Source organism: Prunus dulcis, chromosome 4 (assembly GCF_902201215.1).
Source record: "Prunus dulcis chromosome 4, ALMONDv2, whole genome shotgun sequence".
In the NCBI taxonomy this organism is placed as follows: domain Eukaryota; kingdom Viridiplantae; phylum Streptophyta; class Magnoliopsida; order Rosales; family Rosaceae; genus Prunus; species Prunus dulcis.
In genome coordinates, this window is record NC_047653.1 from 19,392,294 (window position 1) to 19,445,007 (window position 52,714).

Genomic DNA, 52,714 nt, shown 5'->3' on the forward strand with positions numbered 1-52,714 from the left:
GTCAAGGGGGCAAGAAATCTGTTTTATCTTCTGCTGCCAAGAAATGGAAGGATTTCAAGTCTACACTAACGAGGCATTATATCCTTCCATACACCAATGACAAGGAGAAATTAAGCCAACCCCCTGAAACATATAAATTCATAGAGAAAGCACAATGGGATGCCTTTGTAGCTTCAAGGCTTTCAAAAGATTTTGAGTCTGTGCATTCTCAACATGCACAGATTAGGGAGAAACTCGAGTACAATCATCGATTGTCTCGAAAAGGATATGCTGGATTGGAGGATGAATTGGAGGAAACCATGCCGGGGGTAGAAATTGATCGATCTACCTTATGGAAGAGAGCTAGACAGGACAAACATGGTAACATCCCCGATCCAAAGGTGGCAGAAAAAAGCAAAATTAATTGTAAGCCTACTCACTCTGTTTTAAATTTTTATTAAACTGTCAAAAATTCTTATTACGTCTTATGTTATATTTTTTTCGTCGTGTGAATGATATTACCACGTCGAAACTTTTTAAAAAACGTCGTTAAAGGTCTAAATAGGAAAAACTACTCTGTTTTCTTTAATTATAGCATAAGACGTCGGTGGTTTATTTCGCGTCGTGTGAATGATATTACCACGTCGAAACTTTTTAAAAAAACGTCGTTAAAGGTCTAATTAGGAATCACTACCCTGTTTTCTGTAATTATAGCATAAGACGTCGGTGGTTTATTGATTTCGTCGTTTTAAAAAACTAACCGCGTCGGTATAACTACCGTCGTGATAAGTTATAATAACGTCGGTTTATATGTTTTTGCGTCGTGTGAAATTATATAATACGTCGTTTGTACATAAATAACCGTCGTGTGTTTTTGTATATCTTTGTTTTAGGATGAATTGCAGAAACAAGTCTCGGAAGGCAAAGTCAGAGTAGATGGCAGCAAAGATGTGCTGACCATGGCTTTGGGCCCCGAGCATCCTGGCAGATTGAGAGGAGTAGGTGCTGGGATTTCCCCAAAGGCAGTATTTCAATTTACCCAAACCACAGAGGGTTAGCTTTGACGACCGTTTGAAGGAGAGTTTAAGAGTTCTCCTTCAAGAAGAGACTAAAAAGATGGAGGCTAAGGCAAGGGAAGAGGCCTTAAGGATGGAGGCTAGAACAAAACAATTGGTAGAGGCTGAGAGGGAGCATTTCCTGAGTCAGCTTTCCCAATTAATTCCCAATTTTGATCCAGGCATGCTTAAACAAAAAATTAGCCAAAGCCCCAAAAATCCTATGTCTGACAAAGCTAGCTGCTCTGGAGGTGAGGTGAAATCCCTCCATTATGAGGATGATAATGCCAAAAATGGGGAACATCAGCAAGAAGAAGAGAAGGAAGAAGAAAAGAAAGATGAAGAGAAGGAAGAAGAAAAGGAGAAAAAAGATGAAGAAAAGCATGACGACAAGGTATGTTCACATAATTTTGCCTTTTTTATTTGTTTTTCAAAATTTCAGGCGTCGTTATTTTTCTTTAAACCGTCGTTTGTTTAAAACGTAGACGGCGGTATTTTTTTAAGACGTAATAAAATATTCATTACGACGGTTTTTCACCGTCGTTTAAATTCTTTTCAGACGACGTGTTTTTCCTTAAACCGTCGTCTTTATTGAATTACCACGTCATTTTTTTTATTTCTTTAAACAGGTTATTGAAGTTGGTGATTATTCAAATATGGAGGCGCCATCTTCTTTAAAAACACTTTGTCGTTATGTGGAAACGACACTCCTTCTTGAGGATAAGCTCCTGCAATTTACAATTGATAAGGAGGTGTTTGGTGGTGAACGCGATACCTTCCTCCTGCTTGAAGATATTACACAATTTGCAGGCATGGAAGAAATTGGAGCTACTGTGGTTGCTGTATATATGAGGTTTGTCATTCTAAAATAATACGTCGTTGGTTTATATATTGCGTCGTTTTAACTAACTAACCACGTCGTTAGTGTGTACCGTCGTGATAAATATATTATAACGTCCTCATCTATTTCAGTACGTCGTGTGAAATTTTATAATACGTCGTTTTGTCATACATAACCGTCGTGTTTTTTTTTTGTGCTGACTTTTTTATATTATTTTATGTATTTAGGTACTTACACGATGTTTTGAAACAAGCAAATATGTGCAGCATGGTTGGCTTTATCGACCCTACTACAGTTAGTGCCAACTCTGGCACAATAGCTGAGAGATCACGACTGGTAGCAGCTCGACTTCAGAAGACAGACGGTGAACAGATTTTCATGATGCCTTACAATCCGGGGTTAGTCTCCTTAGGATTTTGTTTTTATGATTTTCAATAAATGACAGCGTATAAACTAACCACGTCGGTGTTTTATTTTATTGAGTCGTTTGAAACTACTAACCACGTCTGTATTTATTTATCGTCGTGATAAATATATAATGTCGTCGATTGCTACTTTATTTCGTCGTGTGAAATATTATAATTCGTCGTTTTTGTAAATAACCGTCGTTTTTATATTAATTTTGTGCAGCCGTCATTGGGTCTTGCTGATTGTAAGGGCAAAGAGGGAAACCGTCTATTTTCTGGATCCTCTGCCAGGTCATCGTGTGGTCGATGAAGAGGCGAAAAACATCGTGAACAGTGCCATAAAAGTATATAATTCCCATATAGGCCGAACAGGACGTAAAGCTGTAATTTGGAAAACTCTCTCAGGCACACCAAAGCAACCCAGCAATGTCGAATGCGGGTACTATGTGATGCGCTTCATGAGGGACATCATCAATGATCCTTCCTTGGGGTTTGAGAATAAGGTAAGAAGAAATTACCTTCATACATTTCACGTCGTTTTTTGTATTATCAACGACGGTCATGTAAAATTACCGTCGTTGAATATATATACTTCGTCGGTTATGAAAAATATCGTCGTCTGTGATTGAATTTCTTTTTATTTATAAACCCTAATAGTCATTGTTTATGCAGTATGCCAAGGGAAACCAGGAAGCTTCATACCCCCAAGAAGCTATTGATGAAGTCCAGAATGAATGGGCAGAGTTTGTTTGCCAAATTATTAAACAGGGGAATTATTGAACACTTGATATTTATGTATAATGTACAAATTTTGTCTATAATATATAATGTAAAAATTTGTTGAGGTTTTCTTAAATTAAAAGAAAAAAACAAACATACAAATTGGGTAACCGGCGTGTAATACTTTTCCAACGACCTAATAAAGTCAAAAACCGTCGTATTTTGTTGTTTCGTTTTAAACAAGTATGACGTAAAAGGGTAGTTAGACGACGTTCTTTGAACAATTGAGTCGTTTATGGTTTAGAACATCTTCAATTTCTTAAGGGTTCAGGGCAGTAATTTGTAACGATAGCGGTTAAGTCGTGGAATATATATTTTACGTCGGTAGTTAAATAGCCGCCATGGTTTCTCATTTAAACGACGTCGTTTTAACAACTTAGTCGTCTATTACAATTTACAACGTCCACAATTTATTAACACCGGCGTGGTTTGTTGTTGTGATAAGAATATTTTATTATTTTTATATCAAAATATTCAAAATATTCAAAATAAATTTAAAATAAATCAGAAAAATGAAAAGTCAACTCCTATGAAGTCATTGATATATTTTCTTCCCCATAAACCTTGAAAAAATTCATTTTGAATAACAAAAATTTAAAATGACAATCCAAAACAAAATTGTTTTGATGAGCCATAAAATCACTTCTAGTTTTATGGTTTAGGGTTTAGAGTCTAGGGTTTAGAGAATAGGGTTGTAATTTATTGGGGTTTATTTTTAAAGTATAATTTTTGGGTAGTATAGGGTATATATTAGGCTGTAAAACCATAAACCCTTTTATAAACTTAAAATTTTAAATTATATAATTTAGTTTTAAGGGTTTAGTTTATTAATTTTTAACGACGGTGGTTGAGTCGTGGAATACATATGTTACGTCGTCAAGTAAAATATCCGACATGGTTTCTTCTTTAAACGACGTCATTTTAATATTTAAGTCGTCTATTATATTTTACAACGCCTTCAATTTCTTAACCCCGACGTGGTTTCTTTTTGTGATAAGAATATTTTATTATTTTTATATCAAAATATTCAAAATAAATTTAAAATAAATCAGAAAAATGAAAAGTCAACTCCTATGAAGTCATTGATATATTTTCTCCCCCATAAACCTTGAAAAAATTCATTTTGAATAACAAAAATTTAAAATGACAATCCAAAACAAAATTGTTTTGATGAGTCATAAAATCACTTCTAGTTTTATGGTTTAGGGTTTAGAGTCTAGGGTTTAGAGATTAGGGTTTTTATTTATTGGGGTTTATTTTTTAAGTATAATTTTTGGGTAGTCTAGGGTATATATTAGGCTGTAAAACCATAAACCCTTTTATAAACTTAATTTTTTAAATTGTATAATTTAGTTTTAAGGATTTAGGGTATTAATTTTTAACGACGGTGGTTGGGTGGTGGAATACATATTTTACGTCGTGCAGTAAAATATACGACATGGTTTCATATTTAAACGACGTCATTTTAATATGTAAGTCGTTTTATATAATTTACAACGTCTTTAATTTCTTAACCCCGACGTGGTTTTTCAGTCGTCGTTATATAAAAAAATTCAAAATAAATTTAAAATTAATCCGAAAAATGAAGCTTCAAAATAAACGGCCTTACGTTCTTTTTCCGAAAAATGAAGTTTCCGTCGTGGAATATTAAATTTACGTCGGTCATTGTAGAACTTTCGCCTTGGTTTTCTTTCGACGTTTTAAAGCGCGCGCTCTCTAAAAATTTTCGCGCGACCTAAATTTTTTAGATTTGGCTCTTATTCTTATACTTCGAACCCTGAGACCTAAAATTTTCAGATTTTGCCCAACATAACATTTCGCTCTCTCACTTCTGCTCTAATTAAAAGTTGCACTCTCCAGGCTCCGTCGAATCTGTGAGCTCGTCCAACCTGTAAGTACAAAACCTATCTTCCCCTTGTAAATTCATTGAATGATATTAGGTTGTTTTGTTAAAGGGTTTTAGGTGTATGCTTTTCGATCTGTTAATAATGTGCTTATAGGTATGGGTTCATGGATTTTCTGTTTAAATTGTATAAGGATTACATTATCTGTTATTTTGAATTGGGAATGGATTTAATTTTGTCGGCTCTTTTAATCACCATATGTTATGCTGAATTGGGAATGGATTTATTGTTTTCATGCTTAGTTTCATGTATATGTTGGTTTCTTACTTGGTTTCATATATATGTTGTGTTCTTAATGGGTTTTGTGTTCTTGAAAATAAACTGAGACACGACGAATTTTTAGGCATACGACGACGATTACACGACGGTTTTTTTAAATTACCGTCGTTGTATTACTTATACACGACGGGTTTTTATAAACCGTCGTTTGTATTACTTATAATAGACGACGGCTGTTGAAAATCCGTCGTCTATATATGCCAAATACGTCTGCTTTTGTTTAAAACCCGTCGTCTCTATTGTGTATTACTTGCTATTAGATCTTTGTATAATCTGCTATAGTGATGGTCAAGCACATCTATATGTCTTGGAGAATACGGAGGAAGTCCTACCTTATATCGAGTACGTATGAGTTTTATTCTTTAAGTTTCCATTTTAAATTATTTCTTATGTTTATCTTATATATTTGGGACCTTAATGCTTGAATTTTTCGTGTCATGTAGGCAACATATGATCCACATCAAGACTGCTTATCCAAAATTTAGAAAGAGAACAAAGTGGCTGCAGGATAAGCACAATAGCACGTTCATTCAATGGCTACGCTTCAAGGTATATGTTGTTGAATAACATATTTCTCTTTTAATTTTCTTCTTATTTCTATGTTAGATTGAATTAAGATTTGATTAATTTGCAGGTTCAAAGTGAACTTGGGGAAGACAATAATGGCGTATCAGAAAATTTAAGGTGGCTAGCAGCTGGTCCAAACATGGCAGTGCCATTATATAGGAACTATCTTATTAAAGGTATTAAATTCAATATCAAGGCACAAGATGATGTGCGGACAACTCAAAATAGTGGAGTTTATTTACTTGCACAAACCATGCAAGTCGCTAGTGCCAAGGATAAAAACCCAATTCTCTCAAATATGGGTTTCTATGGTGTCATTCAAGAAATTTGGGACCTTGACTACCAAAAGTTTACAATCCCAGTCTTTAGGTGTGATTGGATAGATAGTTCTGGTCTTGTAGTTGACGAACTTGGATTTACCCTTGTAGATTTGAGTAAAATTGGACATAGGAATGACCAATTTGTTTTGGCTTCTCAAGTCAAACAAATATTTTTTGTTGACCACCCGATGCATCGTGGTTGGTCGGTAGTTTTATCAATGCCTAATAGAGAATATAATGATGTTATTGGTGATGAAGTCTTAGGTGATGTGATAATTGAGTGTGAGCCATTTACTAGAGGGATGCCAAATGTTGACACATTTGATGAACTGGAGGGGGAGTTAGGTGGTCAAAATATTCGAGGTGGGTGTGAAGATATATGGATTGAATGATGCTTATGTAATTGGCAGTGTATGACATTCATTTTATAATATATTGTAATGTGATTTCTTCACTTTCATTATACAGGTTTTGGCCACAAAACAATCAGTGCAAAAAATATTGGATCCAGATTACATCATTATATTCTGCATAAAAAACAACGTCTGTTCAAATAAAACACGACGTTATGGTGAACCATTTATTCAGCATATTTACCGACGTCTTAAAGCAACGTAACAATGAAGAACCACGACGCTTTAGTGAAGCAATTATCCAGGATATCACGTCGGGAAAGGATTAAGAACCGCCATGTAATTCAAAATAACACGACTCCAATCCCATAATACCGACGTCTAAAAAATGGGATAAATTATCTAAACATTAATTTGGAACCGACATTTTTTAATAAATGCGTCGTAAATAATGACGTTGTTTAGAAGTTCAACGTCGTCTATATTAATAAGTACGTCGTGAGTAATGAATACATATAAATACAACGTCGACTATATAAATTCCACCGACGTTGTTTAGCATTTCAACGTCAACTATAAATACATACGTCGTAAATAATGACACTGACACCTATTTTCACGTCATCTTTTTTAGAAAAATCGAAGTGGAAAATTTATTTCACGACGGTCTTTTGTAAATAAGAGACGTAGTAGTTTTCAATAACGTCGTCTATTCTCATCCTCGACTATTTTTTAAAACTTATGCAGACTAAATACGTCTGTTTTTATTTGTTTTCGACGTTGTTTTATTTAACAACGTCTAATATTTACCGTCGTTGTTTGTTTCTGAAAATAGGACGTATAAATTTTGTAATACGACTTTCATATATTCGTAACCGACGTTGTTTAGTATTTTCAACGTCTTCTCTGTAAATACATACGTCGTAAATAATGACACTGACAACTATTTCCACGTCATCTTTTATAGAAAAATCGAAGTGGAAAATTTATTTTACGACGCTGTTTTTATATAGGCGACGTAGTAGGAATCAATAACGTCGTCTTCTAATGTATTTAAAGACGTCATATTTTTTATTGTCGTGAAAATGATATTTAACGGCGTCTTATTTTAATTTTCGTCGTTGTATGTCTATCTTGCGGCCTTGTTCTGTTAATATGTGTCATATTTTTCCTTTTTAACGACGGTTTTGTTAGAGAGTTGGTCGTCTATTCTCATCCCCGACTGCTTTTTTCGTTCTTTTTGCAGTACAAAGACGTCGTTTTGTATTTGTTGATGACGTTGTATATTTTAACAACGACGGTGATTTAGCGTCGTGGTTTATGAGGGAAAAGATGACGGTGGATTCCACGACCATTGAAAAACTGAATACACGACGGTGATTTACCGTCGTCTTTTTGCTTTTTTGTAGATTTTATATTTTACGTCGTTGTAATGTAAAACCACGACGTTTTCTTACTACCGTCGTGAAAAATTCAAACTTTACGTTGTTTTACTTTCAAACCATGTCGGTAGTTAACTACCGTCATTATATAATTCTTATTGCGTCAGTTGTTATTATATTCTATCGTATGAAATTTTATACTACGTCGTTTTTTTAGATAAGCGTCGTTTTTTAATTGAATTCAATGTTTTTTTTTTCTCTACTTGCAGGTTTGATTTCTCTGTAACCATGGTTTCTTAAGCGCCAAGTAAGGATTCTAGCTTGAACAAAAATGAATGTAAAAGTAAGGATTCTAGCTTGAACAAAAATGAATGTAAGGAGCTTAAAGTTTCAAAACCTCAAACCAAGCCCTCGAAGAAGATGAAATTTGTTTCATCTGCTGAGACGGAACCAGGCAGCACGACAACATTTTCTGAGGAGCATAAACATAATGCCCCGTGTTATGAAGAGAAAATTGCAGAAAATCAAGCCTGTTATTGAGTACAACAAAAGGGGAAACCATACGGCCCTGCACATACTGAGATGCAGTCCTACATTGGTGTGTTGGCATGGTCCTGAGTTCCAATTGTGAACAAGAAATGGATTGAAATCCCCAAGGATATAAAAGAGCAGATTTAGGAAGCCGTTGACATGGTTTATGTGGTAGGGCAAGGGGGTAAAAAAAAATGGTGTCATCATCTGTTGGCAAGAAATGGAAGGATTTCAAGTCTACACTGACGAGGCATCATATCCTTCCATTCATCAATGAGAAGGAGAAGTTAAGACAACCCCTTAAATTATATAAATTCATAGAGAAATCAGACTGGGATGCCTTTGTAGCTTCAAGGTTATCCGAACAATTTGAGTCTATTCGTGCTGAACAAGCACAGAGGAGAGAGAAATGTGAGTACAATCATCGATTGTCTCGAAAATGATATGGTGGTTTGGAGGATGATTTGGAAGAAACCATGCTAGGGGTAGAAATTGATCAATCTACCTTGTGTAAGAAAGCTAGATAAGACAAACACAGTAACATCCTCGATCCAAAGGTTGTTGAGAAAGCAAAATTAATTGTAAGCCTAAATTCACTTCACTCTGCTTTAAATTTGTATTAAACTGCATTGGAATTTTAATTAGACCTGTTTTTATTGACATTAATGTGTCTTTGTGTTAATTAGGATGAATTGCAAAAACAAGTCAGTGAAGGCACTCTTACTGTCTCTGGAAGTAATGATGTGTTGCCTATGGCTTTCGGTCCTGAGCATCTAGAGAGAGTTAAAGGTGTTGGGGCTGGGATTTCCACTAGGCGATACTTCAATTTACCTAGACAACAGAGAGCAAAGTTTGTCGATCAATTAAAGGAAACTGTAAGAGATGTCCTTAAAGAAGAGACCATGAAGATGGAGGCTAGAACCAAGCAATTGGTAGAAGCTGAGAGGGAGAATTTGCTGAATCAGCTTCGCCAACTAATTCCAAATTTTGATCCAAACGTGCTGAAACTGACAACTATCCAAGGTCCTGAGCAAAGCCCCAAAAATCCAATGTTGGATAAAGCAAGTTGCTTTGGGGCGCTTGATGTCAGAGCCATCAATTTTGAGGATGATAATGCCAAAGATGGAGAAAAGCAACAAGAAATGGTAACTTCTTTCTGCATATTGCTTTTGAAAACCAATTATACGTCGTTACCTTAATTACAGACGTTAGAAATAACCCACAACGATGTCTTTTATTTACCGTCGTCTCAATTTAAATTAGACGTCGTTTTCTATTATTAACTGTCATGTGTATTACTTACCACGATGGTACGTTTGTGCAAATTTTCATTCTTGTACAAGCTGTATTATCTATCTTTCTTTATTTCTTAAAACAGAAATCTAAGGATCCAGAAAAGCATCTGCGTCGCTGGGGTTCAATATAGTCATTAGATATGGCAAAAGACGTCGTATTTCGGTTAACGACATATTAAAAATCCTACCACATTTGTTTTTCTAATAAGACATCGTCGTCATTTAAATACCACGACGGTATGGGGGATTTAGATAGTGTCGTATTTTTATTTATTTTTTCAATCTTTCTTCACTCACTATGTCTCTCTCTCTCTCTCTCTCTCTCTCTCTCTCTCTCTCTCTCTCTCTCTCTCTCTCTCTCTTTATCTGCAATTGATGTTATCTGCATTTCTGCTAACACATGCTTTTAAGTTGATAATTGCAATTGTTAATTTTGGAGGGCTCTGTTTTATACCTACGTAATAAAAACATAAGACGACGATTTTTACTTACCGTCATTTTAACTTCATACCACGTCTGTTTTTTAAATAACCCGTCGTCGGAATTTAACTACCACGATGGTATTGGGGATTCAAATAGTGTCGTATTTTCAAAAAAAAAAAATTTCAATCTTTCTTCACTCACTCTATTCCACTCTCTCTCTCTCTCTCTGCATTTCATGTTATCTGTATTTCTGTTAAAGCATGCTTTTAAGTTGATATGGGCAATTGTTAATTTTCTAAGGCTATGTTTTATACCGACGTAATTAATACATATGACAACGGTTTTTACTTACTGTCGTGGTTATTCAATTTACACGCCGTTTTTGTCTCTTCCCCGTCGTGTTTATCATAATTACCTCGACATTTAAGTTTGTGTAGTTTACTATTGTTTTTTCCTTCCTTATTTCTTCAAGTAGAAAGACAAGTGCGTGGACGTTTCTAAGAAGGAACAACAAGTACCAGATTACTCAAACCTAGTCTTGCCATCTTCTTTACAAGCCCTTTGTCGTTATATGGAGACGACAGTGAAGGTTCATGAGAAGGCTATGATATTTACAATTGAGAAGAAGGTGTTTAGTTTTGATCGTCAAACCTTCGTCTTGATTGAAGATATTACACAGTTTGCCCTTATCAACTCATTGTCATTTCACACTCTCCTTTCTTTAAAAAAAAAAATTAAAAAAACTCATGACATCATTTCATAAATGTAGGTGACTATTTGATGTTTTGAAAACAGCAAATATGGTGAACATGGTTGGCTTTGTTGACCCCGCTCAAATTAGTGCTAACTCTGGATCACTAACTCAAAGATCACGTTTGTTAGCCAATCAACTTCAAAAGACAGATGGGAACATATTGTCTTTATGCCTTACAATCCAGGGTACGTTCATCAACATGATTTTATTTGTATGATGTAGTGTATATAAAACTGTATAACCTCTATGTTTATTTTGTGTAGCCGTCATTGGGTCTTGGTCATTGTGAGACCAAAGAGGGAGACTCTGTATTTTCAAGATCCACTACCCGGAAATCGAGTGGTTGATGACGAGTGCAAAAACATAATGAACACGAAAGTTGATATACTAAAGTGTAATGTGTGTTTGTAGCCTATTTTTTTTTTTCAATAACACTTTTTTGTCATGAAACAGTGCTATCAAGATGTATAATTGACACATAGGCAAACAAGGACGTAAAGCACCGATTTGGAAAACTCTACAAGGCATGCCAAAGCAACCCAGCAGTGCAGAGTGTGGCTATTATGTCATGCGCTTTATGAGAGACATCATCACAGATCCTTCTTTGGAGTTTGAGAAGAAGGTAAATGAAAAACTTTATGATTGTAATTTTTGTGGTTCTTGTAAGTGGACGACGGTCATTTGAATGGATATACCACGACGGTTTTTAGGCGCTCTGTCACAGATCAAGCACCATAACCCCAAGAAGCCATTGAAGAAGTGAGGAAAGAATGGGCAGATTTTGTTTGCCTTCATATATAGTAGAGGATTTTTACAAATAGTTATGAAACCCAACCCGTTCAATAAACGTGTCATGCACGAGTCGACCCGTTAAGTTCTCATGCAGGTTTCGGGTCGTGTCCGGTTGACCCGCTAAGTGGTATCAACTAAAAGACATTAAAAAAAAAATTAGAAAAATGAAGAATAAACAAATAAACGGGTTATTGGGTTGGCGGGTTACACATGTATTTTAGCGGGTTGGCTGGTTACACAGGTAGCGGGTTGGCGGGTTACATAGGCATTTAAGCGGGTTAACAAGTATTTTAGCTAGTTGACAGGTTGACCCGTCATGACCCGTTTAGTTAATAGGGTTACATATGTATTTTAGCGGGTTGACGGGTTGACCCGAAACCCACCCGTTTATTAAACAAGTCATGGCGGGTTGACCCGAAAATGACCTGAATTTTAATTGTGCGGGTTGAACCTGCAGAATTCTCGAGCAGGTTTCGAGTCGTGTAACGGGTCGTACTCGAAATTGCCACCCCAGAGTAGCCACTGTCGTTTTTGATAGGTTATGCGACGTTTGTATTACCACATACAACACGGTGTTTATAATAACCAATGTTGTAAATCTAATTTCACCGTCAGAGTTTAAAGTAAAGGAGACGTACCGAACCTGTTTATTCCCATATTTACTGACGTCATTAATAGTTTTCACGTCTCCTTGGTGACCATATGTCTTGAAATGTTGTATAAAAACGTCCAATGTGGAAACAGATGTGTCGTGGTATGTTTTCTTAACGTCGTCTCTGATATACTAATAGACGTGTATATCTTTTAATACGTCAACTTCTGAGTTAAAACTGACGGTGTACACTATTTACAACATCATATCTAGAAACAAAAGTGACGTAATATATTATCATGTGTCGTGGAATGTCTTAATAAATGGCATTTAGTTAATTGTTTATGACAGGGTGGCTTTTTTTTTTTCTGGTGATATTTTATTGAACAACGTCATGTTTTATCATTTAGACGACTGTTGTTTCCCAAATTGAGTCATTTACACGTCACCATTAGTTATTTTGGCGGTCATTTTCTTTACTTTTATGTCGGCTTTTATTAATTCTGATGTTGTTCCCCGATGAACAACGTCTCCTTTTTATCGTCGTGGTATTGTTTTTAAAAAGATGTCAGTCGATTTCACGAAGGTTAGCAAGTTGGGTGCTAGGTTGATTAGATTCATAAGGAACAATCCAATCAATCAAACGATGTTATGCTTAATGAACTCTAGTAAAGATGATGAAGAAAAATCTCAAGAGTTCATAAAAAATAACTCTCTAGGTTTTGATGCAAAAAGCCAATTTCATAATACATGAGTTCCAAATTTTATGTTCACTAAAACAAGGTATTTATATGACCTAAAACTTGTTTTAGGTTAAAGCTCGGAAGAGATAAAAAGACCCAATAAAATTAGGACAAAGACCCCTAGAAGAAATGCGCGAAAAACCAAGTAGGATAATTGAAATCCAGCGTTTCCGCTCGAGTACCAATAGTCCCGCTCGAGCTGCATTGAACATCAGTTGATCTAAACTCAATGTAAACATGATTTATTCAATACCAAAACACTTGGGAATGCATGAATGCAATTTAAAATAGTTTTAAAGCTTGTTCTAAATGATGCTAACTTACCTCAACGAAATGCATATGAAGCCTTGTTTGATGATGAACGGTCGAATATGTGCAACTTCAATCTTCTATCAGCATCTCTCACTAGTAAAAAAAACCCCTTGCGCGACCAAATTTTGCGCGAAGAAAAACTATTCGTCGCGCAAAGTGACTTTGCGCGACGAAACTTGAAATTTCGTCGCTCAAAGTCTTGCGCGACCAAATTTTGCGCGACGGAAAATAATTCGTCGCCCAAATCACTTCGCGCGACAAACTTTTGCGCGACGACAATACATCGTCGCGCAAAGTCTTGCGCGACCAAATTTTGCGCGACGAAAAATAATTCGTCACCCAAAGTCACTTCGCGCGACAAACTTTTGCGCGACGACAATACATCGTCGCTCAAAGTCTTGCGCGACCAAATTTTGCGCGACGAAAAATAATTCTTCGCTCACGGGAAGTGACTTTGGGCGACGAAAAATAATTCGTCGCTCAAAGTGACTTTGCGCGACGAAAAGTAAACTTCGTCGCGCAAAGTCCTTATAAAAATAAATAAAATAAAAAAATATTTTTTAAAAATTTTTCCATGACGTAATCCAAACATTTTGTCACCTAAACCAATTTATTTTTGTTTTTTATTTTGTATGCATAACACTTAAGAAATTAAACGGTATATATATTTATTAAGTAACTTTAAATTTATTATTTTAGATCGGATCGGATTTTTATTAGAAAAATATATTCTTGTTGTTCGGATTGGTTTTTGTTAGAAAATATATATTTTAAATTGACGATCGAATTATTTCATTGTATTCATATCGGGTCAAGGAGTGTAGCAGTAAAAAATCATCAAAATCGGAGTTAAAATAACCGTTAAATCTTGATTTTTCATTATAACCGTCGAAAAGTTTTATCCCCTTCCTTGATTTCTGAATGTTTATTTTTTCCGATTTCTGGCTATATGATCTCGAAGTATAAACAAACAAGTTTGATGGTTGGATCGTTGAAACTAGTTTTTTTTGAATGCATATGCCATCAAAACAATATATTCACAAACAATTAAGAGTTTATTTATACTTTCGTTAAATATAACATAAGATTTTGTGGTATCCACTAGTGTAAATATTTTAAATTGAAGATCAAATTCAGTCATTGTATTCATATAGGGTCAAGGAGTGTAGCTGTAAAAAATCATCAAAATCGGAGTTAAAATAACCATTAAATCTTGATTTTTCATTTATAACCATCGAAAAGTTTTGTCCCGTTACTTGATCAATGAATGTTTATTTTTTTCCGATTTTTGGCGTATATGATCTCGAAGTATAAACAAACAAGTTTGACGGTTGGATCGTTGAAACTAGTTTCGTAGAATGTGTATGCCATCAAAACAATATATTCACTAACAATTAAGAGTTTATTTATATTTTCGTTAAATATAACATAAGATTTTGTGGTATCCACTAGTGTAAAAATTTTAAATTGAAGATCAAATTCAGTCATTGTATTCATATAGGGTCAAGGAGTGTAGCTGTAAAAAAATCATCAAAATCGGAGTTAAAATAACCGTTAAATCATGATTTTTCATTTATAACCGTCGAAGAGTTTTGTCCCGTTACTTGATCTATGAATGTTTATTTTTTCCGATTTTTGGCGTATATGATCTCGAAGTATAAAAAAACAAGTTTGATGGTTGGATCGTTGAAACTAGTTTTGTAGAATGCATATGCCATCAAAACAATATATTCACTAACAATTAAGAGTTTATTTATACTTTAGTTAAATATAACATAACATTTTGTGGTATCCACTAGTGCAAATGTTTTAAATTGAAGATCAAATTCAGTCATTGTATTCATATAGGGTCAAGGAGTGTAGCTGTGAAAAAATCATCAAAATCGGAGTTAAAATAACCGTTAAATCGTGATTTTTCATTTATAACTATCGAAAAGTTTTGTCCCGTTACTAGATCTCTGAATGTTTGTTTTTTGTGATTTTTGGGGTATAATGATCTTGAAGTATATACAAACAAGTCTTTATGGTTAGATCGTTGAAGTGTGTGTGTGTGTGTGTATATATATATTTATTTATTAAGTAGCTTTAAATTTATTTATTTTGTACATATAACACTTAAGAAATTGAATAGTATATACATTTATTAAGTAGCTTTTCACCTTAATTATATTTTTTAAATCATAAAATAAAATATTTTTATTTTTTATTATTCATAACAATTATTTTTATAAATATTGTGCTACGAACTAATTTTTCGTCTCTCAAAAGTTTGCGCGACCAACAGTTCGTCGTGCAAAATTCAAAAAATTTGGGCGAGTACCAAAAATGGGACGCTGGTTTTTAAAATTTTAAAAAAAAAACTTTAGACTTTGCGCGACCAATATTTTTTGTCGCGCAAAAATTTGGGCGGGTACCAAAAATGGGACAAGGGAATTTTTTTATATAATTGTTTTAGACTTTGCGCTACCAATATGTATTTTTCCTCGGGCAAAAATTTTAAGATTTTGGCGGGTACCAAAAATGGGATGCGGGAATTTTTTTTTTAAAAAATAATTTTTTAGACTTTGCGCGACCAATATTACTATATTCGTCGCGCAAAACTTTGAGAGACCAATATGTTTCGTCGCGCAAAAATTTGCGCGACCAATATGTATTTTTCGTCGCGCAATAATTTGGGCGGGTACCAAAAATGGGACGCGGGAATTTTTTTTATATAATTGTTTTAGACTTTGCGCGACCAATATGTATTTTTCGTCGCACAAAAATTTAAAAATTTTGGCGGGTACCAAAAATGTGATGCGGGAATTTTTTTTTTAAAAAAATAATTTTTTTAGACTTTGCGCGACCAATATTACTATATTCGTCGCGCAAAACTTTGCGAGACCAATATGTTTCGTCGCGCAAAACTTTGCGCGACCAATATATATTTTTCGTCGAGCAATAATTTAGGCGGGTACCAAAAATGGGACGCGGGAATTTTTCTATATAATTGTTTTAGACTTTGCGCGACCAATATGTATTTTTCGTCGCACAAAAATTTAAAAATTTTGGCGGGTACCAAAAATGGGATGCGGGAATTTTTTTTTTGAAAAAATTATTTTTAGACTTTGCGCGACCAATATTTTTATATTCGTCGCACAAAACTTTGCGCGACCAACAGTATTTTCGTCGCGCAAAGTGATACGGTTTTTAAAAACCGAAATAACTCCTCCACCATTTTCTCAATTTCTTTCGCTACTCTTACCTCTCCTCTCTCTTTCCCTCTCCCCAAATCCCACCCTTTCTCTCACACTCACTCCTCTCACTTAATCTCTCATCTCTCTCTTCACTATCTTTTCACTATCTCTCACTCTCTCATCTCTCTATCACTATCTTATCTAATTCTCTCACTTCTCCCTCTCATTCTCACTCACTCTCAATCTTGCCAAAGGTATATTCTCTCCAAATTTTAAATTTTTTTCATTAATATGTGTTTTTGGAGTTAGTTTTGAGTTTGTGTGGGGTTTGGGGTTGAGTAAATGGGTTGAATTTGTGGTATAACAATTTTAGGGGAGATTATACATTTTTTTTTTTTGTTGTTGTTATTTGACCATATTTGTTTTTTTTGTAGGTAATCATTGAGACTTTGATGGCTAAAGTTGAGGATTAGGAAGCTATCAAAACATATTATCCACCACTACCACCACAATATGCTTGTATTAGGATTTTACTTTGTTAATTCATGTGTGCATTTTGAATATTATATATATATATAAATATTTATTGGATAATTTGATCACTATTTTTCATATGTAATTTTATTTTGAATATGTCAATTTAAATTAAAATAATTAAGAAAAATCTTACAATTAAATTAAATTTAAAAAGTAAAAATTTGAAAAAATTACTAGAATTAAATTAATATCAATTTAAATTAAAGTGATTTAAAAAAAATCATACAATTAAATTATATTTAAAAAGTAAAATTTTGAATAAATTAATATTAAAGAAATAATAATAAAAAGTAAAAATTAATTTATTTTAATTAAAAAAATTTAAAACACAAAAAAATATTTCGTCGCGCAAATATTTGCGCGACGGTATTGTTCGTCGCGCAAAACTCTAAAAATGTGGGCGGGTACCAAAAATGGAACGCGTGAATTTTTTATTTTTTAAATTTTTTTGAGACTTTGCACGACCAATGTTTTTTGTCGCGCAAAACTTTGCGAGACGAATATTTTTCGTCGCGCAAACCTTTGCGCGACCAATTTGTTTCGTCGCGCAAAGTTTTGCGGGATCCATATTTTTTCGTCGCGCAAAGTTACTTTGCGCGACCAATATTTTTTCGTCCCGCAAAGTCACTTTGCGCGACCAATAAAAAAACTTGGTCGCGCAAAGTCTTTCTTCACGATCTTTGCGCGACGGATTCTGCGCGACGAAGTTTTTGTCGTGTTAAAATTTGTGCGACTACAATGTATTTTGCGCGACGAAATTATCTTCGTCGCGCAAAGTGTAAAATGTAGTAGTGGGAGTTACCTCTTGTATATTCCAATTTTGCAATAAATTGTTTTTTTTAAGTGAACAATGTTTAACAATTAATATATATTTGAGCATAACATTTGGTATATATGTTTACAGAAATTGAAAGGAAAAGATATATGAGGGGTTTTGCTTACAGAACCAGGCGTATAGGAGGAAGTGGATTGGTTGCTGAGGCCTTCGATTCTTTCCATAAATAGTCGTTGGTAGGGATCGCAGGACAAGTAAAGATTCTTCACTAGAACTAGTTTCTTTGAAGAACCCTCATGCTCGGGCTCAGAAAGCTTCAACTTGATAGTAGCAGTGCTATTCACGTACAAGTCTGACTCTTTGGGAAAGCCAGTGACATACTCCCTCAGCATCACCTGCTTGTTACTCACTTCTGCCATTCCTCTCTCTCTCTCTCTCTCTCTCTCTCTCTCTCTCTCTCTCTCTGTTTGGTGCTTATAAAGGGTAGGGTGATCCAAACCTATAAATAGCAGTGGCGGCATTCTGCTAGAAAGAACAATGGCTTTCCTTAATTTGATACTAAAAAACCATATTTACTACGACATTGACTATCAAATTCACATTTTATTTTATTATTATTTATTTGAAAATGTTCGAGGAAGGGAATTGAACTCAGGTGCAAAAGAACTAGCATACTATCTTAACTAATTGACTTAACTCCATATGCAATTTTTATTTTATTATTGAAGTGTTCAATATAAGAGGGGCTTAATTGATATTTTCTTCTTCTTCTTTTTTCTTTCAATATATTTTTTTCACTATGATTGACCAATTGAGTTTTATAATAGTATAATAGGATATGCAGGAGAAAGACTTTCGTGTAATGGGGATATATAGCACTGTTTGCTATCCCCAGCTAATAACACAATGACATGTGAAATAATTTTTTCACGTATCATTGTGTTATTGGTTGGGGATAACAAAACAGTGTTATTCCCGTTACAATTGCAGAACTAAGATACATATAATATAATATGATTACTGTAACTGCTTACATAAATCAGAGGCCTTTAGCTTTTACACCAAATGCACGTAATTGCTTACGTGCTGCTTTTTTTTTTTTTTTTTTGGTTTAGTCAATGCACTCTTCACTGTATTTATTTATGTTAAATTATGTATTAGAGAGAGAACTTGTAGACCAGTAAGCATGTAGAGATAAAGAAAACTTCGAATTGGCAACTACAAGGAATCTTGCTTCGGGTCTATTTTTCTTTAATCAACTAGTGCAAGGTGCCCAACAACATTTCAAGTTAATTACCTAAAGCTCAAAGCTCAAGAATAAGAAACAAAAATGCATCTTGAATCAATGCATATTTAACATTTATACATCTCCAACCGAAATGTTAAAATACCATAGTAAATTTTTAACGGGTAGTACATGAGAAAATGCTCCAACCGAAATGTTAAAATACCATAATAAATTTTTAACGGGTAAAATTTGGCATGAGAAAATGCTCCAACCAAAAAGTTCATGCGAGTGTTCAAATCCTTTTGTTTCTTGAACCAACTTTTTACTATTTAATGTGTGCTTCGATTATAATAAAATTGCGAATTAAATTGATAGAATATTGAATTCTATGTCAAATGCCACATCAGCCGTCAACATAAAATTTAATCTTATGAATTTAACGTCTCCCGAACATAATCTTACAACAGTTCATAACATAAACACCCATCGAAGTCGACGAGTTTGAACAAACTAAACTAATTGAACGGCCAGGTTCAAGGGAAGCCCAAATAGGCTGCCAATGCCACAAGCTCATTCTTCCTATAAATCGTATAATTCACTTTTCATTTGTCCTTAGTACTGGAGGGCAAACTTTTGGATTTCAATACTTCTACAAGCAGTTCATATTTTTCCACTCTACAAACAACTTGTAGGCTGAACCACACCCTCAGTTGTTCCATCTGCATGGCTACATGAAGACTCAGCTGCTTGGTTCTTGTAAGTAAGCTTCACATCCTCCAATTTGATCTCGCTGCAAGGGTACTTGGGACTGCAATCAAATTTTACTGCAACTTCTGTTGCTGATGTACCGTGTATGTCTTCGTATGTCACATCGCTAATTTGAACTCCGGAAACCTATCGAAAAACAAAATTGACAAAAGAAAAAAAAACAATACGAAGTCAGATTTCCAGCTTTTGATAAAACAGAAGGCGAACAAGTATTATAGCATGGGAATTCGGCTTAATGGGAAGTTCAATGCTTTTTTGGCTAAGTTACGATGAAGTCATGTTGATAAAAATGATATTGAAAAAGAGGGGAATTAAATCTAGGACTTCGAATATAAGAGTAAATATTGTTAATCACTTGAGCTACAACCCTCAATTCCATTAATAAGTTACAAAGGTTACAATGGGCAAGGCTCGACCTTTTTAAAGTAGAGCAAGCCCATGGAGGAAGGAGTTATTGGATTTGCTTTGGGTCTAAAATTATTGGCTCTTCTAGGTGGAAGCCCAAGAAAGCTTTTGATATGTTTCGAAATTAGACAGTTATAATTTGGTGATGCCAACGTTTTTATCAAAAACGTTACACTATAAATGTGAAGAAGAGAAAATTTAGTTGTAATATTAAACTTTGGGAATTGACCGTTAGAGCATGAATGATATCTTACCTGACCAGGGCACCCTTTGTTGTCGGGGCAATAGTGTTGATCTATGACAATAGGATTTTCGACATTGACCATTGTAGCATGTTGGAAAAGAATATTTCTAGCAAACCCAGTGCTTGGCCTCCCCCATGACTTGATTCTTAGACCATTCTGAGTACCAGTAAAGGTAACCGTTTTAACTGTAACATTTTGTACACCGGCCTCTTCTTGCTCCTTGCCTAGACTTCCAATGCTGAACCATCAAATAAAGCAATGTTAAATTTACAACTAGAACATCCACCCAAAAGAAAGATATACTTTTGTAGGCAATGAATCTCTACTAGCAACCAATTAATCTCCACTTTATTGAAAGATGTCCTAAGTTCAAATGTCATTAAGCAACGAAGAAAAAAGATATACATTATAACATATATTATGAAATAGTATGCATTTAGCTAGTTTAATCAATCATGGATAAATATATAATTTTGATGTCATACCTAATTCCATGGCCAGGTCCACAAGCAACGCCTTCTATCCACAAATTTGAGGTTCCGGGGCCAATTGAGACACAATCGTCACCGGTTGCAATCTTGGAGTTGAGGATTGTGACACCAGATGACATTTGGACATGAATGCCATCGGTGTTAGGGCTGTTACCGGAAGCAGAAACCCTGACACCTTGCATTTGCACATTTTGGCAGTCGTTGATGACTATGTGGAACATTTGGCTGTTTAGGGATGCCAATCCACTCACCACAATGTTGTTTGAGTCGGAAAATCCCAAAGTCTGCACATATATACACGAAATTACTTGATCAAGAGCTAAGCTTGTAGTACAATTTATCATGTCCATTTGATTACGTTCTGTGGAGTTTGAACTTATTTTATAAACCCTCAATTCAATTGGTAGCAAATAATAAAGCAAATTGTACGTACGTTGACCTTTAAAATTCTCACTAATAATGAAGCACAAAATAATGGTGTCATGAATTTGATTTTTAATGGTGTCATGAATTTGATATTTAAAGTAGTAAATTAATTACCGTTGCTCCGCTGGGACAACTCTCGCCATGAGAGGCCTTGCAAGCCCACAAGGCAGTGCCTTGGCCGTCAAGAATTCCACCTGATATGGTAACCCCGTTTACATGGTGAAAGAAAATCCAGTTAGCTGCATTACCGATGACCCGGTAATCCGACGGGGCCACAAGGGTTCCGGCAATGTGGAAGGTGATGGCATTGTTCTTGCAAGGCCCACTAAACACCACATCGCGAAGAAAGAACGTTCCTGCCGGCACATAAATGACACCAGGATTCATCGAGGCACAAGCTTTAGCCCATGCAGAAAGGAAGGCTTTTGTGGAGTCAGTCTTGCCATCTGCTTTGGCTCCTAAACTGGCCACATTGTATGTGACTGGAGTGGCTATGGCTGAGTTTATCATGAACACAAAGATAAGTGAGAGAGAAAGGAGGCTTCTACGGTTCGCCATTTGCGGATGAAAATGAGAGAGAGAGAGAGAGAGAGAGAGAGAGAGGTTAATGAGTTGAAGGAGTGAGGAGTGGTGGTGGGAAAGTTGAATGGTTTGATGGGTTATTTATAGCTTTGAACGAAATGAACTTGGGTGGATGATGAGTTGAACTACGCCAATAAAAAAGGGAAACGGCGCCGTAATGACCTTACGTAGGCTAATAATATGTGTAGCAGGAAGAGGATATCTACGGCTTTGCTTGCCTTGATTTATTTTCAAATGTACTTTACCAAAATGCCCTTGCGTGTTTTGGTACTTGAAAACATGACCCCCTCATTCTTTGCATCTTATTTTACGGTGCTATTGCTATATAGTGTTATGGCCTTCTCTTGCTTGAACCGCAAGTCTCTCTCTCTCTCTCTCTCTTCTTATTTTCTCATGTCTGATGTCCTGCCATGTTAATCCTTACGTGATTGCTTCCATATTGAAACATTGAAACATCTATGTTGTTGGCATCCCATGTCGGGAAAATATTGAAATCTGTGAAAACCTTCAACAAGCATGTAAATTTTAGGAGTATGGTATTTACCCTAGACGAATTACAAATTCTAATCACAAGAAGCAAGCCTCAAATTAAGTATGGTATTTGCTCTAATTCGCATCCGATTAACTCAATTAAAAGTCTAGATGGTGATCAAGCATCAAGGTAATCAACTAAGGTACTAAGCACAGTGATTAAGAATCTAACATCAAACCGCAATCAATAAATAGGTAAAATAAGAAAACTAGATTTTCATACTAGGGATACATCATGCCCTAGCAAAATAAAATTAGTTACACATAATCATAGAATTCGACAAAAACAAAAACATAAGGAAGAAACAATAAAACTTAGCCAATTGTGGTACTCTTCCGACGTCTCCAATTTCTCCTAGTCTTTGCGTCTTCCCAAAGGAGTTGTTTCTCATGCTTAAATAAAACACCACACGTCTATTCCTACCCTAGCTGACCTTTTACAACAGCCCAAAAATAAAGAAACAGCTAATTAAAACTTAAATCCAAAATGGGTAAGTAATTGACTCATCTTCCTACTTGGACAAGGATAACACGTTAGTTACTTTGCACCCACGTTTGGAATCATTCCTCCTCCAAGAAAATTCTGAAAAAATATGTAAATTGTAGGTCTTTATCTTATCTTTCTAGCCATATATTGCAAGCCTTGAGAAAAAAGCATAATAGTCTTCAAATAAAGTTGTAATGGGGCTTAGAGTGGCAGGTGAAACAAGAAAAACATATGAATGAACAAATTCTAAGGAATTCATAGAGCTTTCCATGAAAATTATAACGTCTTGCACTTTGAGCACGCAACTTCATATTGATATTCTCTTGAAATTTATTTATTTTTCAAAAAAATTTTCTCAATTTTTTTTTTTTCTAACTCTTCATTAGCTTTCTAATCAACCCATGTAGCGAGTGTTAGGCCAATGACTCCCAAGCTAGATAGCTTTAGGACATTAAATGTAAAACATTCATAGGGCTTAATAACTCGAGTTGAAAAGGGTTTGAAATTAGGTTTTTTTTTGGAAATAGTATCCTTTACTTTCCACATGATTGTTGTGCAATTCTCCCTTAACAACGAAAATACTCTACAAAACTCCTTAGAAGGGTAACATATGATAGATTAAGGTGAGGAAAAAAGGGTAAAGAACGAAAACAAAAAAAGGCTTACTTAAAAGGCACAAGGTGATTAACAAGGGATAAAAGTGATACGGGTTGGCTAGAAGGGCTCAAATGAAAGAAACAAAGGTCTATATCACTTCCTAGAATCCATGTGGTTCATGAAGTATGCCTCAAATAGATAATGAAAGTAGTTCTAGCGAACAATTCAAACATCCTCAAGCCCCATTAAGGTCAGGAAAAAAGGGTAAAGAACGAAAAAAAATGGCTTACATTTCCCTCCAATAGATAATGAAAGTAGATTCGTTTAATATGCAGAAACTTAAATAAAAGGTGAAATTAATTAATTTCCCATTGTCCATTGCTTGATAGGAATTTCTGTATGTATTGCAGGTTGGTGGTATGGTGTTGTAGGTCACCTAGAATCATGTGATGGAAATGAAAATTATTGCCTTTGTCATAATAGTGGTGAGTTGAATTCATTCCTTTCCACCCCTCAAAGTAGGATCTTATGCTCTGTAGGATTGACTAGTATATGATTGTGAAAAGAGATTTTGCTGTTGGAGAATCTAAGAACTTATTTTGGTTGGAAAATATTATTATGCTAAGATTCCAATAATAATTTTTTTTCTTTCACCATTGTCTCAGCTATTAGATAAAGCATTTTAGGGCAGAAAGTTCATTAAGAATTGAGGTTCTTGCAAGATGCCATTGATATATCTAAGTTGTGGATAATAAGAAAGCAAAGTTAGCTTTCACAGAATAGACACGACTAGTCTTGGCCTCCTCCATAGCTGCCAGTTGGAGTGTCCTCTTCCTATATACTCTCGAGGCATTATAAACTCAGGGGTCAATTGTTTTATTAGTCCCTGAACTTAGACCCGATTTGCATTTGAGCACCTCAATTTCCAAAATGGTTCCCGTAGTTCTTCAACTTCAGTTTCGTTAGGACAAATGGTCCTTCTGTTAATTTTGTTAACTTTTCTGTTAACTGCAGGGGCAAAATGATATTTTATATCTGTTGGGGTCTTTTTCGTCCGAAGGCTCATCCGGGCTTTGTTGATTCTTGGATCGCCATAGAGTTATGAATGAAGAGTTCGTTGCCCCTTTGTCTGAGTTAAAGAGAACTAGGCCCAAAGTATCCCAAGGGAGAAGTAAGTCCCAGGAGAGTACTTTTTCTTCTTCCAGCGGCTGCGTGTTTCGTGTTGATGTTTTCGGCAGCTCGACGAAGAGTTGAAGATGACTTGCTGATGTTGGTATGAGATTATGTGAGCTTGGCATGAGAGCTTGGAGTGTGGGAGCTAAAGACCCACAAGTTTAGCAAATGAGAATGCATGTGCTTGGCTTGGTGTTGGATATGTTTGAGTTTGGTGTTGATAATTTGTTGTGTGTGGCTATGGCTATGGGGATTTAAGAGTTTCAAGAGAAGGAGGATGGAAGGAAAAGCTTGAGGTTTGAAGGCTATGGTGTTTAAAACTTGGAAGGAAGGAAAAGCTTGGAGCTAGGTGATGCTTTATGGGGGTTGGTGGCTGCTGGGATGCTTGCAGCAGCTGAGTTAAGGAGTGTTGGCTTAAGAAAAATTGGTGCCTTTTACTTGAGCCACGAGTGCCAATTTATAGAGGGTGAGGGTTTTCCTTTATTTCCAATAGGTAAAGGGAGGTACTGGAACCAACCTATTTCTAATGGTGAAAAGGGAGCACTAGGGCATGCTATTTTTCAGCAGGTAAAGCTAGTACCATAAACAGATTATTTCCTATTGGTAAAAGGAAGCACTAGAAACTGCTTGTTTCCAGTGGGTAATAGGAAGTGCTGGAAAAGGCTTGTTTCCAACGGGTAAAGCTAGGTATTTGAAAAATGACTATTTCCTATGGGTAAAAGGAAGTGCTTGAAAAATGTCTCATTTGCTCACCCACATTAGAGAACTCTAAGTAATGGGCTTGGGCTTTGGTGCTCCCAAGTAGCTAGCCCAAAGTATCAATTATCCAAGAGCTTCCGTGGACCTTGTGGACCTCCGTAACCTTCTACAACACAATCCCTCATGCAAGCCCCGTAAACCACATGACTTGGGTTCATGTGAGCTTGATAGGTGATTAGCATGAGAAAAATGTATTATTAGTTTGGCATGGCATGTACACTATTTCTATATTTATTTAATGAATTAAATCCAAATTACAACTTGGATTAATGCATGAGTGACATTATATGTTATATTAGGCTTTGAATGTCTTTGAGCTTCCTGTAACTTTTTTGGGCCTCAACATTGGCCCCCTTGATTGTTGGGGCTATGAAGTGGTAGTGAGATGGGCCCAATAATCAATTTCAGCCCAAAATAATTGGCAGTGGCATGGCATGGCTTGTTCTTCAATATGCATGAAACATCCGTGCTTGCTTGCTCGGTTTTTACATGTATATTTGATATTGGCATGTATGCTTGATGTTGACATGTACTCTTAGTATTTGATTTGGATGCTTGGCATTGGCATGTACGCTTAATCTTGGGCTTATATATGCTTGGTATTGACTTGTACGCTTGGCTTTGGCTTGTATGCTTGGTATTGACTTAGATGTTTGGCATTGGCGTAGACGCGTGGCATTGGCATGTATGCTTGGTATTAGCTTGTATGCTTGGCTTTGTCTTGTACGCTTGGTATTGGCTTGGATGCTTGGCATTGGCGTGTACGCTTGGCATTGGCATGTATGCTTAGTATTGGCTTGTATGCTAAGCTTTGGGTTGTATGCTTGGATGCTGGGCATTGCCTTGTAAGCTTGGTATTGGCTAAAGTGCCGTGGTTTAATATAGCTTTTGGGCTATTTAGCATGGTGGATGTGCTTTACTGTTTGGGTTTTGTCATTTACGTTGGGGCTTTTTTGTTCCGGCAGCTACAGATGGGCCTGGGCTGCTGTAAAGAGCAAGTGGGTGGAGTTGAATCAAGATATAGCTTAGTCTGGCATGACGGCTTTGGTAGATTTGAAGATGAAAAATATAATGGGTGATGCTTAAGGATTTGAGCATGATAGTGTCTGCGGTAGTTTGAAAGCGGTATAGGTGTTGGCAAATAAGCATTGCGATATGGAGGCCTTAAGTCACTTGGACTAGATCTTAGTTTTAGAGTCCACTGCCCTGCCTTCCAGTACTCAGATCTGAGGCTCCTCTTTCAAATTTGGTGGCATGATGGTTCACTCTTCCGGCAACATAACTATAGGGCTTGTGTTGTCTTCCAGGAGCATTTCATACAACGCATCATTATCTTCCACATTTTGCTTGGCTTGAATCTTGGTTACTACAAGCATATTTTGGTTGTTGTGTTGCATAGTGACTTTACTCTTTTTCTTGATAGCTTGACATCACTTCAAAAATTTTGATTGCTTGGTAAAAGAAACTTCATCTTAACAGTGTTTAGGTTCTTCAGGTACCTTCGTAGTATTTTCCTTCTATTTGCCACGAACTGAGATGTTTTCCTTCTTGAGTAAAGAATTGTGCTTGGATTTCTTAAATAAGGCTTGAGGCTTGATGATGATTGATTATGGAATTGTGGCAATTGAGACATCCAATGGCCTTTTGGTTTGACTCTTAAACTTGATCATTAGAATTGTCAGCGCATAGAAAGTGCTTGAGGCGCTGGGGCATATCACTTATGGTGACTTAGGTATTGTTTGTTGCAGCGGTTGTAAGCATGTTTTTAGGAACCAAAAGCTTGGGCTTGGCTATTGAAGCTTGAGCTTTGCATGTGGTCACTGCAGCAAATGTGTTGGGTTACAACAGCTTGAGTTCTTGCAAGTGGTGGCAAACTTGGAGGTCATAGTGACATAATTGGAATTTCAAGGAGATTTTTGATCTTGGGATAGTGGTTTTGGTAATAATGGATTTTTAAGCTCATTTGTGGTTTTGGAGTTGCTGCTGATGGTGATTGCAATAAGTGAAATCTTGAGTTGCATGGTTTTGGAGATGGATTGTTTCTTCTTGGCATGATTTCTCTTAAGACCACCTCCTCTACATCCAGTACATGAGAGCATAAAAGAAATAGCCTCTATGTCTTCACTATCTTGTCCAACAACTCAAATTCTTAATCCAAGTAGGAGACAACTGAAATAGGGGGTCCCTTGCTATTGTGATGGCTTGTTGATTTGATAATTTTGCCTGGTATGTTATGGCATGTTATCTATTTGATATTTTGCTCGGTTAAAGTGCTGGGCCTGTAAATAAAATACTTGGCATGGTTTTGCTTGCCTAATATTTTTTGCATGCCCATGTGGGTTGACCCACAGACAAGTGTATTGATATAGAGTGTATTGAAGGAGCTTGTGGGAGTATGGAAAAGCTGCTCTTGGAGATATTAGGAGTTATGTGCATTGCCTCCTTGTATATTTTTTTTATATTGGTTTCAGCTTGCTTGTGTAGACATAGGACCGATGCACTAGTCTTGTAAAGAGCATGAGTTGTTTGCTGTTTGGAGGTTGGGTCCTTTACACTTGACTGATATAATGCTGCATGACCAAAGCATACGATGATTACAAAAATAATATAAGCATTGTAGCTTGCAAATGACTAACATAGTTGACATAAGCATGCCGAGCATGTATTGTTCTAGTACTGAGCATGCATAGTTGGCATCTACATTACAATGTGTAACATGGATTGATCAACACAAAGGTGGATCAATATGAAATGATAAGAAGTACAAGATAAGTGGATAGTGCATGGAATAAGGCCCTGAGAAATTTTGCTGGGGATGCAAAATTAAAAAGGTAGATTAATACATATTAAATATGGATTACTCCACCTGAAGGATGGATCAATCCATTTGAATGATATGTTAATCCAGATTAACAGTGCAAATGAATTAAGCTTGGATTGCAAAGATGAAGCTCTTTAAAAGAAAGATATATATGATTAAGACTTGGTTAAAGTAATAACCAAAATATGTGATAATGTGTTTTTGGCAGTGTGTAACTTCTACAAACTTTATGGAGCAGATAATCACATGCTCCACATAAATAATATAACGCATAGCCATAAGTAGGCTAATAGAATAGCATGTGTTAGTCAAAAAAGTGGTGTGACTTATTTGACTCACACACTAAACAAGATACTGATACAATATAATAATGCAAGTGACAAGTAAAATAATGGTAGTGGATCAATAAATAATAAGAAAATGATGCAAGCTGGTGCATCATATAATGCATCAGAGTATAATAATAACAACTAATCAATGAATCTTTTTGACTTGGGTAGACCAACCCACGTGCTTTTGTCTATGCTTAAGACAATTCAATGAAACATAAATTTTATGAATATATTAAAACAATAAACAAATACATATGATATATTGAGATTAATGAGACAAAAAAAATCTTATCTTGGTGAAGCCATTTGCAGAGATGAGGCTGAGAGCATTGAGCAAGTGTTCCTTCTCCCTTTCTCATCGTGTTTGCACAACTCTAGAAATGTGAGGGCTGCTACGAAGGTGACTTACGGCGATGGCCAGATTTGCTGATGATGTTTCACGGTGGAAGGTGAACAGCATGGCTAGCCTCAATAGTTGACGACGGTGGTCAATGGCTTGCATGTTGGCTAAAGTGGATGTTGAGCTCAACCTTCTTCTGCTCAAGTTTTTATTTCTCTTCTCTGCTTTGTATGCGCTGTTTCTCTCTAGTTTAAAAACTTTTTCTTTGATTTTGGCATCAAATTTGCTTGGCACGAAGCCCCTAAGTCAATTGGATTTAAGGACGGTTGTGGAGTTTGCTTTGGTGTCTCTGGTACCTCAGTGGCTCCAATGCTTGATTTGCCTCAACCCCAGTTGTCCTTTCACAAGATTTCATTTAGCTTGAGAACATAGATCTAAGAAACAAAGAAAGAGATAATGTTACCAACAATTTTTTTGTCGGGTTGTTCTACAGAGCTAAGAAAAAAGAAACAAAGGACAAAACACTCTTATCTTTGGTATATTGCATCGACGTGACTTAAATCTTATGTGGAGAAGCCATTGTAAGAGTAATAGCCTAGTCCCCAGCAGAGTCGCCATTTATGTTGGGGTCTTTTTCGTCCGAAGGCTCATCCGGGCTTTGTTGATTCTTGGATCGCCATAGAGTGATGAATGAAGACTTCGTTGCCCCTTTGTCTGAGTTAGCGAGAACTAGGCCTAAAGTATCCCGAGGGAGAAGCAAGTCCTGGGAGAGTACTTTGTTCTTCTTCTAGCAGCTGCTTGTTTTGTGTTGATGTTTTGGGCAGCTCGACGAAGAGTTGAAGATGACTTGCTGATGTTGGTATGAGATTATGTGAGCTTGACATGAGAGCTTGGAGTGTGGGAGCTAAAGACCCACAAGTTTAGCAAATGAGAATGCATGTGCTTGGCTTGGTGTTGGATATGTTTGAGTTTGGTGTTGATAATTTGTTGTGTGTGGCTATGGCTATGGGGATTTAAGAGTTTCAAGAGAAGGAGGATGGAAGGAAAAGCTTGAGGTTTGAAGGCTATGGTGTTTAAAGCTTGGAAGGAAGGAAAAGCTTGGAGCTAGGTGATGCTTTATGGGGGTTGGTGGCTGCTGGGATGCTTGCAGCAGCTGAGTTAGGGAGTGTTGGCTTAAGAAAAATTGGTGCCTTTTACTTGAGCCACGAGTGCCAATTTATAGAGGGTGAAGGTTTTCCTTTATTTTCAATAGGTAGAGGGAGGTACTGGAACCAACCTATTTCTAATGGTTAAAAGCGAGCACTAGGGCATGCTATTTTTTAGCAGGTAAAGCTAGTACCATAAACAAATTATTTCCTATTGATAAAAGGAAGCACTAGAAACTGCTTGTTTCCAGTGGGTAATAGGAAGTGCAGGAAAAGGCTTGTTTCCAACAGGTAAAGCTAGGTATTTGGAAAATGACTATTTCCTGTAGGTAAAAGGCAGTGCTTGAAAAATGTCTCATTTGCTCACCCACATTGGAGAACTCTAAGTAATGGGCTTGGACTTTGGTGCTCCCAAGTAGCTAGCCCAAAATCTCCATTATCCAAGAGCTTCCGTGGGCTTTGTGGACCTCCGTAACCTTCCATACCACAATCCCTCATGCAAGCCCCGTAAATCACATGACTTGGGTCCATGTGAGCTTGATAGGTGATTGGCATGAGAAAAATGTATTATTAGTTTGGCATGGCATGTACACTATTTTATATTTATTTAATGAATTAAATTTGAATTACAGCTTGGATTAAAGCATGACTAACATTATATGTTATATTGGGCTTTAAATGTCTTTGGGCTTCCCGTAACTTTTTTGGGCCTCAACAATATCAAAATTGATTAAAATATGAATAAAAAATTAAAAAAAAAAATCTCCCCCCTACATCCCGATTTCTACTACCCAAAACTTAATATATTTTTTTTGGTTGATTTTTTATTTGATTTGATTTTATTGTTATTTTAAAGATATGATTTTCTTTTATTGTTATTTTACTCACACCTGCATCTTCTCTCTTTATTCCCAATATCCTTTTTGACAGGACCCAACCCAATTTCCACTTTGGAATTCGAGCCAAGTCCCGTGCGTGTCCGACACTTGGCAAATGTCGGGCACAAAGGACCTTTTTACCCTTCTTGCTTCAATTCTTCTTTAAAATTCCCTTAGACTTCTGCCGAAAATTCGGCAGAGTCTACCCTGTATTTTGACTATTCCCAAAACTTTACACCTGTTAAACATTCAACTAATCCACACCAACTGCCAGAATAATTCAAATAATAAAATCCCAACTCCAGTTTTTCAGTTTCAACGAGATATCAGAGCATTTCCTAAAGTTCAAGGTTTCAGGGATTTTCTATAAACTCTACCTGACTTGAAGCGCGGAAGCTATGACTGGCCCGGTGGTGGATCCCGCGTACCTCTATGGCCTGGGGGAGAAAAACAGTTCGAAAAATGTGAGTGGACCAAAAATAATGTTCTTCAAAGCAATTCTCATAAACATAATATCCCCCATTGTAAAAAAGAAATTTAACTAAATAAAACTGAATACTTACCTTCTACATCACGCATAGTCAATTCAAGGCATTCTATATCAGTCATATTCAAGCTCGAAAGTTTCATACAAAAACCACTGAATTCAAAGCTTTCATAAAAGTACTGAAATCAATTGCGTATAAAAACTCTGTACTCAGACCTTTCATAATTGAATAAATATAAAGGGATCTATGTCCAAAAAAAATCAGAAAAACTGATTTATAATAGCTGAAAATCAACATTTAATAAAGAAACTCAGAATCCTTTGAAAATACCACCAATATGTACCCCTGTCATTTCCGTCAATTCCCTGGCAGGTCTCGGGCGTCACACAGACTTACCCGAGCCGCAAACTGGCGAAATCAGGGGACTATGATCAGCCTGTCCCGACGGCAGATTCCTCGATGACACCAAGTCAACTCGAGTCGCTCTGGCAGGATGCAGGGGACCGTAGTCAGCCTGATCCGCAATCCCGGCAGGTCTCGGGGACATAAAGTCAGCCGAGCCGCAATCCTGGCAGGTCTCGGGACACCAAGTCTGCCGAGCCGCAAATTCCGGCACTCACGGTCCGAGCGTCCCCGTAACTCGTGAGGCAAAGTCAAGTGCACTGACTGAACTATAATCAGACTGGATGTCCGTAGACATCGGTCCGACTCTGGGTAATCACCATAAAGAAAAACGGGTACGAGGTGGTTTTAAAAATAATGTCCTTTTAAAAAGAAATATCTGAATAATAACTGTAAAACTCAAGTCGTGCTGCGGTCTTAACTGATTCAAAACTCAAACTCTGTTTCTGTAACTGATAAATAAGAAGCACCGACTTATAGAATTATTACTGTACTGATCATATTCAAAATCGTATTAAAACTTACTCAAAGACTGAATGAAGAAACTTACTCAAATAAACTCATTTATAAAACTCATTTATATAAAATCATTTATAAAATCTATTTTATATAAAAGCACATCAATTCATATAAAAGCACATCAATTCATTCATGAAATTTGATTTATGAAAGAAGGTCCACTCACTGATGGTCCGAGCTACTTCGATCCCTCAGAGGTTTCCTTTTAAAATCCTGTCGGGCTCCTGGTGCCTTACTCGATCGATTTGGTGGAGAAACGGGGGAGAAATCTGAACTGGAAGTTCGAGTTGCATTCGGACGAACCGTCGGCTTCCATGGCTATTTCCGGCCGACTCCGGCCACGGCAGCGGGGGCACTGGGTGGGGGGTTGTTCGCCGTCGTGTCGTGGTTCATTTGGGACCGGTCCCAGAGATCGGCCCCAAGTGTGGTGGCCGGGGGACCGGTTTGAAGGGCGAGAGGTCGCTGCCCAGCCAAAACGGGATGAGAGAGAAAGGCTGACGGGGGAGAGGAGAGAGAGCTATAAAAATCTGACTTTTTGACCAAATTACCATTTTGCCCTTCGCGGTTTTTAGACCATAACTTCTTCGTTACAGTTCCGATTCTGGTCTACTCCGTGTCTACGAACTCCTTTCGCCGCGCTCTACGCAATGGCGCAAGCGAAATTCCCAAATTTTTTCTCGATTAAAAAGTCAAATTTTCCCCTATTAAAATATGCGAGGGCAATTTGGTCCTTTCGCTAAAAGATATTTTCTTTACTTTTTAGATATTTTCTTTCTTTTTAGATATTTTGTTTTGGGTTCTTACAATCTACCCCCCTTATAAAAATTTCGTCCTCGAAATTTACTGCTCCGTGATTCCAAGCGGGGAAGGATTACTCCTGCATCTGCACTCAAACTATTACACTGCAATTTACCATTGAAAGCTAATTACCTTCCTTGCCAAAATCTGAACTGCTTGATTTCTACACGTGCTAATACCTCCTTGGGTCGGATACAGTTAGGATTGACTCCCTTGCTTCCGTACATCCCATTATACTTTTCTCAGGCGATACTATCGAGAATACCTATCTGAAGATCCTTCTTCTAATATCTGCATAACTTCTTGTCAATCCTGAAGTACTTAGATTCTTTTTCTACTTTAATTCAATCAGATTCCTTATTTCCTACAATACTTCCAGATTTCAATGAACCTTATTTAACATTCTTTCTTCGTACTTGGATAATCCATACTATGTCTCGAGTAAGGCATCTATTGGAGATGTCTGATCCAAGGAAATTCAACAACTAACACTTAAGGCATTAAACTGAAACCAATGCTCAAAAGCTTCTTTACCTGAGTCCAACTGAAATCGAACCTGGATTTCTAATTCTGAATTATAGAGACTGGTATTTCACTAGCAGGGTCCAAAACGGTACCTACCACATCTGGCACACTAGGGCAACTTCTCCTGTTAAAGCCTATCACCACCTATCTCTCCATACTTCTGACTACACCAACCTTAGAACGATTTGCAACATCACCATCCTGGCTGGTACCTCTACTGAAACTAACTCTAGTTCGATGGCCTTCAAGCTTGCGGCCATTCGTTGACTGAAAACTGTGATCACCACTGTAGGATCTCTCTTGATCTCTTCCTGAGTAAGATTATCTCCTTCCCAATACTGTGTACAAAGTGCACCCCATAGTCTGCCCCTATTCTGACTGGGACAGACATCACCACAGCATCCACACTGACCAACTACTAACTAATCACAATACCTTGGATGGAGGCTTTTTAACCATAACGCAACCAGGCACTATTTCTTACTTTCCGATCTCTATTAGTAAGACACAGTACGTGAAACCTTTTTCTCGTATTCGGTTTCAACCGTTATCCTCTATCTTGCTGCAAAACTCCTGTGTTCACACCTTCTGTAGACTCATGAATAAGGTGGACTATCATATTCTGTTCCCAAAATGTTTACTCCGTACGAGTCAGGGGATTTTAACATCACTTCTTAATCGAATCCTGCCCAAAACTTTATTCTCCTGTTGGAACAACCAGGATCTCTAGGACCTGCTATATTCCTTCAACTCAATCCTCTTTTACTACTAGATGCCATTATTATTCCAATTTATAGCTCTTACTCCTGTTTACTTGATCCACCCATCTCGCGGATGGATCTCTGGCTGACTATAGCCTGGGCTAACGTCTTCAGGGTCTACCGAGTGTTAGGATCTCCCTGCCTACTAGGTACAGTAGGTACGGTTCCTTACAAACCTCTTACAAGAGATTACTCTGCCGGTTCAGATACCGACGCAGCTCCTGTCTGACTTGGGAATTTCATCCCCTTACATCGGGATAACTATCTAATTTTCCTACGGATACCACCACCATTTGGGCCCAACTTGAGAAGAAAACGAGGATGCACAGAGTGCGAAGTCTACAGGAAGTAAAACCTATGCTCTGATACCAAATTGACAGGACCCAACCCAATTTCCACTTTGGAATTCGAGCCAAGTCCCGTGCGTGTCCGACACTTGGCAAATGTCGGGCACAAAGGACCTTTTTACCCTTCTTGCTTCAATTCTTCTTTAAAATTCCCTTAGAATTCTGCCGAAAATTCGGCAGAGTCTCCCCTGTATTTTGACCATTCCCAAAACTTTACACCTGTTAAACATTCAACTAATCCACACCAACTGCCAGAATAATTCAAATAATAAAATCCCAACTCCAGTTTTTCAGTTTCAATGAGATATCAGAGCATTTCCTAAAGTTCAAGGTTTCAGGGATTTTCTATAAACTCTACCTGCCTTGAAGCGCGGAAGCTATGACTGGCCCGGTGGTGGATCCCGCGTACCTCTATGGCCTGGGGGCGAAAAACAGTTTGAAAAATGTGAGTGGACCAAAAAATAATGTTCTTCAAAGCAATTCTCATAAACATAATATCCCCCATTGTAAAAAAAAGAAATTTAACTAAATAAAACTGAATACTTACTTTCTACATCACGCATAGTCAATTCAAGGCATTCTATATCAGTCATATTCAAGCTCGAAAGTTTCATACAAAAACCACTGAATTCAAAGCTTTCATAAAAGTACTGAAATCAATTGCGTATAAAAACTCTGTACTCAGACCTTTCATAATTGAATAAATATAAAGGGATCTATGTCAAAAAAAAATCAGAAAAACTGATTTATAATAGCTGAAAATCAACATTTAATAAAGAAACTCAGAATCCTTTGAAAATACCACCAGTATGTACCCCTGTCCTTTCCGTCAATTCCCTGGCAGGTCTCGGGCGTCACACAGACATACCCGAGCCGCAAACTGGCGAAATCAGGGGACTATGATCAGCCTGTCCCGCCGGCAGATTCCTCGATGACACCAAGTCAACTCGAGTCGCTCTGGCAGGGGGCAGGGGACCGTAGTCAGCCTGATCCGCAATCCTGGCAGGTCTCGGGGACATAAAGTCAGCCGAGCCGCAATCTTGGCAGGTCTCGGGACACCAAGTCTGCCGAGCCGCAAATCCTGGCACTCACGGTCCGGGCGTCCCCGAAACTCGTGAGGCAAGTCAAGTGCACTGACTGAACTATAATCAGACTGGATGTCCGTAGACATCGGTCCGACTCTAGGTAATCACCATAAAGAAAAACGGGTACGAGGTGGTTTTAAAATAATGTCCTTTTAAAAAAGAAATATCTGAATAATAACTGTAAAACTCAAGTCGTGCTGCGGTCTTAACTGATTCAAAACTCAAACTCTGTTTCTGTAACTGGTAAATAAGCAGAACCGACTTATAGAATTATTACTGTACTGATCATATTCAAAATCGTATTAAAACTTACTCAAAGACTGAATGAAGAAACTTACTCAAATAAACTCATTTATAAAACTCATTTATATAAAATCATTTATAAAATCTATTTTATATAAAAGCACATCAATTCATATAAAAGCACATCAATTCATTCATGAAATTTGATTTATGAAAGAAGGTCCACTCACTGATGGTCCGAGCTACTTCGATCCCTCAGAGGTCTCCTTTTAAAATCCTGTCGGGCTCCTGGTGCCTTACTCGATCGATTTGGTGGAGAAACGGAGGAGAAATCTGAACTGGAAGTTCGAGTTGCATTCGGACGAACCGTCGGCTTCCATGGCTATTTCCGGCCGACTCCGGCCACGTCAGCGGCGGCGCTGGGTCGGGGGTTGTTCGCCGTCGTGTCGTGGTTCATTTGGGACCGGTCCTGGAGATCGACCCCAAGTGTGGTGGCCGGGGGAACGGTTTGAAGGGCGAGAGGTCGCTGCCCAGCCAAAACGGGATGAGAGAGAAAGGCTGACGGGGGAGAGGAGAGAGAGAGCTATAAAAATCTGACTTTTTGACCAAATTACCATTTTGCCCTTCGCGGTTTTTAGACCATAACTTCTTCGTTACAGTTCCGATTCTGGTCTACTCCGTGTCTACGAACTCCTTTCGCCGCGCTCTACGCAATGGCGCAGGCGAAATTCCCAAATTCTTTCTCGATTAAAAAGTCAAATTTTCCCCTATTAAAATATGCGAGGGCAATTTGGTCCTTTCGCTAAAAGATATTTTCTTCACTTTTTAGATATTTTCTTTCGTTTTAGATATTTTGTTTTGGGTTCTTACACTTTTCAAACATTTTCGATTTTCAATTATTAATTATTTTATTTTATTTAGCAAAATACCAAGCAACTCTCCCTCTCTTGTGGCGAGGATGCATGTTTCTTGAGGAAGAGAAAAGAAAGTATTCCTTTTCCCATTTAGCCTTTTAGTTCAGCCTTTACTACTTTGAGATCAGTATCTTACCCACAGATATGCCGCAACCCTATGCGAATCAATATAGACCCACCTTGGAAAACCCAACTCTTAACTACACGAAAGAACCCTTCGGGCATTGAGAGTTGGGTTGGGTCGGGTCAACATTTGAAAACAAAAGGTAAAGTTAAAGCAGGAATGACAAAAAATTCGTAATATTTTTTGGTGAATTTTTTAAAATTATGATTATATTTTTGTGACCTTTGGACATGGAGTTGACGAGGTTTGGATTGGGATTGTGGCCAAAAGCACGAATTGAGCGACCAAGTCCAAGTTGGGAGGTCCCAAATTCCGACTTTTGGTAACCGGAGTGCATTTCATGTGTGGTGATGTGAAACTTATGAATGAAATAATGCTAAAATTATGAAAGAGTAATTGTGGTGAGAATTTTCTGTGTATTCTTCTCCTTGTAGAAGGCCATATTTATAATACAATATTCCTTGAAGGCCAAGTAAGGTAATTAATAACTTCTAATACTATTTAGAGTAGGAAATCAATTCCAATCTATGCCTGAGTTAATATGGGAAACCTTGGTGTGCAAGGAAAGTCAAGTAACACTCCAACAAACAATAGTGCCAAAAAAAAAAAAAAAAAAAACATAGAACACTTGAGACAGAGAGTTCTAGAATATTCATAGAGAGGAATTTAGAGAAATTATTACTTTTGCTTTTTGTATTTCTCATTTCATGAATCCAATACACATGGGATTACAGACTTTATACTACAGCAGGAATCACGTAGATTATACTAACAATCTAACCATAATGACACGTCAGCTAACAACCTTTAGCCAAACATCCCCCCTCAATCTCAGCTGGGCGACCCAGTCTGAGATTGATACAATGCTTTGAGAATACAGGACCATGTAATCCCTTTGTGAACACATCAGCAACTTGATCATCGGTTGGTATATACTGCACATGAAAATCTTTACGCTGGACACGTTCTCGGATGAAGTGGAAATCAATATCTAAGTGTTTGATTCGTGAATGAAACACTGGATTTGAGCTCAAAGCTAAGGCAGAGAGATTGTCACAGTGTAGTAAAGGAGGCTCAGGCAGAAACTCATGCATATCAGCCAACACTTGACGAATCCAAACAACATCAGCTGCTGTATTGGCTAATGCTCGATACTCGGCTTCCGTAGAGCTGCGAGAGACCGAGCCTTGCTTCCTGGACTGCCAAGAAATTGGATTATTTCCAAGAAATACTACAAAGCCTGTAGTTGACCTGCGTGTAGAAGCATCTCCAGCCCAATCTGCGTCGCTAAAAGCGCTAAGTTGCATAGGTCCAGGGGAAAATTTGATGCCATATTGCAGAGTACCTTGTAGGTATCTCAAGATACGCTTAACCTGAAAGAAGTGAGAATCTGTAGGTGCTGTCATGTATTGGCAGACAGAGTTCACAGCAAAGGCAATATCAGGCCTTGTAAAAGTAAGGTACTGCAATGCTCCTACTAAACGACGATACAACGTTGGATCTTTTAACAATTCACCATCTGTGCTAAGTACCTGGGAATATGGTTTACAGGGAGTGGAACAAGCTTTACATTGAGTCATGCCTGCTTTAGCTAACAACTCCTTGGCATACTTATACTGATTCACAAAGATACCACCTGAGCTGGGATAAGAAATTTGTAGACCTAAGAAGTAAGTCAACAACCCCAGATCTTTCAATTCAAACACTGAGGACAAATCATCAATAACCTCTTGAATGAGAGCATCACTTGAACCTGTTAAGATAATATCATCGACATATAAAAGTAAAGCTAGAACATCTGATCCAGTGTGTTTAACAAACAAACTCGGATCTGATTGAGACATTTTGAAACCAAGGGCTGGAAGGTATCCTGTGAACTTAGCATTCCATGCTCTTGGTGCTTGTTTTAACCCATACAGAGATTTCCTTAATTTACAAATAGATTGAGGCTGCTTAGGATCTTCAAACCCTTGAGGTTGTTTCATATACACTTCCTCATCCAAATCTCCATGAAGAAATGCATTTTTAATGTCTAATTGCCTTAACTTCCACCCATGCATGGCTGCCAAGCTAAAAATAATTCGGACAGTAGAGTGGCGCACAACTGGACTAAAAGTTTCTGAGTAGTCAAATCCAGGCTCTTGGCTAAAACCTTGAGCCACCAACCTTGCTTTGTACCTGGCTACAGTCCCATCTGAATTCCTCTTTATCTTATAGATCCACTTACTACCTACCACATTCTTATTCACTGGAGGAGGCACCAAGTCCCAAGTTCCTTGCATATGAAGAGCATCGATTTCATCTTGCATGGCCTTAGTCCATTCGGAGGAATAAGAAGCGACTCGATAACTAGTAGGCTCCTCTAAAGCATCCGGCAAACTAGTGCTATAACAATGATAGTCGGAAAAAGGATTTGGTGTGTGTATCCCAGATTTAGATCTAGTCTGCATAGGATGAGAGTTTGCTGCAGGTAAAGGTGTGAAGGAAGAAGATTCTGAATTTATACTTGGAGAGGCAGGCCTTGAACCTGGTGGTAATAACACCTCGAATTGATGCTCAGACATAACAGGCAAAGAAACCTGGGCAGAGGATGTATTAAGAGGATTTAAAGGAGATGAGATGTCAGGATCTGTGGGAAGAGGAAGGCTCGGGGAAGCTAAGACTGAGGGAACTAGAACTGGTGCAGAAGAAGAATTACTAGCTGAGATTGAACAAGTAACAGACTTTGATGTTATAATAGGTTGAAAAGGATACACAGTTTCATCATGAACCACATTTCTAGATATAACCATCTTTCTAGTAAGAACATTGTAACAAAGAATGCCTTTGTATCCCGCCATATATCCAAGAAACACACATAAAGTAGATCGAGGTTGAAGTTTATTGGAATTTGTGGCTCTCAAACAAGGATAAACAGCAGTTCCAAATATCCGAAGATGCTGAATATCTGGCATTGTATGGAAAAGCCGAAAATATGGGGATTGATGAGCTAAAACTTTACTGGGCATTCGATTGATCAGAAACACCTCATGTGCAATTGCATGAAACCAAAACTGTTGAGGAAGACAAGCTGCAGCTAACAAAGTAATCATAGTTTCAACCAAATGTCTATTCTTTCTCTCAGCTAGACCATTTTGCTGAGGAGTATAAGGACACGAAACTTGATGAATAACTCCGTGAGTAAGGAGAAAATCCTTGAATTGATTACTCATATACTCCCCACCCCCATCACTCTGCAAACACTTAATGGAGGTAGAAAACTGATTCTCAACATAAGCAGAAAGATGAGTAAACTTTGTAAACACTTCAGATTTAGCAAACAAGGGATACAACCATGTGAAACCAGTGTATTCATCAATGAAAATCACACATATTGATAACCATCTGTGGATTTACAAGGAGAAGGGCCCCATACATCATTGTGAACCCTTTGAAAAGGAAAAGAAGCCTTAACATGGGTAGATGAGAATGGTAATTGGTGCATTTTGCCACTCAAACAGTGAGGACAAACATGCATTGGGGAATCTACTAGAATAGGTAAATTGGCAGACTTGAGCATAGTATGAACAATGTCATTAGTAGGATGTCCTAGCCTACTGTGCCATATTGAAGACTTTATTTGCTGACCAAGAAATGCTACAGCCGGAGACGGAGAAGAGAGCTGGGATGCACTGGGAATTGGATACAATCCATTACTGCTCCTGCCCTTGAGAAGCACTCTCTTGGAGAACTGGTCCTGTATGCAAAAACCATATTGATCAAATAGGATAGAACAATTATTATCGTGGCATAGTTGATGCACAGAGAGTAGTTTAACAGTGAGTTGAGGGACATGAAACACATTCGGCAGTTGTAATGTAGAAGAAGCACTAGAAACATGTGCATGGCCAATATGCTCAATAGGCAAACCTGCCCCATTTCCAACGGTAACGCGATCTGTAGTAGTACATGGAGAGGCAGAGTCCAAATGAGTAATACTTGGCACCATGTGATGACTCGCCCCACTGTCAGCAATCCAGACAGACTCATTAGAGAAAGGTGCTTGAGCTGTCATGGCTGTGAGTGTAGCAGGAGGAGAAGAGCCTTGGTAGACATAGTTTGAGCGATGACAACAGTCAAGGGCACCATGACCACGTTTGCCACAGATTTGGCACTCAATAACGGAGGAAGATGCTGAATGCTGTGAGGAAGAGTTCCTATGGTAACAGTTCACCGCTGTATGTCCACGTTTTTGGCAGATTTGGCATTCAGGGACAATGCCAGTTTTGAAGTATCCGGGAGAAGATGAGCGTGAGGCTTGAAAACCACCACCACGAGTGAAAGAGCGAATGCCAGTAAAATTTCCTCGGCCAGTATGAGAAATAGGACCAGAGGAACGAGTTTGCACAGAGTGACCACTATGAGAGGAAAAAGATGCAGATTGAGGTGTAGGAAGAATACCAGCACCAGGATTAGGAATAACAGGTGATGTCCGACTAACCATTGCCACCATTGGTGAATGAATAGATGAAACTCGAGCCTCAGCAGCTTGTTCTGCAGCAAGAAGTTGAGTACGAAAATCCTTGAAAGATATTGATGTTTCACGAGCCACAAGGACAGTCTTTATCATGTATTACTCAGAAGGAAGGCCATTGAGCACTGAAATCATGAGATCATCATCCGATACCGGAACGCTAGCGATCGCCAACTGATTCTTGATGTGCTTGAGACGAAGGAGGAATTTATCAATGGAGTCTCCACCTTTCTGAGCTGTTTGGAGCTCAGTCTTAAGTTGATTGATTCGAGCTCTAGAGACAGTGGCGTACCGATCTGTAAGGCTTAACCAGGCATCATGAGAGGTCCTGCTCCCAATTACATATTCGATGGCATCATCGGATAGCGTCGCGATCAAGAAACTGAGTAGGGCTCTGTCAATCTTTAGCCATTCCTTATACGTTGTGGTGACTTCGGAAGTAACACCGTCTTCGTCCAGAATTGCAAACTTCGGCGGAGGAATTACAGATCCATCGAAATAACCAAAAAGATCATGACCTTCAAGGACAGATTCCAGTTGATATCGCCACTTCAAGAAGTTGTCCTCTTTGAGACGGAGAGTCACCATGCCAAGAAGACCGTCAATTTTCAGAGAAGAAGAAGTCATTGTTGCAGAGAAAATGAAGGAAGTAGAGATTAGGTTTCAGATTGAGAATTTGCAGAAATTAGGTTTCAGATTGGGATAAAAACCGTAAGTTTTCAGAGAATTAGGTTTCAGATTGTTGTAGAGAAATCAAAGGAAGTAGAGATTAGGTTTCAGATTAGGATATGAGAATCGAAATAGAGGAAGAGCAAACGCAGAGAAATAGAAGGAGATCAAATGCAGAACTGAGAAGGCACATAGGGATTAGGATCGAACCTAGGCTCTTGATACCATGCTAACAAAGCTGAAGGAAGAAGAAGACAGAGAGTTCTAGAATATTCATAGAGAGGAATTTAGAGAAATTATTACTTTTGCTTTTTGTATTTCTCATTTCATGAATCCAATACACATGGGATTACAGACTTTATACTACAGCAGAAATCACGTGGATTATACTAACAATCTAACCATAATGACACGTCAGCTAACAACCTTCCCAGCTGACTAACCTTTAGCCAAACAACTTCCAAGTTGTTTTAAAAAATAAAGGTGATTTTGAAAACTAGATTTCACTTTTTTAAAATTTGAAAACTAGATTTCACTCTTTTTAAATTTGAAAACAAAATCTAATACCAAACATGTTTTCAATTTTCACAAAAAATTAAAATTAAAACTAAAAATTAAAATTGAAATGGTTATCAAACAACCTATAAATTAACTAGTGTAAGATAATCAGATTGTTGAAAGATAATGAGTGCTGCGTGTGTTGATGCTTTTTTTCAGAGGGTTAACTTAGATAATGGAGTGTTAAATCTTCAGCAGGGGAGAAGGTTGTGGACCTTCGGTATGGAGGGATCTTGCAGAAGGAAACAAGGAAGAAGGGATCGTCAAGCTTCGGACACCGGTGTTGTACCTGCCGAAGGCTCTCCATTGCTTAAGTTAGCGAGTATATGTGGTAATTTTGGCAGAGTAACAGTAAATGTGAAAAGTAGTTACCCCTTTTTCCTTTGGCACTGTTCTTTGGAAATGGGAGTTTTGCACAAAGTTTCAATGTGGGACTTTGTGCAAACTATTGTGGAGGTGACACGTGTTCATGGAAACTAGGTTCTGTAGTTGGGAGCATCAGCAAGTGGTTACCACTTCGGAAGGAGGTCTTTCTTTGGTAAGTTGAGAAGGTTATGATGTCACTCGCCCTCTAAGGGTTTGTCTAAATGCTCGTGGGAAGCATATAAAAAACGTTCTTAATCTGCAGTTCCAGCGCCATCACAACTTTTATGTAATATTTCAAAATCGATTGGGTGTGTATGATGAGTTCTGGTATGAGAAGGGAAGAGGTATGATTTGTTTCTCCATTCCTTTATAGATCTGCCATGGCCTCCCTCCCTCTCCGAATCTGCCATGGCCTCACTTCCCAAATCTTACCATGGTTATATTGATTCTGGCCATCTGCCATATTTTTGTTGGTACAATCCGTTTTCCTCATTTTTATTAGTTTGAGCCATCTTCCACATCAAGCAATATTCGACTTCTCTTGAAATCGAGGAGTTCACACAACCCTTCAATGCTGCAACAGTTTCGCAATATTGATACTGACCAAGGAATTCTCTTCTCATTTATATATCGGTGTCGTGGCCATGTACATGTACCGATTTTGCACCATTCACAAACACCTCACCATACATTCTTGCTGAGTGAGGCAATCTTCCTAAAGCAAGGGAAACACACAATGGTTAGCACTTAAGCATTCAAAGATAAGAAAAGCTTCATGGGATTGGTAAAAATATGTCACACCCTGAAAGCCAAATTCAATGTGCTTAATAATAAGGGCATACAAGTTGGGGAGGAAGGAGGCCATGGTAGTAGATCCGAGAAGGAAGGGAGGCGTGGAGCATAATTTATTTATTTTAAACTAAATAATTAAGTTAATTCTGACAAAAAAATTGTTAAAATTTAACTAATAAAAAAAAATGATGTGGCATATGACATAAATTGTCATGTCATTTGCCACATAGGTTGGTATCATTAAATTGGTATTTAAGTTGGTGCCCGTAGCACACCTCTATAAGTCGATGTGGTAATTCAACTACAGAATTTGCCAAACCTTGTGCCTTTATATGACACTTCTAGGCCTATAGAGGATGTCATACCACCCAAGCTTTATTGCCGACTTGATTATCCTATGTGACCCATATGGGCTATAAAGTTCCACAGTAACTCAATAAATGTGAAAATATGTCCCAATTTTCTTGTTAAATATGATTCGTAAAACACTGTTATCAATCTAATTCCCAAGAACTTTTATTGTACACTTATTTGATCACTCGTACCTCGATTTGACATTTACCACTACCACCATCCACCACCTCTACCACCAACTCCACCTCTACTTCCACCTCCACCTATACCACCACAACCACTACAAACCACCACCACATGTACTAACATCACTACCCCCACCACCCACCACCACCTCCACCACCACCACCAACTCAACCTTCACCTATACCACCACCACCACCACCACCACATAGTTACCATGTAACACTTTTGACATATCATGTATGTTTTAGTCATTATCAACAATTACTAGTATTATATCAAAATTTACCAAACGGTTGTGACATAACTTTTTATACTAACAACACTTTAAAAATATTGTTTAACAAGCATGGAACTACTTTACAGCTCATTATTTCTAAAACACAACAGAAGCATCTTTTTTTAAAAGTGACAACAATCCTAAATTAGCCCTTATTATTGATGAATATCTTCTGTATGACAAAGTGCACCACTTAACATATGCAATCCCAAAAAGGATCCAAAAACATAAAAATAAAACCAAAGAGCCACTTAACAAAGTTATAGCGGTTAGAAACACAAGCACACCAAATCGATTGACAAAACAACTTATTCATGCAGAGACGTCAACTACTTGTTTTCCAAAGTTAAGACCCTTAAAAAGTCCAACCAGCGCTCTTGGACCACTCTCAAGGCCTTCAACTATGTCTTCCACATAAACAATCTTTCCTTGCCTAATGTAAGGCAGCATAAACTCCACGAATTTCGGATGGATGTGATAGTGATCTCTTACCGAAAATCCATGGAGGCGGATACGTTTGTACACAAGGTGCATCAAATTTGTTACCCCTTCTGCTTGATCAAGATTGTACTGTGAGATCATTCCACATACAGCAATGCGGCCATGGACTCTCATGTTGAGGAGCACTGCGTCTAGCGTTTTGCCTCCAACATTGTCAAAGTAAATATCAATGCCTTCAGGGAAATACCTGGCAAGTGTATGGTAATTACAAAGAAAATTTATCCTTCACTCAAGAAAGCTCAAGCTTCAAAGCATCATATACAACATATAAGGATCATCATTTGGCCCGCGGCTCCGAAGTGGGTAGTCCGTGGCTTGATGGGTCAAAGTCCGGCCTAGCAAGATGGTTAGGCCCGCTCGGCCCGCCCGCTTATGCTTTTCATTTTTTAAAGATTAATTGATGCATTCCCTAACCTCATTTTATACTTAATCAAAATAATGTAATATGTATGATAAACTAATAAACTTTTTATTTTATTTACGCATGTTATAAATTAAGTTAATTTTTTCAGTGTTGTCTAAAATTTTGTAACAAACAAGCAATATATGCACTATATCTCTTAGTGCCCCTTTTTTGTCAAGTTCAAATTTAACGGTTCAATAAAGAATTTGAAAGCTTATTCTGGGCTTATTAATTTTAAAGGCACAAATTGCTTTAATTTTCATGATGTCAATCCTAATTTGGGATATAAGTTAATTAAGGCACAAATTGCACATCATAAGTTTCATTTTTAGGTATAATATTTTTTAAATATATTGGTTATTGGTCTAGGTTTAGTAAAAAAGTTTGGCTATTATATTTTTGTTTTCTTAAATTATATAGTAATCTATACTATTGTTTAAGAGAATACTCTATATCCATCACTTTTGAAAAAACGAAATGTGTAACAAAAAGATTGAAAAGACTTTTTAACAAAAAGTCTGGCCCATTTAGGCCTATGAGGTCTTGGCTCGAACCCAAATTTTTTGAGTTGGCCCAGCCCAATAACGAACCCTAACAACACACAAATTCTTAATAATCGTTTTTTCCTTTCTTTTCTTACTAAAGGAAACTAGTATAACATAATAAATATGTTACAGAAAATGATAGGGAGATCACATTTGTAGACTGCTTTATATACCACATGTCAACTAACCACTTGTCTAATAGAGTTGAAACTCATTATATTCATGGTACGCTAGGGTTTATAAATGTAATCTCTCTATCATTACTCATATGTACCTTTTGAAAGCCGCATTCAAGTCAGCCTCTTCTTTATAGTTAAAAGCCTCATCAAATCCAAGCTCATTCTTCAATAGATCAACCTAACAAGATGAATCCATAAAGGAAAGGAATGAATCACTTTTCATCTAAATAAAATACTCATCTAAGAGTTTGTCTGTGGTGCACTGGGTGCACCCGTACAGCCCATCACGTGGCCTTTTTTTAAAAACAATGAAAACCGGTTGTTTTGGTTAACCAGTTAAACTAAAGGAAAAAAAAAAAAAAGTCCCGCTCGTTCAAAACCTAGCTTTGCACAGAACTAAGGAAAAAAAAAAGGCCCGCTCAGATCGATTTCGTCTGTCTATCTCCTCCTCTCGTTCAAAACCTAGCTTTGCACAGATCGATTTCGTCTGTCTATCTCCTCCTCTCGTTCAAAACCTAGCTTTGCACAGAACTAAGGAAAAAAAAAAAGGCCTGCTCGTTCAAAACCTAGCTTTGCACAGATCGATTTCGTCTGTCTATCTCCTCCTCCATAGCTTTGCACAGCCACAGCTGTATTTCGGTGAATTCATAGCTGCACAGCTTCCTACAGCCTGAAGAAGCTCCCCCCACTTCGTCTTCTCCATCTGAGGAGCAGATTTCAGCCAAAACCCAGAAACCCACTTCGTCTTCTCCAGCCGCTTCCTCCATCTCGGTAAGTTCGTGTGTTGATTTTCGTTATGTGTAATTGATGGTTCTATTTAATTTATTCTTCTAGTGATTTTGAATTGTTGTTTCAGTTTTTTCATTTAACAATTCCAGAAATTAATGATTCAAATTTTGTATTTCTTTTCCCACTCTGCATTTCTGATGGGTTGTTATAGTGCCTCTTGATCTGATTGTATATATAAATACCCATGAGGGCTCTGATTGTGTAAGATTTAATTGTGGTGGGTTTGTGATTCTGAAAGTGGCGTGAGGTGAAGTGGGTATCTGACATTGATGGCTGTAATGTTCATGCAATTGCATATCTCTCTATATAGTTTTTTTTTCCAAAGTATGCACGTATTTCCAAACCCCATAGTTGTAATGTTCGTGGAATTGCATAGCTCAAAATGCAATTGCATAGCTAAATATGCAATTGCATATCTCTATATGCAATTACTAATAGCCTGTATGCAAATCCAAGTCATTGAATGCAATGACAGTATATAGTTTTTGTTTCAAATTATGCAACTCAGGTGATTTCGTGGTATGTAGGTAGCTTTGACTGTGCTTTAGAATAATTTGTTATGGGGATTAAAGTGTTCCGAAAGTGTAATGTGAGGATTGGTTAAGATTTGTATTGGGATTTGAAATGAGTAAGAATCCCGACCCAATAGAGAAATGCATGGGTGGGTTGTGTGCATTATCTGTGCAATGTAATAATCGAGGGCTGATGCACTTGCAAGTAGTATCGAGCAATTGCATATAAGTATATGCAATTACTAAGCTACTGTATGCAAATCCAGGTCCCCGTATGTTTTTAATTAAGCAATGTGATGTTGTGGTGCTTATGGGGTTTAGGGGGCATTAGGCTTTGGATTAGTATTCAAATTCTCGGCGCTACAGACAATTGCATGATAGTAAGTTGTGCTTGATTTGCGCAAGTTATGGAAGCTAAAAAAAGGGGATCAGCAAAAGGAAAACGCAAGGGCAACAGTAATGTGCAACAATCAAGAGTTGGGCGAGATGCATTTTTTAATTTCATGTAAGTTACGCGTACATCTTAAAATTGGAAATGTGGTTGCTTAATATTGTGATGGTTAATTGATTAAAAATAAATGATTTACAGGAAAAAACAACGACATGAAATGGGGAAAGAGGCAAATGCAAAGTTGGACAGAAAGGTGAGAGATGGCAATGGATTGGGCAGTTTAGTAATTATTTTATTAAATAGGGTCTTTTAATGAGGAAATTTTTTTGTTTCAGGAACGAGAAGAGATTGCTAATAAATGGAGGAAATTGAACCCTCAAGAGAAGGCAACATATGGCTCTGCCTTGGATTTATCGGGTGGGCAAGTAGAAGGATCAAGTGGGCAAGTAAACGTCTCACTGAATGAGAAGGGTTTTACCAGTAGATGCAGCCCGGATCGATTCCATCAGACGGTGGAAAAATTGTCGAATCAGAAGCGCTTAGCAATTAATGAAATTGGGTTTGGTAAAGTGGCATCTTTGTGTTGCACTCGTTTACACCGCAAACTATGCAAATTTCTAACTGAAAGGTTCAATCCTGATACGTCTTCTATACAACTGCACGGCAAAGTGATTGGAATAAGTGCCGTTGAGTTTGGGCGTGTTATGGGTCTTAAGAACACCGGCGAGGTTGTTGAACTTGAGTGGCTGGTAGAAGATGAAAAGGTGAAAGAGTTAGTGAAAAGTTTCGGTGGAAATGGCAAGAGATTATTAGTAAGGGATTTAGGTGAACAATTGGAAAAGTGCGAAAATGCCGATGAGGACTTTAAAGTTCGATTTGTGATGTTCGCACTTGGCACTGTACTTTGCCCGACCTCCTCACCATCAGTGACGGGGAACTATTTAACTTTCTTGACGATCCCAGGGAAGATAGAGACTAAGAACTGGGCCGACCATGGATTCAACTTCTTATGTGAAGGTATTAGGTCGTTCAAAGCAAAGAAAGTTTTGTATGTAAATGGGTCACTACTATTTCTCCAACTACTGTATTTCGATTCAATTCTCCATGGTGGAGTATATGTTGATAAGTCTTTGGATCCCATTGTGTCATGGGACAATAAGTCGGTGTGGAAAATGATTATATGGGTCAGAAAGCAAGGTGGGTTTGATAGTCCAACCGTTCGGGTAGTTTCAAAGCACAATCCAACGAATGAAGTGTCGAGAGTAAACCTTGAAAGAATTGTTCAAGAAGTTGCAGTCAGTTTGGCGCCAATAATACAGGCCGAGGTGAAGCGATCAGTTGAAGGACTTGCTATAACTTTGGGGCCGATAATACAGGCGGAGGTCCAGCGGTCAATGTTGGAATTCACTGACAAGGTAATGAGTCAAGTGAGCTCCTTCAATAAAGACGCAAGACAACATCTTCATCCGGGACATGAAGATGTAAATCAAACTAAGGACAGTCCACTGAAAGAACGAGATCAAGGTGGTGAGAGTGTTGTGAAGAAGAAGGGTGAAGAAGCTAGCAAATTAAAGGAGAAAGGTGTAGTTGATGTAAACAATACTTGGATGCCATTACCGGATGGACAGAGTTTCAGTGAACCCGAGGTATGATGACCGATTAGGAGTTTGAAGATCGAGTTTGTTGTTATCTTTTAGATTTTTTAAGCATGCATTTATTTACATAGTTGTAAAATACTTAACTTTTCTTTTTCGTAAATGTAATATTCGAATTCCTTTTTCCGCAGTTGAAAATTGGCGTGGAAAAGAGGAAGTTCACAAAACCGGCCCGTGGTGATGAAACTCGAATTAAAACACGTCGAACGGGCGAAAGGCGTCCAGGAGTTCTTTGTAGAGAGCCATGGGTTGACCCGTCAACCGCAAAAGGAAAGGTTGTGCATTCAACGACGTCTAAGATGAAAATTGGGCCTTTCAAATTAAAACCCGGGGACTTAGAAGACTCCGATTTAGAGTTATTTAGTTATATTTTTAGGTCTAACAACCTTTCAAGGTAACTACTTACAAATGTTGAATTATGCCATTGACCAAATTCCTGATATGTTCTTGCGCACGTGAATTTAATTATAAGAATTGCTTTCTTCTTCTGTTGTAGTGACGAAATTATAATTCAAATTGAAAACAAACATCATGTCACGAGAGGTGAGTTCATGTGCTTGAGGCCCGAAGAGTGGATTAATGATGGAGTACTCAACGCACACGTGTATTATCTACAAGAAAAGGGGTCAGGGAATTGGTACTTCCCCACATATATGGCGGTAAGCATTCATATTTTGCATACTGTTATAGTTTGTCATTTGGTAAATGAATTTACGCTTACAGTATATGTGAATGTAGGAGCAAGTTCAAAATACAAGAGATGGTCAACTTTTCGAATTGGCTGTCAAACTGAGAAGGGAAAACACAAATCGGTTCACCGTAGGGCTTAAGAAGTGCGAGAAGGTAAGAATTTAAGTTGTTATTTAGAACATCTTTAGTGTGCTTTTGTATACGCATATTTTTCTAAGTAAGTCATTGTGCTGCTAGATGTTCATTCCCGTTTTTGATCGAATCGGGAGTCATTGGTATTTGATTGTGGTGCTTCCTAGCGATAAAAAAGTTGAAATATGGGATAGCCTCCCCGGTCCTAAGTACAACGCAGGTCGTTATCAACAAGCAGAACGAATTGTAAGTTTAATTGACGTAATGGTCCGTTTGTATTTTTATTGTCCTAACAACCCGACTAAGAATTCATTTGCATTGATTGTGTTGTAGATGAAAGTGTTGGACCACATTTACAATGAGGAGATTGTCAACTATTTTGAAAAGGGATGGCAGTTTGCAAAATTCAACATTGTGCGAACTGACAAGGCCCGTAGACAAGTAAATGGATGCGATTGTGGTGTGTTCGTTATGAATTGGCTACAAGACATTGAATGCAGATCACACGGTTCAAATAAAGTGAGTCGGCATATATATCGTTTCATGCTTTTGTCAAATGTCTGATATTTTTGTTAATCATATCTTTGACGGGCTGTTTTTTATTTGCAGTTTCAACATGCAAGTGAGCGCGTTCGCATTGCACTATCGTTGCTGAAGAACCCAAGAAACCGGCGTCTAAAGGAAGTAAGGGAGTCCGCTCGAAGAGTTGTCGACGAACAACTTGACAAGTTGGTCGAACAGAAGGATCCCTTCATCCCTCATCATCCCATCGCAAGGAAGCCAATAACACGCTCCCAGGCAAAGTAGATTCATTTTGACAGTAGGTGATAAGGGTTTACAGTGTACAAATTAGGTGTAATGGCATGTATATATCCCTATTTGCGCACAGTCAGGGTGCTTTTGTAGTATAGCAAGTGCAATTGCATGACACGATGTAATTCCATTATTCGCTTAGAAATGGTATTTTGGTTTTCTTGACGACATAGAAACATTTCATGACCAGATCGAACCGCCTAGTTTCACTTGTTTGCTACGGTATGTGTCTTGTTTGAAGATTCATCCACTATAATTCTATTTTATTTCTATTACTTTGTATTTAGATATAATTGAGATATAATCAATATAAGTTAATATTGATTTATTACCATAACAAGACTCATTGTTGATGCACTTCAGATTTGTTCTAAACAACTGAAGCAAACGAATTACAAATATGAAATCAAATTTTTTGTTTAGAATTTAAAATTATATAGAATCTTCTTCTAAAAACCATGCCATTGTTTCGTCTTCGGTTGGGCCTCAGTACTATGTTGGGATTTTGTCCTTTGTAGATAAGGACGAGCTCGAGCCTGGTTGTGCCATTTTGATGCATAATAAGGTAATTGGGGTATTGGGTTTTTGGGGTTTTTGATGTTGGTTTTGTTAATTTTAGCTCTTGTTGATAGGAAATTGGAATTTTGCTTTGATAAATGGTTTGGGAAATGTGGGCAATTTAGTTTGTGATTTTGTTGTACTCGAAACCTAATCAGACTGTGATACTTAGTTGCATAGACAGTCTCCATTCGGCTGCTACAGATGATACTTAGTAATTCACTGTTAAGCGGTCATCTGCAAGTCGCTCAACATTGATGAAAAGATTGTAAATTACTGTTAATCAAATGTTCCTGATGATCTTTTGTCTGCAGGTATGATGCCCATTCAGGTGGTGAACGTGAAATTCAGAGGACCATGTTGGAGTTACTGAACCAGTTAGATGGGTTTGATTCAAGAGGAGATGTCAACGTCATCTTGGCAACAAATACAATTGAGAGTCTTGACCCAGCCTTGCTTCGTCCTGGCCGAATAGATAGGAAGATTGAATTCCCTCTTCCTGATATCAAAACAAGGAGGCGCATCTTCCAGGTAAATTGACACGACTGTTTATAAGAAATAAACAAATTCAACATGAAACGTGCCAAGTTTTTATGGTTGTGAGTAACGATGATTGGATC

General features: G+C 37.6%; 3 protein-coding genes across 3 annotated transcripts; 1 reads left to right on the plus strand and 2 right to left on the minus strand.

Moving 5' to 3' along the window:
* Positions 1 to 19,412: 19,412 nt before the first annotated feature.
* Positions 19,413 to 21,989, minus strand: LOC117624503 (polygalacturonase). Its single transcript, XM_034355796.1, has 4 exons — positions 21,475 to 21,989; positions 20,929 to 21,218; positions 20,453 to 20,681; positions 19,413 to 19,919 (listed from the first exon to the last, which is right to left on the minus strand). The coding sequence occupies exons 1-4, from the start codon at positions 21,916 to 21,918 to the stop codon at positions 19,701 to 19,703; spliced, it is 1,182 nt and encodes a 393-aa protein (XP_034211687.1). The 5' UTR covers positions 21,919 to 21,989; the 3' UTR covers positions 19,413 to 19,700.
* Positions 21,990 to 45,238: 23,249 nt separating this feature from the next.
* On the minus strand, positions 45,239 to 47,321 carry LOC117625573 (2-alkenal reductase (NADP(+)-dependent)-like). Its single transcript, XM_034357114.1, has 3 exons — positions 47,133 to 47,321; positions 46,650 to 46,732; positions 45,239 to 45,614 (listed from the first exon to the last, which is right to left on the minus strand). The coding sequence occupies exons 1-3, from the start codon at positions 47,319 to 47,321 to the stop codon at positions 45,239 to 45,241; spliced, it is 648 nt and encodes a 215-aa protein (XP_034213005.1).
* Positions 47,322 to 48,506: 1,185 nt separating this feature from the next.
* LOC117625574 lies at positions 48,507 to 51,811 on the plus strand. The gene is made up of 8 exons (XM_034357115.1): positions 48,507 to 48,524; positions 48,582 to 49,892; positions 50,033 to 50,295; positions 50,398 to 50,560; positions 50,640 to 50,744; positions 50,829 to 50,969; positions 51,057 to 51,242; positions 51,333 to 51,811. Exons 1-8 carry the CDS (start codon positions 48,507 to 48,509, stop codon positions 51,528 to 51,530), a joined length of 2,385 nt encoding a protein of 794 aa, XP_034213006.1. The 3' UTR covers positions 51,531 to 51,811.
* The last annotated feature ends 903 nt before the right edge of the window (positions 51,812 to 52,714 follow it).

What these genes read in the sequence shown, in the direction of transcription:
- LOC117624503 (XM_034355796.1), bottom strand. Translation starts at nt 21,918, where the DNA reads ATGGCGAACCGTAGAAGCCTCCTTTCTCTCTCACTTATCTTTGTGTTC. An exon ending in GTTGTCCCAGCGGAGCAACG is followed by an intron (nt 21,219 to 21,474) that starts GTAATTAATTTA and finishes ATATATGTGCAG; the next exon opens with ACTTTGGGATTTTCCGACTC. An exon ending in ACAAAGGGTGCCCTGGTCAG is followed by an intron (nt 19,920 to 20,452) that starts GTAAGATATCAT and finishes GTTTTTCGATAG; the next exon opens with GTTTCCGGAGTTCAAATTAG.
- LOC117625573 (XM_034357114.1), bottom strand. Translation starts at nt 47,321, where the DNA reads ATGGAGGAAGCGGCTGGAGAAGACGAAGTGGGTTTCTGGGTTTTGGCT. An exon ending in TAGACAGACGAAATCGATCT is followed by an intron (nt 46,733 to 47,132) that starts GTGCAAAGCTAG and finishes TCATCTTGTTAG; the next exon opens with GTTGATCTATTGAAGAATGA. An exon ending in TTGAATGCGGCTTTCAAAAG is followed by an intron (nt 45,615 to 46,649) that starts GTACATATGAGT and finishes TACACTTGCCAG; the next exon opens with GTATTTCCCTGAAGGCATTG.
- LOC117625574 (XM_034357115.1), top strand. An exon ending in AGGTCTAACAACCTTTCAAG is followed by an intron (nt 50,296 to 50,397) that starts GTAACTACTTAC and finishes CTTCTGTTGTAG; the next exon opens with TGACGAAATTATAATTCAAA. An exon ending in ACTTCCCCACATATATGGCG is followed by an intron (nt 50,561 to 50,639) that starts GTAAGCATTCAT and finishes ATGTGAATGTAG; the next exon opens with GAGCAAGTTCAAAATACAAG.